Source organism: Bombus pyrosoma, linkage group LG13, assembly GCF_014825855.1.
Source record: "Bombus pyrosoma isolate SC7728 linkage group LG13, ASM1482585v1, whole genome shotgun sequence".
Classification (NCBI taxonomy): domain Eukaryota; kingdom Metazoa; phylum Arthropoda; class Insecta; order Hymenoptera; family Apidae; genus Bombus; species Bombus pyrosoma.
This window is the reverse complement of record NC_057782.1, coordinates 8988360-9052837: the sequence shown is the minus strand read 5'-3', so window position 1 is coordinate 9052837 and position 64478 is coordinate 8988360. Positions and strand designations below refer to the sequence as shown.

The 64478-nt window shown below is 38.8% G+C and overlaps 8 protein-coding genes across 27 annotated transcripts; 2 read left to right on the top strand and 6 right to left on the bottom strand.

Annotated features, from left to right (window-relative positions):
- Positions 1 to 3891: 3891 nt before the first annotated feature.
- Positions 3892 to 19640, bottom strand: LOC122574478. Its single transcript, XM_043742134.1, has 3 exons — positions 17540 to 19640; positions 7932 to 8095; positions 3892 to 5589 (listed from the first exon to the last, which is right to left on the bottom strand). The coding sequence occupies exons 1-3, from the start codon at positions 19080 to 19082 to the stop codon at positions 5347 to 5349; spliced, it is 1950 nt and encodes a 649-aa protein (XP_043598069.1). The 5' UTR covers positions 19083 to 19640; the 3' UTR covers positions 3892 to 5346.
- A 6464-nt stretch (positions 19641 to 26104) lies between these two features.
- On the bottom strand, positions 26105 to 35902 carry LOC122574500 (serine proteinase stubble-like). Of its 18 annotated transcripts, none has more exons than XM_043742175.1 (16): positions 35748 to 35889; positions 35066 to 35584; positions 34953 to 34986; positions 34472 to 34813; positions 33032 to 34396; positions 32757 to 32837; positions 32200 to 32340; positions 30646 to 30858; positions 29621 to 29806; positions 28909 to 29247; positions 27994 to 28070; positions 27824 to 27924; positions 27635 to 27734; positions 27333 to 27545; positions 27002 to 27115; positions 26105 to 26874 (listed from the first exon to the last, which is right to left on the bottom strand). In XM_043742175.1, the coding sequence occupies exons 5-16, from the start codon at positions 33126 to 33128 to the stop codon at positions 26719 to 26721; spliced, it is 1818 nt and encodes a 605-aa protein (XP_043598110.1). In that variant the 5' UTR covers positions 33129 to 34396; positions 34472 to 34813; positions 34953 to 34986; positions 35066 to 35584; positions 35748 to 35889; the 3' UTR covers positions 26105 to 26718. The 18 variants fall into 18 exon arrangements, with proteins under 18 accessions (XP_043598110.1, XP_043598113.1, XP_043598114.1 ...); XM_043742178.1 differs by having other exon boundaries at positions 33032 to 34142; XM_043742179.1 differs by having other exon boundaries at positions 33032 to 33148.
- A 184-nt stretch (positions 35903 to 36086) lies between these two features.
- LOC122574503 (caspase Dronc-like) lies at positions 36087 to 38163 on the top strand. Its single transcript, XM_043742194.1, has 6 exons — positions 36087 to 36369; positions 36455 to 36696; positions 36793 to 37075; positions 37148 to 37407; positions 37486 to 37753; positions 37824 to 38163. The coding sequence occupies exons 1-6, from the start codon at positions 36232 to 36234 to the stop codon at positions 37947 to 37949; spliced, it is 1317 nt and encodes a 438-aa protein (XP_043598129.1). The 5' UTR covers positions 36087 to 36231; the 3' UTR covers positions 37950 to 38163.
- Positions 38164 to 38668: 505 nt separating this feature from the next.
- On the bottom strand, positions 38669 to 41004 carry LOC122574505 (proteasome activator complex subunit 3). Its single transcript, XM_043742196.1, has 5 exons — positions 40884 to 41004; positions 40246 to 40278; positions 39836 to 40156; positions 39610 to 39746; positions 38669 to 39530 (listed from the first exon to the last, which is right to left on the bottom strand). The coding sequence occupies exons 1-5, from the start codon at positions 40917 to 40919 to the stop codon at positions 39308 to 39310; spliced, it is 750 nt and encodes a 249-aa protein (XP_043598131.1). The 5' UTR covers positions 40920 to 41004; the 3' UTR covers positions 38669 to 39307.
- A 620-nt stretch (positions 41005 to 41624) lies between these two features.
- LOC122574504 (26S proteasome non-ATPase regulatory subunit 11) lies at positions 41625 to 43527 on the bottom strand. Its single transcript, XM_043742195.1, has 5 exons — positions 43387 to 43527; positions 42955 to 43291; positions 42492 to 42886; positions 42075 to 42399; positions 41625 to 41997 (listed from the first exon to the last, which is right to left on the bottom strand). Exons 2-5 carry the CDS (start codon positions 43273 to 43275, stop codon positions 41767 to 41769), a joined length of 1272 nt encoding a protein of 423 aa, XP_043598130.1. The 5' UTR covers positions 43276 to 43291; positions 43387 to 43527; the 3' UTR covers positions 41625 to 41766.
- Positions 43528 to 43720: 193 nt separating this feature from the next.
- On the top strand, positions 43721 to 45965 carry LOC122574507 (transmembrane protein 17-like). Of its 2 annotated transcripts, XM_043742200.1 has the most exons (5): positions 43721 to 44095; positions 44175 to 44278; positions 44375 to 44488; positions 44557 to 44710; positions 45604 to 45965. In XM_043742200.1, the coding sequence occupies exons 1-5, from the start codon at positions 44035 to 44037 to the stop codon at positions 45630 to 45632; spliced, it is 462 nt and encodes a 153-aa protein (XP_043598135.1). In that variant the 5' UTR covers positions 43721 to 44034; the 3' UTR covers positions 45633 to 45965. The 2 variants fall into 2 exon arrangements, with proteins under 2 accessions (XP_043598135.1, XP_043598134.1); XM_043742199.1 differs by lacking the exon at positions 45604 to 45965 and having other exon boundaries at positions 44557 to 44803.
- LOC122574506 (glycolipid transfer protein) lies at positions 44741 to 46966 on the bottom strand. 2 transcript variants are annotated; one of them, XM_043742197.1, is made up of 6 exons: positions 46829 to 46966; positions 46049 to 46225; positions 45915 to 45970; positions 45724 to 45845; positions 45440 to 45590; positions 44741 to 45168 (listed from the first exon to the last, which is right to left on the bottom strand). In XM_043742197.1, the coding sequence occupies exons 2-6, from the start codon at positions 46188 to 46190 to the stop codon at positions 45004 to 45006; spliced, it is 636 nt and encodes a 211-aa protein (XP_043598132.1). In that variant the 5' UTR covers positions 46191 to 46225; positions 46829 to 46966; the 3' UTR covers positions 44741 to 45003. The 2 variants fall into 2 exon arrangements, with proteins under 2 accessions (XP_043598132.1, XP_043598133.1); XM_043742198.1 differs by lacking the exon at positions 46829 to 46966 and having other exon boundaries at positions 45436 to 45590; positions 46049 to 46429.
- Positions 46562 to 50871, bottom strand: LOC122574502. The gene is given in 4 exon segments (XM_043742193.1): positions 46562 to 47825; positions 48004 to 49532; positions 50506 to 50538; positions 50540 to 50871. Coding segments are annotated over 4 exon segments (2073 nt in total). The 5' UTR covers positions 50837 to 50871; the 3' UTR covers positions 46562 to 47611.
- Positions 50872 to 64478: the final 13607 nt, after the last annotated feature.

Here is a 64478-nt window from a genome sequence, read left to right as displayed (position 1 = left end):
TAACGTAAAATCTGTTTCTTAAAATACTCGAGCAAACGATGCTTCGTTGATTTGTAACATTTTTAGCATTTCCTGTACAAGATCAACGATAATCTAATAAACAGCGGTGCTATTTCAGAAGGCGGTTCTCGTTCCTCCTTCTATGTTTCCGACGCCATTTTACATTGATTACGATGCGGTTAGCTCCTTCCAATTTCCCACTGTACTATACGTAAAGCGAGTACTTGTTCGGTTACTTTAGTGCTATCCCTTCTTGGTGTTTGTTCGCTTTATACACAATACGCACAGCCTTCGTACTCACTACCTGCCTCCTCTTTTTATCTTCCTCTCGTTTCTCATCATTTCATTCTCGTTTTTGCTGTACGAATTGAAAATCAGAAACGCGCGAGTCAAGATTTCGCCAATTAAAATTCAATCGCACTTATTTGAACTTTTATTTTATTCCAACTTTATCGACACTTCAGTTCCACGATTCTCAACGCCTCGATTGATCGATAAATAGCCGGTTCACGGTAAAGTGAAATGTGAATATCACGTGACAAATATCACCTCGCAGCTCATCCAATAGGTCGCATCTCGTGATGCTCTCACTCTCTTTCTCTCTCTCTCTCTTTCTCTCGTCTCCTGGCATCGTCGTTCTTGAGTTGATTGTCGTAGATCTTATTATCCCCTCTTGTCTCAAAGAGGGACCAAGCTACAACTCGGGGGTGTGTATGCTCTCATATACTCTCTCTATTCGTGTTCATCTCTACACGTGTTTGCACGCGTGTGTATGTATACCTAGAGGTTAGTCCGACGAAGGGTGAAGTCCCCTTTGTAGCCTTGGGCCAACCTTGTTAGCGCTAATGATGGAATCCGTCGCGAGATCCGCGAACGAGACGAGTCGGATCTTCGATTTCCCGTCATCGCTCGCGCGATTATTCCTTCATACAATCGTCAGTCATACAATCATTTTACGCCACGATCTTTATTCATCAACGAGAATACATAGATCTGTTGCATTGAAATTTCCAATACATAATTTTTAGTAATCCTGTTATGTTTCCATCTCTCTCTCTCTCTCTCTCTCTCTCTCTCTCTCTCAGATTTTTAATACTTTACGATTTTTACTTCTTTTCTCATATGGTTAATTTGATAAGGTTAAGTTATATACGAAGGCTACAGGTGGAAGCGTAAGTCACGTTTCGTTTGGTTTTTCGATTAAATATGCGTTTTCTCATCTGTCGGAGTATTCGAAGGACGTTGGTAACGTTACCCGCGCGGTTTAATTAACGTAGCGACTAAATTGCGCGATGTTATTCGTTTCTTTTACGAAACATTATGGTCTTAGGGATAGAAAGTAAGGCGCAGGGGCGAATGTAAGAAAGAGGAGGAAATAAAAGATAAATAGAAATAGGAACGAGAGTTGCCGAGCGACCTTATCCACCGTTAGTCACGGAAAGCCATTAGACCGGAAAACGAGGTAGAATCGCAAAACGCAATGGCGTCTAGAAACAAACGACGGCCGATAGGAGCGAACAAGCAGTGAATCACCTAAGCACTTGTTTACCAAGAGAATCAAGAATTCAGGGATGCCGTTCCAAGTCTCGGAATCCTGCCCCATTGGTTTTCCAACCCCACCACGACTTCCTACTACACCGGAGCTAGCGCAATGTCGTCGTCGTCGTCGTCGTCGCCGTAGTCGTCGTCGTCGTCATTCGTCCTCTTTGTCGTGCGAACGAAAAGGACAGAAATAGAGAGTCGAAGGTTGGGAGTTGAGAGTGAAAAGCGCATGAGGGGTGACGACGACCACTGGCAGACTCGGGGTAGGAGAGAGAAAGAGAAAGAGAAAGAGAAAGAGAGAGAGAGAGAGAGAGAGAGAGCCGGGGAAGCGGCACTAGAATCGCTAAATGTAATTCGGTTAAAAGGGTTTTAGCAATACAATGCATATAAACATGAGTGCCCCGCCTCCGTTCTCGTCTGCGCGCTCCACACTCTTGCGCCACCCTCTAGTTAGTCCCGCGAAACACCCCGCGACCGTCGTAATCCTTAACTTGGTCGAAGCAAGATTTTCATCGTCTGCGCTCTAACGTGCGATCGACTCTGATAATAATAAAACGTACACTACACACGCTCCCCCGGTCAGATGTTACTCCGTAAATTATTCGGATTAACGAAATCGAAGTTACGAGGTTCGACGCGAGTCCACTTTTCGATACCACATCGCTGCTTCGATGAAACTAGACGATACAATCGGAAATTTGCGAAATTTCGAATTAGGTCACCAAAATACCAGAAACACTCAAGAAATTCCTGGCCGATAGAGATAGAGATAGATAGATAGATAGATAGATAGATAGATAGAGGGAGAGAGAGAGAGAGAGAGCAAAAGGTTTTACGTTATCATCGAAACATTAGACGTTGTACTATCGCTCTCTGTTGATAATTTAGAAATTGATTCTACTTTCCAAGTACGAAAGCGATGTAACTGTTGAATTTGCGTGAAAGAGAGAGAGAGAGAGAGAGAGAGAGAAGAGGAAAGGAAATGGCACGAAAAAGTAGTTCTCTCGCTGATTTTTAAACGAGCTTTAAAACATCGCTATCTCTGTATTGGAAAAGCTAGTTAGCAAATTTACAAACATCATGGCACAAAGCCATCCCTTTTTTCACATCTCTCGGGATGTTTAGATGCGCGGCTTCACGATTAGCGAATCCTTTCATTTAATGCCGCATGGAAGAATAAGAAAATAGGAGCAGCGTTGCTCGACGTTTTTGTTGAAATGCTTCCAAAAATCTTTCTTTACTTTCTAGATATGTTCCTGCATTTTTATCGTTGTTTTTTTTTATCGTAGTACCTTTAGTTACCCGAAGTTAACCTTCGGAAGAAAGAAAAATGATAGTACATGTGCTACGGTTGAAAAATACCACCCGAATGTCTTGATAGATTCGTCGCGACGCTGTGTGAATCTTATTAAAACGCACAAATTAATGGCAAATTGACGACTAGAGGTAGCGCTCTCTTACGAATTTGACAAATTGTAAATTTAAATCATTTATTAAAAACTTGACGACGGCACGTATCTTTCTTTTCACGAATAAATACACCAGTCGTAAAAGAAACCTTCCGATATTTCTCCTCAATTTTCCTCGATGTTCAATTAATCGTAAGAGTCAGCGTTTGTTCGAACGTTTCGTTGTTCGATTGAAATTTATAATAAGTGGCGCTATGAACTTCCCGAGCAATCTAACATTATCGAACCTTATCGATTTCAATTAACGATGTCAAACATAGAAAATATGGTTTCTAAATGTTCTTAAAAGTGTCATGGAGACTGATCCCTATTTTTAGAAGAACGGTATACGACGGTATCTGGTATACCGTATAGTTTTTCTTCTCCAGTTCCTTCCCATTCCTTCGTTGACGACTGGTTTTCCAAACGGGTGGTTTCCACTGGCTGTAGCCGGTAAGAGCAGTCGTCCGCGAAACATCGCGGAATTTGTAACGGGAAATTAGCATATCATAAATACTGATGATTCTTCGCTTGCGTGTGGAGATAACTGCGTGGTGGGAAACATATGATCGTGTCTCCTTTGAATATCATCCAGCTTTTTTTTTTACAAGAAAAACTACCCACAATCAGTTTGGAAGCAACATAAACTTAAGACGGATCAGCGATCTTTATGTTCGGCAGCGTTCGAACCGTTGAAATGTAAAAATTATATTCGTTTACGTTGCGAATATCTCGTTGATTTTCTGTAATTTTAGTTAAACGCGTTACGAATTCTTCGCGTCGATTCCTGTCGTTTGTCCATCCTTATCGCGCGAACTTTCCTTTTTCCAAGCTCCATGCAAACCTGCAACGCTTTGAATAAAATTTGTAAAACGAAGAGGAGTAAATATAGGAGTCGTACTGTTGTCTTCGATATTTGTGATTTATTTTAGGAACTTGTTGCGACATAATATGACGTTTTCCTTCGCATCGCACTTTCTACCCTAGACGTATACGAATATTATTTACAATTATGTAATTTATCATAAATAGATACGTGTTTTCAATTCATGTAGATCTAGAGCAACAGTTGGAGAAGAGTTACAGTCAAGAATGTTCAATCTTTTCACAAGGCGCTTAGCCATTGCGTTCTAATCGATGGTTTTATACAACTATTGCTGCGAATCGTCGCGTATATATATATATATATAATTCCTCCCACTTTATACTCATTAATATAAGCCATATTTTCTTTTCTTCCCTTTGATACGAGCCTTCGTTATGTAAACATTTCAAAACGACTCGGGGGAACACCGTAAAGAGGATTCGATTAATTTTCTAGGCATATCGCTGCTGATAACAGCAATCGTGCGCATGCACCGGTCTGACATGGGCTCGAACTTGTGTACACTGCGTCTCATAACTATAAAACCACCCAGAAACTTTCAATTTTTATCTACAGTGTTATGTATTAGTCACTGAGAAGTCACATCAATGAACTTGATAAATCAGAGAATTTAAGCGACGATGTTACGAACACCGTTTTTTAAATCCACTTTACGAAACCACCCAGAGATTTTCAATTTTTATCTCTATCGCGTTACGCGTTAGTCACTCAGAAGTCACACGAATGGACTTGATAAATCAGAGAAGTTAAGCGACGATGTTGTCAAACGATATTTTTTAAGTTTACCTTACAATCTATCGTTATTCGTGTAATTTTCTCGCGATACGCTTTTACGCGATAACGTACGGCAGTTACAAATAAATCTGTGGAACTTACGAACTTAATTGATTCTTTAGAATTGAAATGAGAAATGAAATTAGAAAATTAATTAAAAAAGGCGGAATCGATCGGTGTGATTTCTGAGAGGTTCGTGTAAAAATCATTTTGTGCCTCGTACCTCTTATAAGAATTGAAGATTTGAAGATATTTTTTTATAGCTACGAGCCGCTCTTTATTTATGCGTGTGTGCGTATATGCGTGTATTATCCATCGTATTGTTCCCTATATTTACATACGAGTTTTGCCATGTTACACCAGCATGCGTACAGTATAAGTCGATACTTACATCATACATGCACGCGACTCTATTTGCGATTTGTTTGTAAAATCTAATCGATCGCTTTGCCATTGAATCCTTTTTGCACGTACATCTCTCCGTTTTCCGATCGACTAACGATGTTGTTGTTGTTATTGTTGTTGTTGTTGTTATTGCGTAGTATTAAAAACTCACTCGAGAAACGACCGAACATATCACACCAAGTATCAAAGGTATCAACAAGAGATTTAATCGACAAAATGACGCCAAGCAGCAACTTACATCGGTTGGTTCACATTTGGCACACCACTGGGTCGATCATTTTGGTCAGAGTTTTATACCACGTAAGGTCGATAAAGCGGCTCCTGAAGTTCGGTCGCGTTCCTCTGCGTTTCTTGTAGAGTACCTTTGCTATCCTCCTGCGGACTCGGCGAATTTGGATTCGGATCACCGCCGGTTTCCCTCTCGCTGCTTCTCACGTTTCCTCCGTCCTCGACCTTATTATTCGCCCGCGCCTCCTGTTGTGCCTTTTTACTCCTTTTCCATTTCATTCGTCGATTTTGAAACCAGATTTTCACCTGAATTTTAACACACATTGCTCATACACAAATTTTAATGGCAATTATCCATGGGGTGCATAGTGACGTTCGAGTAAATGGACATGGAGAAGAAAAAGGAAGGTCGTCTATAAATACGTTAAAGTAACGAAGAAGTTTGCCTTTTACTATGGTACAGCGGAGTACAGAAACACGACATTGAATCGCACTCGAATGCGAAAAAATTGTAGTCGCGTATAGGATACAATACGACCCCTTAAATCGCTGCAAATATACCTAAGTACATGGACTCGATATTTCCTTGCCGAATCCCACAAGAGAACGATGTTAAATCCTTTGGACAACATATCACGTGCTTGAACCTCCCCGATGTCTCGTTCCCAGCCCTAGTACGTCTTCACCCTTCGAGAAAAGAAACGTGCTTTCTTCTCGCGATAATAGCTACAGTCACTCACGAAAGTATTCGAAAATTTTTATGAATATATAGAACCTATATGGTAGGAAAGTTTCTGAAATTTTACTATCTGTACTGTAACTGTACTGTAACCAGACACGACTCTCGTGATCATGTAAATTGGGTTATAGAGTTGGTAATATTTGAAAGCGATCCAATATTAGATGTTTATCGCTTATAATTGATAAAAATTTTATTGTCAAACAAATTTATTAATTAGAATCGATGAGATTTTTATCAGAGATCGAAATAAACAGTTATCTTTCGCTTCTAAAAAAAAAAACTCTGTTCGAGCTGTGAAATTTTGATGGAGAGACATGTCACCCTTAGGAACTTCTTTAAAATTCTCATGAAACTGATACTCTAGAACGTCTATTAAAAAATGTTCCATAAAGTGAATAAAAGTAGCGAATTGTCAAATATTACCTTTATTTAACGATACAATATCGAATTATTCATATGTTTGTCGAGTAAAGGGTACGAAAGTCGTAACATAAGGGGAAGACAAGTATTCTTGTCAAGAATAATACCTAAGCAACATTTTTTAATGATTTAAATAGACTGAAATGCATATCAATTTCATGTATGAGAAACACAGCAAGCTACGAAACGTGAATTATCTGCATAAATATTACAAACAAATAACATATTCAGAATATCGATAACCGTAATAATTGTTCGATTTTGTTGTGATACTATTGAGAACATTTTTAATATCGACGCTGTCGAAACTAACACTTTTATTTTCAACAACTATCATTCATCTGTCCTCGTAGGAACTTGTAATGCGAGAACGTTTTCTAAAAAAGGTTCCACGGTACACGTTTTAAATGGGGTCTATGAAAAAGTTCCATAATTCTTTCGATCTCTGATTTTTATTATCTTGATTCCAAGCGAAATACCTAATAATCCCCGATGTTTTAATAAATTCCTAAAGATTTTTCCAGCTTATCTTGTTTCTCGTAATTGTCCTGATACTTGTGATCGATAATAGCGTGTATCGAATATATCATGATTAATTGGATTTAGTATTAACGAGTATTAATATACTTGGACATGCATTTCCTTCCTTTCGTCGATACCATAAGGGGAAGATGAAGGAACGATGTGACGAGGAAACGCAACGACCGGACAATTCGGAAGTTAAATGCTTCAACTTGAATCAGTTGAATATCGAAACAAATCAGGGACTCAGTCTCCCATAATTCAGACTTTCGTTGCTATTTGCCGAGCGATCCGTCAGAACACGTAAGCTTCAAAGTTATGTTTAAGTTGTTGAACTATGCAAGAGATTCGCTCGTTCACGTTCGCCCCGGCAAAGGAGAAGGGTCCTGGATTATTTCACCGATTTCTCTGGAGGCTTTTTCCCTTTCTTCATTCTCTCTTCCATTTCCCTTTTTTCACCTACGTTTTTTTTACTATACTGACGACTCGTATCGTCGTGTCTTTCTTTAAGTGAAACAAACAAAAAAAAAAAAAGAAGAAGAATGCAAGAAAAAGAAGAAATTAAAAGAGAGAATGAATTTGAAGCGATTAAGGAAGCTATTAACCCTCGAACAGCAAAGGCTGAGTCAATTCTGGCTCATACACGTACCATATATAAATACCTCACCCTTGTTACTTTCAAAATCGTCATATTTTTTTCGCGTGCATTTAAGTTACATTTACGTATTATTATTCTGTCAAATTATACGAACGATTTTATTTTCTAAGCAAATTTGGTTAGCGAGGGGCCTTTGTCTCGTCCCTTTCGCACTGTACGACTATCGAATAAAATATTCGACTCTCATGATAACAATGAATCAGCTTCCGCTGGACGAGGGTTGGTCTATTATGCATGTATTCGATTTAATTCGGTTTGGCGATTCGGTGTAGCGATTCATAAAGGTACAGATGAAGCAGCGTTTACCTGTGTTTCCGTGAGCATTAACGAAGTGGCCACTTCGAATCTCTTCGGTCTGCTAAGGTACTTGTTCTGTCTAAATTGTTTTTCCAATTCGAGTAGCTGTTGCGACGTGAAAGCGGTTCTCGGCCTTCTCGTTTTTCCAAGGAGGGCATGCTGGGCCGCGCAACCTGTCGATGATAAGTATATTTGGATATATTTAACATACTTGGCTCTTTTACGTGAAAGAATTTTTTTTTTTTTTTTTTTTTTTTTGAAAGAAACATTGTCCGGACGGTATACGCTTTATTTTATGATACGAGAAGCATCCTATTATCGAAGATTTTAATTTGCAAAAATATACGCTTTGTCATTCTCAGGCTCTGTTTTTTAATCGTGTTTATAGAAACACGAATTTTGCATGAATATTCCGCAGTCTGATATTCCGAGTTTTCTTGTTCGACGCTCACAATTGAATGGAATAGAAGAAAATCACTATTGCCTGTTATTGATAATGTTGGCTCGAATTAATACTAATCGCAAGGAGAGACCAATAAAAATCATCGAATGCTAATGCAATTACCGCCAGTGTAAATCCCCCTGGGCTGCAATACTATGATTTGGGGTTGAAAATAGGAAGGGGGAGAGGTAGAAAGGGAAGGATAGAAGACGAGGGTGACCGCCCTAACGATTAGCCCTATGAACGGGTCTTGGCCAGACCCGATTTTCTCTCCTTTATGACTTTATACGCGCAATAAATCAAAACGAAATTCGACTTTCTTCGCGAAGGGAACAACAACGATAGATCGACGATTGTCAAATCGTACAATTCAAGACGCGTTGCATTTTGCTTATATAAACGTAGACTATACACCCTCTATTGTTCACACTTTCTCGTCTCTTAGAATTTCGATAAACCAAATTTGTACGACATTTGACTGGAATGTTACCGATAGCGATAAGATTCTGTGTGTTAGAACAAAGATTTTGATTTAAACCGTACGCAACGTTGGCTCTAGTAACTTACATCTAATGAAGGAGGAAAGACCAGAAATTTCGCCTATCCGCGAAAACATGTTTGTTGCCTGAGCGCATCGTCGTCGTAGCGATCTGTCAACATCCTAAGGCGGAAAAATGAAACAGGCCCATGGTGTTGAATGTTTGACTAAGCGGCTGATTAAGAGCGACATAAGGGTATCGCACGTTCCAGATTAATCTGGGTGTACGCGCGACTAAACATTGCCATGTGTACAAACATTGACAGCCGGTCACACACTTGCTATGTAGGTAAATTGGTGGGTCGCATCGTAAGCTGAAAGCGTTTGGAGAAAAAAGTATGGTGAACCGCGTTGTAAGATCTCGATGCGGTTACACCGTGCTTTTCACCGCACCTGTATCTCTTATAAGTACTTAACACGTAGCATAATGGTGACTTACGAAAGCGTTTGAACATTTGTCATGAACGAGATCACCATAGATCGTTCAAAATTTGTTCGTGATCGCATATGGAGAATTACAAGTAAATTGCTATAATTTGACGTAAATATACCTTACCCTGCGTCTAGAAAAATTACTACGATCGAACGTAACGAATATCGTACATAATAACATATTGCTATCGATATTACTTCCAAATACAAACCGTCTATGGTTTGGTTTCGTTATTTATGTCGGTCGTAGATATATTAATCGTCCCTCGGAAAGATGGTTTGCCACCCGCTGAGCACATATGGTTCCATGATTTTCCTTCTTTTTCTCCGTTCCCGTCGCAATTGCTATCTCGGCGGTCGCTTCTGTTCACCTCTACCGATTCTCTGCTATTCGTATTATTACATATTTCCGTTAAATTTGATCGAAAGCAATAATCGTGCGATTACACGGACTTCGGTGCAGAAGATTTTGCAAAGTCGTGCGAGATGAATGCATAAACTTTCGTACTCTAATTATAAAACTTTCATTTATTTCGTAAATACGAAAAGAACGATGTTTTTTAAAGACTATTACAGTCTGTTCAATTTAATTCAGACGTAGCCAATGTTACAAAATGATCGAATTATTATCAGTTTCGTTTTATGGGCTTCTTTCTCAGAAACTGAATCGTCTTCGAGAAACAATTTCGTTCCTCTCTCTCTCGTTACCTTCGATGTTTCCTCGGTGAATTTTGATTAAATCAAGCGAAGTCGAATGAAAAATCGAAAGCATCGATACATAGTGTTGGGAAGCCACTGGAATTGCACGAGTGCGAAGGTGCCAGGGAGAAATGGTGCAAGTTATGACAGATGTCGGTAAACAAGAAGGGCGGCGCACCATCGAGTGGACAATCACCATTTTCGTGCTCCTCGTGCAGGGTGAAGCAATGGGGTGCTGTTAAGGTTAACGTCGTTCTCACCCCGCTACACTTTTATCATGATAATTTAATTTATTTGGGGTCCTATTAGCCGCTTCACGCCAGGCTGCTCTTAAATCATGCTGATCACCATACCGGTAAACACCAGCCATTATCTGTACTTAACGCTATTCTACCCCACTATTGCTCATATTTCCCGCCCCCCACCCGGTTCAACCTCTTACCGTACCAAATACACACTTCTCTAATTTGCGATTCCATTTGGTATCGTTACTATCGTCTTTTGGTTTTCTCTTCGTCGCATCTGGTTTAATTCGAAGGGCGAGAAAGTATTTGGTAGTTCTTCTTAGTTAAGACGTCCTATTTATCACTTCGAAACTAAACACAACGTCGTGTTAATGAAATAACACGTTCTATAGACCTGCATTTATTTTGGAAGGAAATTGCTGATACGTAATACGATTGTTAGTGAAACGACGCGAGCCGTAATAATATTCTGTCACGTAGGATTACGAACGTACAATTTCGATAGAACGTACGATCAGTTTCAAGAGACTAATTGACAATGGACGCGCTGAGAGCAAAAGTAGACTAAGCCATAATTTTTCTAAATGGAAGTTTACGTTTTAAATAGGTGGAGTTAATGCGCAGAAGTTCGTCCAATTGGGCACTTTTACATGTCAATCGTCGCAGTGAATCTTCCCTATGTAGTCTGTACATATACGGTTCATTTCCCTGTTACTTTTGCTTCCATTCTACTGCAATTTCCTGATCCTTCTCGTTCATCTTATCGATCTTTTCTAGTTTCCTATCCTTATTCGTATCTCTATACCTGCCTCTTCCCTCCCTGTTTTCGTATTTATAAAATGAAACATACTAAAAACGATCAAACATATAAACTCTTAAAAAGAGTAGTTACATCATTCTTGAAATATCAGTGATCGTAGCACACACCCACTGGAACCATAGTCTTACTTTATTTTCCTTTTTCTTCTCGTTTCTCTATTCTACTTATAAAACGAAACTCATCGTCGTCCACCGTTCGATTTCTACGTTGCAATCATCGCGGTAAATCCTACTACACAGTCGGTACATGCACGGCTCCCTTCCCTGTTACTTTTCTTCCCATTCTACTGCAATTTTCTGATCCTCTTGATTCCTCTGGTTGTCGATGCGTCCCGTAGTTTCGTATTCTTACTCGTAACTCCATTCCCGTTCTCCTCGTTTTCCTGCTCCCTGGCCCCTCCTCGGTTTCCCTTGATGGGTGTGAACGGGCGTGTGTGCACGCGTGCGTGAGTGCGTGCGTGCGTTCCGGGCGCGTGTTCGCGCGCGCGCGCTCGCACCAGATCTTGCTCCCTCTCCTTGTCTCGTATAGCGGCGGAAGCTCCGCCTGCAGCCCCTGAGTGCTCGATACGACCCGCCCCCAAATTCTCAACCCCTCGTATCAGAGGTGAACGAAGACGAGGCGAGGGTAACGTCGGTGGGTATCCACCATCCCTCTACAGCCTTGATCGCGAGACGTCATCGACTCCCGCTTCCACTTGCGCCATACGATTGGAGATCCGCGGAAGCCAGTGGCGAGGGCAGATGAATACCGAGCGAGGAAAAAGTTGGCCAACTTTTGTCAGAGATTATTTTCTCTACCCAAAATGGTTGGATTTAATTTGAAACTGCGCTCCGTGAAACTCGCCGCGAATCACGTCATAAACATCCAGAACGTTACCATTTACTTTTATCATCGGGCTACTACTAACTGGACGAGCTCCGCGTCTGCTTCCCCTACCAACTACGCCAGGCGTTGCGGTAATCATCCGCAGAATCGACGATTTTATCCGTTACCATTCTCGCTGTATATGTACTTGGTTGTCTATCGTACGATTATCTATCGTAGAATACCTATTTAGGAATAAAATTCCAATTATTTTCCGGCTTCTCGCTTTAATTTTTCTCAGGCATCTTAATTATCTTGATTAAGGAGGGTGGAGCGTGTACAGGCATTTTGATTTCCTGATGTTTCACTTGGAACGTGTTCCCACGAAAATAAAACAATCGCGATATAAAACATCCGCAGCGATTAAGATGTAACAAGTTAAAAATTACAAGATACTTGGTACAAGCGTATATTTCATATAGCAGGATTATTCGTTTTATTAATAAATCTCGATATTCGGTAGAATCTTATTTAACGCGTATTGTACGCTCAAGACGAGTGTTCGTGCTGTATACCGAGTCTTTATCGAACGAACATTTTGTAATCTTTACGTACGCTTCCGGTCTAATTTCCGATTCGGCCAGTACAATCAAGACAAACGTGTGTCTCGTTGTAGCGCTAATGAAACTTCCAATTGTTTCGTACAGCGCATACGATACGAACGTAAAAGTTTCTATGCTTTCAATTACTTTCGTCAGCCGATGGTGCACATCGAACACGGTCATATTTATACACGACGTGTACACGGAAAGCTGTGCTCTCGTGTCATCGTTTGCACGAGACCATGTGGCTACGGCGCGATCAGACCAGATCATAGAGATATAGGATGGTTTGGGCGAACGTGGAACGTTACACATCGGGTAACCAAGATCTGTTTGCTTGCGGGCGGCCAAACTAGCTGGCAGCTAATTCAGAAACACCATTACCGCCTACATGCCTATAGACAGGTAGACTGACGCGACCGCTACTGCAACGCCACTAGACGTTTTCAACGTGTTTCCATGTATCCATCTACTAACGTTCCTACACACTCTGCATACGCGTTTCCGATTTCTATGTACGCGTATATAGCGTGTCTGCGCGCGCGCTTACGTTTATGTACATCACCATCTTTCCCATATGTGTACGTCGGTGTGCAATTAATTGCTGGTTTCTCATTCCTCGACCATCATCGACGATATCGTATACAATATCGCGAAAAGCTTCGTCGAGATTAATTCAAACAGCTCGAGACTGCTTTATCGAGGGACGACGTGTTATTCGCTTGACGCGAACGTCCGTATACTTTGATAGAATAATAGTAGTAGAAAGTAACGAGCGTACGACGTACTAAGTCGGAATCGACACGATTTTCGTCGAGGCTCGACCGCTCGGTAGCACGACTAACGACGATGATCTTTTACGCGTCCAGGAAGACGACCAAATCGTACGTTTAACCCGAAAATGTAGGGAGAAGATAGTTCCGATAGTACGTAAACCGTGAATATTTATGCGAATTCAGATTTTTGTTCCAACCGTTAAAAGCTATAACGAGTATCGCATCGTAGAGATTTTATACACTTTGGCGCGTTATCCGTATCTACTGTCCATCTTTAAATTCCCCAATACGAGGATCTTAAAACTCCTCTTTGAAAAAACAGAAAATATATTTGTAAATTATGAGAACCTTCGCTCGTGGCCTTCGATTTCTATCGAAATTCAAGCCGTGAACGATTCAAAAACAATTTGTACTACGATATAATCGTTATTAGGCGTTTCCTTTTATCTTTCCGATCTCCTCGTAACGAAAAAAAGGAAAAACATCGATACCGGTTAAAGTTGCGAGACATTTGATAGAGATAGATAAAAAGCGATTTGCGTTCTTGAATTGTTTCAAAGATGAGCGAAATTAGCTGTTGGAACGGTCTATGTAAGTCCGTGGAGTTTCCATGGCAACCTTAGAACGTCTGCGTCGGCGTTATGCTATCGTGGAGAGAAGGGCGAAGGGGATGAATAGACGGATGAATGACGCACAATTAACTAATTAAATCATCCGCCAACCCTTCGCGTGCTTCATCTCTCGGGTATCATCCCCTTTTGTTGGCAGACCTCCTACCATCTCTTCGACATCTTCCGCCATTATTTTTTCACCGTAACTTGTAAAGCGAATCTCGTTCCACGTTCTTGGTGAATTCGGAGAACGGAAAATCGACCAGACCAAAGAACTGTTGAGAAATTCAATCCGGTACGACGACTTGTAATATTATATAAATTATTATCATCTTTCTCTTTTTCAATGCTTTGCTATTAATTGAAGTATCTCATAGTCTTATCCTATTCTTCTATTTACATCGTAAATTTTATCTCTCGTTTCTTCTTCGTGTTACTCGTCGTTTAATTTACCCTATCCTTTTTCGTTACACGTATTGCTTTATACGTACACGTTGCGCGACAATCAATAGGATCGTTGGAAGAGGGACCAATAAGACGAAATCGAGAGAATCGGCTAGATTACGTGGTACGTTTCACGCGTATATTTTTAATATTAGCTACGCGCGAAACGATAATCAAAGACAAGATCCATGTATTTTGCGTAGATCCGTGGGCGTTTTTCTATTTTTCAGAAAGCTGTACGATCGTTATTAACGGCGTGGTGAAAGGAAGATGCCAGGCTTAAAAACCTTCGCACGTTAAACACTGGCGTGGATATCGCGCAAGTTGAAAAGTCGTTTCGGTCGATTTCGATTAATCCGAATGCAAACTGGTATCGGCCGGATGGACACGCGGGGACACGGGAAACCGTTTTTAGTGTACACGAGGCAGAGATATCGGGATTTGGGATACGCCGAGAATGGAAGATCGCGAGTTAGCCGGCAGCCACCGGTATCGCACTAGTTAAATTTCGATACTGCAAAGCTCGACTCAAAATAGATGAAACACGGTGTTGTTGGAATATCGTCGTTGGTATAACGCGCGACAAATATTCCACAAATAAAAGCTCGCGTCTACCTGTTTTCCACCCTGCCTCTCCCTTCCCGTGTCAGCTCACCGTGCCGAGCCGCTGAGTCGCGTACTCATCGTTATTTACATAACGTCGAGAGCATACGAGAATGCGAGACTACAGGTGAAAGAGAGAAACGGTAGACAGAGACGGTGGACATAGGACGAGGAGGAGGAGGAGGAGGAGGAGGAGGAGGAGGAGGACGGAGGGGAGGAGAAAGGGCTGAACGGGACGATACTCCCATCCAGCAATTTTTTAACAAGTCGTGTTCGTGTTCCCTGCCGACGCGATAACGGCCGCTTCAGGTGGGGCTGAATGCAACCGTTTTATTTTATTCCGCGAGACCGCTTTTTTTGTACCCGTTGCTCGTTTTACGCTATCGGGTTTTCGCCTTTTTCGTCGACGTTGGATTGCTCGGCAACTACCAATCAGGATCATCTGACAGAAAGTACCCCGCACTTCGCTCCGAACACCTCTCACTCTCTTTCTCCCTCTCTCTCTCTCTCTCTCCTCCCCCCTCCCTCTCTTCCACCCTCTTGCTCTAAAACACACACACCCACACACACACACACATACACACGCATATACACGTACAATCGCGTTCCGTTTACTCCCGCTCTTCCCCCATTTTTCTCTCTTTCCCTCTCTTTCTATTCTCGTTTATTCGGATTCGGTCCATCTCGGCATCCTGGTTCGCTACGTTCACTGACCAATTTGTTCGATAAAAGCTTTCGACTGATTGGCTGGACAACGCGACCACTCTCTTTTTTCTAAGCGTGAAATTTACCGTAGTAGTAACCGGAATCATCTTCCTTTCTCTCGTGATCCTCTCTATTCGCCGGATACTCTTCTTCATCTTTCCTTCGAACCTCCGTTGTTATTTATTCCGGTGTTCTCGTGACGTTTCTGCGCTATCAGGACCCTCTCGCGCGATAATTTGCTAATTGCGTACCAAATAATTAATATCAGCGAACAGACGAGTGGCAAGTTACGGGTTACAGATAATTCTACGATCATCAAAGTCTCTCCGATAATTCTACGATTCTAGAATTTTCTACGAAACCACCCTTCCGCGTTTATTTCGATCGTGTACAGATAATTTATAATTGGCGATTCGTAAAATTTCGCCAATGACGTTAACTCGGTCGTGTAAAAGGGTTTCCTTCGGTGTTTGTGTCTTACGGTCCTGCAAACATTTATACAGAGTTCGGTGATGTTTGTTATTTGCTCTTTGAACACCGCTGCAGGTAGAAGCGAGCGTAAGATATCAGAGCTGTAACAATTTCTCGATATCTTGAAATAAGGGATGTTATATTTCGAAATGAACTGTACAGATACGTATTTTCAACAGTATGCTGCGAAACTGTCCCCCTGTGTTATCATTTGACAACCAACCTAAAAACTGGAGTAGCCAGTCAATATAGTATGGTAAAGAGTTACATTAAGCATGTAAACATTCGTTATCTACCTATCGTACGAGCAGTCTGTCGATCTATTTTATGACGTTGTTCGTACGTCAGGATAACGTTGAACATTAGTGTTCCAAACAAATTTTGTCCCATCGATATATATCAATTTTAGACGAGAGATATTACCACGATCGTTTGGTCGATCGTTTTAAAAACACCAAATGATATTGCTTCGTCTTCTAATAGCGTAACGAAACGGCGAGAGAACTCGTAACGAATAATTTGAACGATAACAGGTTTTATGTCTTTGTAGTCTTGCTATCGCACGTCATTTATAATTTAGGAACGATTTGTGAAACGATTAAAGTAATAATTAGCCTTCTCTAGGTTGTATTATTTTCAGATAACGAGGAAGACAGAATGTTTATAAGACTGTTACGGATAGTAGTTAATCTACCTACTCACGTTTAAATATATGAAAATCCTAGTTTAATTTACGGTTAAGACGATCGATATCGTAATGGACACGAGAAAAAGGCGATAGAAGCACGTTAAACCGAGAAAGAGAGAGTTTTCAATTTCGAGGCGAAGAGATTATATCGGTTATCACCGATTATCGTGTTTTACAAATGTTCCATATCTTCTCTCAAGACGTATTTTTATTATTAATTGCGATATTTTATTATTAATTTTTATGCAAATTCGTATTCCTACGCGTACAGCCACGGAATTGAAACCCGAACGAGAATTCGTATCATCGTCCTGGAAACGTTGAAACGAGAATTTTAGCGGAAAGTAGGTGAGAGAAATTTGGAAATTTGTCGTATCTTTGAATATTATCGTGATCGCGGACGTCGGTTTTATTACTCCGTATCGTCTATCGTAAAAATCGATTTAATCGAGTCGGGCAATTACCTACAAAGCATAAAATAACTGCGACTCGATTTGCTCGTAATTTTCAAATTAAACGTCGTATCTCGTGAAAAGCAGACAAGCGTTCGGATAGCTATCAACGATAGCGCGTGTACAAGAAAATTTGCTGCGTGAGACGTAGAAGGTCGTAATCTGAAGTGTAAAATGCGAAATTCGTGTTCGATGAACGAAAAATCGATACGAAACGACTGGATGCTCGGCGAGTGTGGAAGAATTAGAGACAAAGTAGGGCATTTGGCAAGATTACTAACTCACCGGCTAAATCGGCGGGTAACCTCGGATACAACATTCCAGTCCTAGCCAACCACTCGAGTTGGAGTGGATGGATGTGATGCTGCTGAGGATGAGCACCGGCACTCTGCGAATGTCCGACGGGTTGACCTTCCTTGTGTATCGAATGAAACGCGCTACCACCGGCAGGATGATAATATAATCCTCCGGGATGTATGAGGGGACCACTTGGATGTAAGAGAAGCGCTTGATTTTGTCGTGCTACTCCCGCGTTGCTACCGAGCGCGCTATAATGGCCACTCGGTAAATTCGGATTACCAGGGATAGCGTTGCCACTGGGTTCCTCCGATCCAGGAGAAATCGGAGGGCTGGAGATGGGACTATGGCTCGCGTTGCTTCCCGAGCTGGCGCTTCCTGTTCTCGTAGGATCAACCTCGATCGAACCGTCGTCCTCGATATTTTCCAACCGATCCACTCGAAATCCTCCGTTACCGATGCCAGCGTTCTCCCCTTTGAAAGGCGTTTTCGTCGTTTCCTCCACCGATTCCACGCGAATACCGGACAAATGAGCGTCGCGTACGGATCGGTCACGAATATCTTGTCTGTCACTTGGATCGCGAATAACTTGTAAGTTCGACGGCGAAGCGAGTCCGTGTTGGACGACGGTTCTGTCGAACGGATGCAAAAGGCCTCCGAGGGAAGAAGATGTTCTTTGCTCGTCCGTTCTAGCAGCGCCGATAAGCGCAGTCCCATTACCAACGCCGACCGCAACTCCGATTCCAACTGCGCTCGCAGTTTCGGTTTCGCCTGCACCGGTGCAAGCGCGAGTACCGAGGTTAGTACCGGTAACGATGCCGGTTCCAGCGGCTCCGCTTACACCTCCTAGGGTGCAAGAGGATTCTCGATCGTGGCCACGGACCAACGAGTTCGTCAAACAGGGGCTCGCGTCGATGACAGTATTTCGCGTTGCGAACAGCGATCTTTGGTTCGATCTATCGGATCGTTCGTGATCCAGGCTCTCTTTCCCAGTTGCCCGACCGAGCAACGCGTCGATGCAGAACGACGTTTTCCCAAAGGAACTATGACGTCTGTCGGTCGAGTGAACCGCGTATTCCTGCGGCGAGATTCTACCCGGCGAGTTATTCGAATCTCTGTAGTGACTCGCCACTGCCGATACCATTTCCTCGGTGAAACACTTTACACCGGTGTCTTCCGGATCTCGAAAGAAACTCGCCGTCGACTCGTTTTCCTGCTTCGAGAAGGAAGGTCTCTTCGCCTCGTTCTCTTCGCGATACCTCGACATTCGCGATTCCTCGCCGAGCTCCGAAGGAGAGCCGTTTTCCACGAAGCGTACGTTTTCCGGAGATCCGATAGCAGTCTCTCCTCTCACCTCGGAGCCGGGCGACCGCACTTCATCCGATCTCGGTGAACACGAACGATCGCGGCCCTTCTGCCGTACGGAGTAGCCGGTATGTTGACCCGTCTGTTGTTGTCGTTGCTGTTGATGTTCCTGTTGCCTCTGTCGCAGGTACGAGTCCTCCGTGATCCCTTGGGCGTTGTAATGCATACCTGGTTCGTGGTTTAGCGACCGTGCAAAATTCCTCAAATCGATCGGTTAGTACATACTTGGTATCGATAACGGGCCCCTTCACGAACACTACTTTTCGATCGATCGTCTACCACTTGCAATTTCGACCGCGTTTTCTCGCTAACCTTGCGAGACTCGATCATACGCGAATAAATGTTCTCGAGCGTCGATAGAAATACGTCAAGTCCAACCGATTCAACTGGAACGGTAATCAATCGATGGTCGATCGCTGTGGCCGATCGACTTCTGATCGGCGTACGGGACTCGATCGATCGATCGAACGACCGCACAACCGACCGACCGACCGGCCAATTCAACCAACCTCAGCCTTTAATACGAAATCGCGGATGTTGCACGCGATGTGCGATTACGTTACGCGACTCTGTCCGTTTTCCGGGTTATCGTCTTCGAAACGAAACGCAAACGTACGACCACCGATCACCGATCGTTCACCGATGCGAAACGCGTGCGTTTTTCAGTGACAAACGAATCAACGACCGGTTTTGATTTCGACCGGCGATACGAGCGATTAGCTCGACGCCGCACCACAAAGTGACGTCGCGAGGAACCGCGTGTCCGTAACGGGAAAATCGCTCCCCTCTGCTACTGCGTATCCGCGGTCAGTCGATTCTGCCACGCCTATCGCGGCAAAGCTCGCGGTTCTGCCACGCCTACACCATCCCCTTTGTTCCCCTCTGCTTCGCCATCTGTTTCTCTATCTCTGTCATCGGTTCTCTAACCTCGGATGTCGAGTATCGGAGTTCCCCGAGTTCCTGCCGACTCGTGATTTCTAATTCTTCGCTGCGAGTTCCTCGATTCGCGATCGCTGGCACCCACGACGATTCTCGATTCGCGAGCGTTCGACGCAGACATCGCCAAGCCACTGCGAATACCGGCGAGCTTCGAGGCTCGGGCATTCGCAGCCTGAATCCCCGGGCGTCGCATTTCCAACGCGAAACCAGCATCCAGTTCTGCCCTCTTTAGGTAAAACGTTCCATCCGGTAGCCGAGTTGTCGAAATTTTTCTCCTTCGAGATCCGGCTAAACAATAATTTGAACCACTCACGAGGCTATCTCGATGATAGCGCGAATTCATTTCCGGCTCGTGCTCAGACTTTACGCTCGTTTTTTAATCGTCCGATAGGATTCCGCTCGGTCGCAGCGGTAGCGTAGTCGGTTACGTGGCAAAAGAGACGTAACGTTTCATTCTACGAACAACGTTCGTCGTAATGAATTTCAGCTGCTGAAAATGTTCCTTCTCGCCAATTTTCCCCTGTCCAGACGAAACAGGTGTTTCGTTCGATCGATCGATCGAGAGAGAGAGAGAGAGAGAAAAGGGAAAAGACTTTGGATCCTGATAGTTTCGAGAGCCGAAGGAAACGTCAAGTTTCGCGAATGTAGAAATCAGATTTCAAGCCATCTCTGCGCTTTAATTAAAGAGGGCAGATTTGCACGCTGCTCGCGTACGAAGGAGCAAGATCTGTATATCGGTCGATCCATCTCTGGTGAAAGTGCGCGGGCAAGAAAGAACGGGCAGGGAAATAATAAGAGGCAAAGTTACGAAGAGCGGAGAGAAATAGAATTGCGAGTGGAAGTGACGAGAGACGGAGTAAGAGAAAAAGGCGGTACTGGAAGCGGCGGCAAGAGGACTGCAGGAGAGGAAGATGGGAAACGAGAGCAAGAAGAGACGGAGAGCGAATTCTCTTTTATGAAACGAGATTTTCGTTCGATCCAACAACGACGAGCACGGAATACGCTAAGGATGACCGATATGTGCAGTTGCTGCTACGTGATCGGTCGAGAGAAAACGGGGGTGGCTGAACGATCTCTCGATTTTCGTTACATTTGCATATACGCGTATATAGAATAAGATAATCTAAAGATAATTGGATAACGTTTGGTAAGAACGCGAAAGTACCAACGACGCGAAGGCTGCGAGCGAGAAACACGACTGGTACCAACGATTTTAATCGTTTGGGATTTAATAAAAGTTGATCGGTCGACAGAGCCAACGATAAACGAAAGTTCCGCTGGCGTTCAAACCCATCTACGTTTCGTTCGATCGTATAAAATTCGTGACACTTTCCAAGGAAATATCGGTGATATCTGTCGCCTTATCGAGCAGCTAATAGCCGCCTAATAGGTATCACACCCAGTTTTCAAGTAATCGGTCTGTTATCGGTTGTCCCGCGATATTTTACGTGGGTCCTACAACGCATTTGCTTATCCTGCTGATAAAAAATCTATTCGATTTTAACCGCGTTTAGTTCAACGTATCTAAGCCCTCTCAAATATCGTTCCCTTATCGAGACATTGATTTTGATTCCTGGTATACGTATAAAAACTAGAAGGAGGGGAGGGAAGTCCGAGGGGAAACAAGGGTGGACATACCGAAAAAAAAAATGATTTGTTCGATGAAATTTTCTTCCCATTTCTCTAAAAAGGAATCCGTAGAACCAGCGAAGGAACGTCGATTTTCGGAACGTTAATATCTTGCCAATTGTCGTCTTATTTACTCGCCTCGATGATACGCGCGTTTTATCGCCCGTGTTTCGTTACCCGATCAAGAATAAAACCACTTTTTTTACTCTTTTTCCTAGTAAGTCGATTTGTTTTCATTTCGACAATTTATACGGATAAACTAGTTGCGCGTAACAGAATGACAGATCGCCGTATCTTTCACGCTTGTTATGATTCCTTGTATACTCTTGACAAATCGCAGCATAACCGAATACGAGTCGAAGGCAAACGGTACTAGTTCACCGGTGACCGCTTTTTAACCAAATAACACAGAGGGAAGAATATTTACTTAAGGATCGGAGCACGTTCAACGTACGTATACGAAATAAAAATTTTAAACGTTCCTCCTAATACACCAACCCGTGTCTACCAAACGTAGATCGATGGGCTACGTTCATACTTTGTTTGCTCTTCGGCCAACGTTGCTATCCATTTCTATTAAAATGTCTCCATCCATCGAATCTTGGTAGCCGATAAGTATATCGGGTATGCACCGTTCTGTTGCAATTGCCGTTGAAAATAGTTGCCAAGTGTTTCTCGCGAATCTTTGACCCTGTATCCTGCTGTACTTTTAGCTCGGCTGTTCTCGGACAAATTATCGGCTGGAAATTCGACAAATTATCCGAGTCGTTGAGAAATGGGCGCAAGTGGCAACGATCTGTTTGCGATGCAACGTGCGTTTAATATGCGCCTGCGCGTGCACGTATATGCAGGTAGCACCTTTCAACCTCGGTCGTCGAGCAAACAGAAAAATTTTCAACCCATGATTATGCTCCGTCACGATAAACCAAGCTTATTTTTCCTCTCTTACCGTGTTTCCAGAAAATCCAAGGTTTCCAAAAGCTGCCCGTTCCGACAATTATTATACGCGTCGACTCGTGTCGTTATATCGTGTCGCTCGATTATTATCTAGAAAAGATCAGATCAAGTAATTTGAAATAATTATTTTTAACTTAACAACGTGAGCACATGTTACACACTTTTGCCTATTAGCGTCTCGTCGATTTATATTACATCTCACCGGCGTTCTTGTACCGTGGCTAAAAATCGGCCGATGTGCGCGGAACTTGCAAGCGCTGATCCGTACACGCGCGTAACTACCATTCACGTGAAACGTATTTGCGTATTTTTGCCGAATACAAAGTTCAATTCGACAACGTTAAACGGTTGATAATCGTAATTAGCCGGATCATCGTAAATTTCGAAATAATATTTAACGATAACGATTTAGGATAAATATCGTTGTAAAGTCTCGTGGTGCCGAACTGAAAAGTAATTAACGATTTGATGGTTAATTCATCTGTTCTTATCACAGGGATAAGATTGTCCGATTAACGCTTTGATTAGGTATCGCCGGCGATAGATAAATCTTAATTGGTGTCATGTATCGATTTGCCACGGCTTTTGTGTATATGTAAATCCTCTTAATCGTACTTTATCCCCTTCGTTAGATTCTGTTTAATTCGAACGGTTCAAAGTATTGAAGGGAACGCGTGAAACATGTAACACAAAGCACGAAATCTGAAATACGAAAAGCAAAAGGTGTGATAATCATTCGATAATGTGTAACGTATCGGTGTGATACAATATATAAGCATTTACAGAGATTTATCTAAAAGGAATTCTAAACCGATAGAGCTATATGTACATGCGCGTGTAATATTCGTACGTGTTTCATTTTTACCTTTAGTCACGTATGTATTCTTTATATTCAATTTCTCAACTGCATACGTATATGGTGAGTCACGAAAATATCTTTTAGAAACTTGTACATATACGAAAGGTCTCGTGCCGTATGATACAAGTATTATCATGACTATATTGGTAAACTATCAAGAAATAACGATAGATTTTAAACGATGGTCGGTATCAAGTTTTTATAGTCGTTCATAAAAGCAGAACATTTCCGTTTGGTAGACGAGCCGATATTTTTCCACGTTACCGTTGATCGCGTCTTTATTTCGTCGATAATCTTCAATTACGAACAAATCAATCGATCGACTATCGTTAGACAATAAATCGTTGCAAACATTGTATTTAATATCTATTTACTATTTACTTATCTACTTAGACAATTCAGCGTTTCTTTTCGATAATATCTGTTTTCCCTGTGCTTTCCTTTCTTTTCCCTCTCCTCCTCTTCGTTCCCTTTTATTTTCCTAACGCTATCTATTCGATTTTCCGACTCTTTCGCTCTTCGACTCTCGCAACGCTACGGTTCGAGGTCTATCTCCTAATTAGAATCTTCCGGCCCCCATGTGGCCGCATCGTCAAGTTCGGCCCTCACCGCCCATTACTTTTAATGGCGTTGTTAATGAAACTAGGTGTCGCCAAATTAACCTCTCGTTTCAGCAACGCTCAACCGAAATAATAGAAAACTGCATTATCTCGATGCGGAACGAAGGCAATTCCGTTTCGAGTTCATAATTTATAATACATGCATGTACACGCGTATAACTCGTTAAACGAAAGCCGCGAAGACCGGGGGAGCCGCGGGGCCCACGAAAGACTTGGAACCAGCCTGCTGTTACGTTCGGCTCGACCTCTTAAAAATCAATTTCATCTAATCGAATATCGTATCGATCAAACTTATTTACGTTATACGCGCGTTAGACGATGATCGGATCGTTAATAACGAATATACCTATGTACACTGTTTAACACGAAATTGAAGAATAAATGGGATTAACGTAACTAAAGTGTAGAAATCAAATTGGGAGAATGATAAGGATGAAAAGAATGGCGAAAGATATACGAAATTGTAAAGAAAATACGATGTAACGCGAAACAAGTACGCTACGTTTGAAAACCACTGGCACTGGCTGATTACCGCGGTAACCATCCCCCGAGCGCCAATTAATCTTAACTTTTACGGGGCAAACACTTTTCATTAAGCTCGGTCCTGCCTCCAACCGGAGTCGAGTTATCCCCTCCATGTTGCAACCTTAGCCACCCTTGCCTACTTTCCTCTTTTTTCCATCCCTACTCTTCTGGAGCACGGCAAGCTCCTCTTCGCACTCGTCCTCTACCGAGCATGCCGAGGAACTGCGAGGTACGGGCGAGGTACGGCGAGGAACGGCAAGGAAAATGGTTCCCCAGACAAGCGTTTAATCTGGCTCTAATTAGCAACTTACCCTCCGCCCACGTCTCGACGTTTCACTCGCTCTATCTTTCTCCTTCTCCTCCCTTTTACTCGATACTCCTCATACTCTGTTCCTCTCCTTCTTTACCCCTTCTACTGCCATACCCTTATCCACTCTATCCCCTTCTCTATGCGTAGGACACTTCCTTCGTGGTTTATCCAGTTGTTGCCAAGCTTTTAGCCAGGCCAAAAATACGAAACGCTTTCCATGCTTGCTGAATGTAACCACCGCTCCACCGACAGATATAGCGACTATTTAATCGCTTATTCGAAATAAAAACATTACTACGGATCAAATTTCCCTCCAATATCTCGTACAAGCAACGATTCTTTATTTAACCCTTATGTAAGCAACCGACAAACGTACTGTGATCATCTAACGAGCATTTAAACGTGTTTGAAGTTTACCGTCGAATACTGAGAACTTTTACATTTTTCACGCAAAAATATCGGAAACACGCGAGACACATTTTTACAGGGAAATACGAAAGTTGTTGGAAGAAGTATAGGAATGGGTATTTAGGTATCCAATTACCCGCGTTGAGGTTAAGTAATTTGTGAAATAAGAAAAGGAGATATAGTTCATTATCGACATCGTTGTATCCGACCATTGACCAGATACGTATGTATGAACATGTACATATGTAGAGGAAAGACTTGACCACGGTCGTATGCACGGGTCTGGAAACTCCAATGGAAGAGATAAGGCTGTTAAAGTCGGGAACTGTGCTTCGCAAATTGACCATCGTAGGAAGCTGCGATCGAGAAATTAGGATTTCGTATTTAACGCCATCCTTCGGTGAAAGCATCAAACGTGAAGAATGTAAACTAAACCATTGAGCTTACTCGATGATTAAACTACTTTTCATAATATTTTTAGCTCTAATTTTAAATAGGTATACGTATAATATTTCATCTATTACGGAAAAATGTTATTTAAATGAATATTAATTACGACACATATTGGAAAGTAAATTTGTTGTTAACTTTTTTTAATTCATTAAAAATTTGTGTAATTATCGACGTTATCCATAATATGTCGAATACGTGAAAGGGACGAGGCAACAAAGTTCGAGTTATTTTCATACGATGGCGCTACACGATAAATCTTAACTTTTCGATTGAAACGCCTTATCGACTAATCACTAAAAAGTACGAGCATGGGACTTACCATACGAGACTTCGTGCCATGTTCTGAAATATCGACCTCGGAAAGAATCAGAATGTTTCTTACGCCCTCTGCGATTTGCTAAGGCGAATATAGGAATTACATGTGTATCATTTATAAGCAATAAGAACCTAACATGTAATATAAATTTATGCCCCACGGTCCGGGGGCTACGTCGCTCTCGTTACCACTTTCATGTTCATTTAGCATGTTCTGCAATACCGGCCATTCGAAAATTTTATTACACCATCTACAATTTATAACAAGGCGCGGGTGTAATCAGTCCGAACGCGTTCATTCAAACAGAACTTTAGTTATTGCTCGATTAAATGAACTTCTCGTGATTGAATTCATTTATCTGAACGTGAACTACTATTATACGAACAAGGAAAAGTTGTCTGATGCATGCTTACCTTCAGTTTTCGAAGGATTTGCTAGATCTAATAATCTGAATAAAACGTAACGATTTCTTTCAACGACACAGAGATTGTATTCCAATTGTTCGTACAATAGTTAAGTAGTTTATAGCAATATAAATCATTGCTATTAATATCGATTCATAAATGTAAAAATTAAGCTGTTTGGCATTGAATATTACAATGAATTATATTACATTGAATATTATAATACTGTAACTATACAGCTTATAAAATTATATTGTAAACGATCGATCGTTATAAACTGGTATCTTCCCGTATAGCTTTTGCATGTTATCTCATCACATTTGTCGAGCTATATCTTTCAATTTCATTTATGTATCTCCTATGTCCTTATAAATTACAAAACCTAACTCATAACCTTGTCGATCCAAGGTACGAATTTCTGGATATTCGTATATACACCTGGCAGATGTTCCCGACCGCATCCTATACCCCATGATACGAGACCGATTAATACGTGTCTTCCTTCGACGGACATGGTTAAAGGACCACCCGAGTCCCCCTGTAATCGTATTTGTATTTATATCATTCAATAAATTAGATAGAACGAAATGTAATAGACGCTACTGGTCAAATATTTCATATGCACCAACTTAATGCAAATTCTGTATAAGCCAAGTTTAATTTACCTGACAGGAATCTCGACCACCTTCCTTATATCCGGCGCATAAAAAGACGTCGTGAATGGTTTCGCGTCTTCCAGCCGCTCGAAACCAACGCTGACATCTTTCATTGGGGATTACCTGAAAGGCGTTACTTCGTTTGTGATTTAGCTCCTCTATTCGAATTTTAAGAGGAACTTTAACGTATGCGTATTTAAAATAGGGAATTAAAGAAGCGTGTTATAAGAAACTTGTTAGAAATGAAAATGCACAATTGGCTTCGGATCATGATTTACAAAACGCAATAGGATCGAAATAAAATTGCGTCCACGTATGATACGTGTGCTGGTGCACGTACCTCGACATCAACCTCTTGAAGAACCGACGGCGCCGAACTTTGCCCGTGTCTAGTTCTACCCCAACCGGCAACTGTCGCTGTGCGTCCAGAAATTTTGAGATTCTTAGCTGGTAAACAAACAGGTACGATATGTTGTTTGAACGCCACTGTTCTCGAAAGCTTCACCAATGCCACGTCGTTTCGGAAATCGGTTGGCGAGTATTGCGGATGAACCTGCAGACAATTTCCGATAATAAAATCTCTACGACTGTTTCACGGCGCAATTCGCATACAAAAATTAAATAACGTAGCTCATCGCCTACCTCTTTCCTTTCGACGTTGAATTCTTCGTGTAGCAATCGTTCGGATGCGTCTCTAACGTCCCATTCACCAAGACGAACTTTCAGGTTGCTATTCGGTGTTCTGTACGAAAAAGAAACGTTAATAATTACCATTCAAGTTGGTAATGACAAATTATAAAATGTTGTTGCTACGTATTTCTGCATACTAACGTTGCGACACAGTGAGCCGCGGTGACGACCCATCTGTTGTTCAATAAGGCACCGCCGCATGACAACTTTTTTGTTAAGAATCCAGATTTGATAATGGCAGCCTAAATTTTGAGGGAAAGACGTAAAACGATCGACTCTCTCGACTCTTGCAAATTTTACGATAAATTTACCTGCCATGGATGACTACCGAAACTGGAACTGTGCCCACCAACGATTCTATTACTTCTCGTGTAAAGTTCACCGCAACCTGCAAAGTAATGCAAAACAAAATCTGTATCATATACAATGAAGAAGCTTTGCTTTGGTTTAAAGCAATCGAATAATGCGGTATCCGATATCGATATCGAATACATATTTGATGTCACGATCGTGTTAACACATTTTTTCAAATCGAACTTTTCCAAGATCTCATGCTTCTTGTCCGTAAATTTCTTTCTGTGAATAGCACGCGGTCACGTTTTTCTACATTTCTCCCATTTCTCTTTCGTTTTTCATCTGCTTACTATCCTTCACCTAGTTTTTCGTTGATATCTATTTATCGTTGTCGTGTATGATAGCGATAAAGCCACATGTATAAAAACGTGCAAAGCGATAAGTGACAGAGAAAGACATTAAGCGAGGAAAAGTGCTTTCTTCTGTTCTGGTATTCGTTTATTCGCGGCGATGATTATCGTCAGAAAAATACAATAAATATTCTTTGATCCACTAATATTCCATTATAATTATTCTTTGACCCACTAATATTCCATTATAAATATTCTACAATCAATTAAGTCGTCGACTTACAAATTTCGAAGAATAACGCGAACTTTCTGAAAGATAATTTGTGAGGCAACAAAACACGATTTGCTAATTTCTATCAAGGAAAGCAAAATTACTCGATAAATTGCTATAATATAAATAGTTCGCACATGATGACACCTATATTCTCCATAACATCGCTAATAACTTTGTAAATAATTCCAATTTAAAAAAAAAAATAAGTAATATAAAATATTTGACCAACTTCTTTAGGTGACGATCAGAAGTAGGAGAGTACGATATTGGTGCAAAACTTTTGATTGGTGCGACTTCATGCGGATTACCACGATATTTGGAATAATCCACGGAGTTTGAGACGTCCTCGTTTGGTGTGTGAATTCCCGAAACATCGGGATAAGCGACGTCATATTCATCCTGAGGATAATCAAGCTGCAGCGGATGATAAACCGATGGATGATTTGTATGCACAGGCCGATCGTAATTCCATGTCTGTGAAGACTCATAAATGGTTGTTGGTTTGTTTGCGATGTCTGCGTACAGGTAGCTCGTCCCGTGCTCGTTCTGACCGCTATACGTCGGTTTGCTCGGCCTTGCCGCGTTGTCGTAGATTTGCACATCATCGTCCACATAGGGATGTTGATTTCCCAAGTTTAACGAAAGTGCTATGTTTAAACAACCTTCATTTTACCTTTTCTACCTTATTAATCACAATTTCCATTTAATTGTACTTATCACCGGGTCCATTCAACATATCGCTGAGCAAACCGTGTTTTCATACGTATCAGAAACAGAATCAGAGTTAATGGTCCCCACCATTATCAGTATCGTTATGTTGCATTGTTTCCTTTTTCCTCGACATTAAACGACATAAAGAATTAACTTTATCGCAAAGATCTATTACAATTTGCATCGTACGTAATACAATCGAGGCTTAACGGGTAAGTAACTTTTAACAACGAAATATTTCGAATATTTCGAAATATTTCAAGGAGAAAGGGACTCGATAAAAATTATAGAGATTTTATGACAACTCACTAGCATTTTGCAGTAGCCCGATTGTCGGTCGTGATACTTTGTCGGGGATGTCATCGTCGTCGACGCAACAGCTCCATATCAATCCTCCGGAACAGAGATCGACCGGACGACCACCTCCGAGAACGCAACTAATACTAAGGCCACAATCGAATGTCGTTCCTTTGTACGTACACGTTTGCGGTATCACTAAAACAGAACAGTTATCGACAATCATTCACCATTTCTTCACACTTGAAGGTAATAAAACTGCACCGCGTAAAGTAAACCGCTTATAAGGGAAAAATATTTCGAATTTCATCCCCTTAACGTTACAATGACTCGCAAAATTATCTGAACACCTTTTACGGATATATCACGCGTATATTATACGAAATATTTAGAAATTTCACGAGGATTGTGATCAGACACGATTATCATGATTATATTGGGCAAATTTGAAACTGATCCGAAAAAAATGTTCAAGCAATAGAACAGTTTACTAGGTAATCATTTAATGGTTTTATGCTAATCACTCGCATTCGATCTTTCAGAGATTATTATATTTCTTTATGGGTAGTGTCTTGTCATGTCTTGTATCTAGCATTGTTGTTCGAGTGGCATACGGCATCGCGTTGCTTTTCTCTCGGTCTGTTTCTTGAGATAAACACATGGCTGCTTTCGTTTCGAATAACGATTTCATAAGTGAAATCGTGAATTCAACTCATAGTGACGAGATCGAGCAGGAAAGTCGGACGACTAGCGGCCCGATTATTATATTTCGAATTATTGTACCAGTATTGTATCAAATGAACGTCTTTGAAGCGTTTATTCAATCATTACCGATCGTAAATTGTCCATAGTCCGTCGTTATACATATTTTGTCTGTTGTACACCGCATTTCTTGTCTCTTTTCTGTTTCGATTTACTCTACAAAGAAGGATATTCGATCTTTATAATATATCTTTTCTCAAACTGGAGATTTTATATTTTAACAAGTCAATCACGATTATATTCCTCTATCTCGATTTTTATTGTACGAAACGTACTTCTACCCAACATGTCCATTAAGCCATTCTGCAGATCGTTATTATGACCTCGATGATCTCCCGTGTAATTTCGTTTTTTCCTCAGAGCCTCGACAAGGAGGGTGCCTTGCTGTTGACTGGTTAATTTACGTCTTCTTCCCTGCCTGTAACTTGTCGACGTTAACTGTTCCAATTCCTCGCCGTTCATCTTTTTCTTCAATCGATCAAGAAAACCTGTAAAATCATTTTCTTCACTGGTATCGTTCGAATATCCGTTATCGATGATACGTTCATTCGTTAGCTGTCGTTGTTGAACGTTAACGTTATCCAATGTCGAAATATAACTTTCACTATCGCTGTCACTATCATCAACTGTACGTATATCGTGTCTCCCTGCTATTTGTCTCCTCCAATCGCCATTTACGAACGTGTCAGCCTCCGACGAGTCTTTTCTATTGGAATAATCCAACCTACCTTCCGATAGACCTTTATTTCTAACGAACACTCTGCGAACAATAGCGTTTCGAGGCTTGTCAAAATGATCGTAATCTCCATCGTTCCACGAGTTTTCTCTTCTCGGATCGAAGCATGTTTTCACGCCAATTTCGCGTACAGGTTTATCAAATTTCTGACCCCCAACTACCGTCAAACTATTGTCCAGTTTATTCGTTTCCCTCGGGCTTCTTTTATCCGACAGTTGTTTCTTAATCCATAAATTGAGAGGATCTTGTTCTGCGAACTGTTCGTTGGATAGCAACGTAAATTTCTCTGTTCTTTCATTTTTCTTGGATTTCTGCAATTTCGAAAACCAATTGTGTAAATGTGACAAAGACGGTGTAGTGGAAGAGGCCAAAGGACGATCGTAAGTCACTGCATCGTAGTTACCGTACTTGAGTGCAGTAGCGGTTACTATAAGGAACACGTGTACAGTCGCAGTGACACTCATGGTCTGATATCTTTCTAATTTATTTCGTAAATAAATTAGAACTCGTATTAACGAGTCGTCACAATTCGTACCATAGTTAAGCGTAATTTACTTGTTACCGATAAAACTCTCGATTTCATCGAGAATCGAATTCCTTTGTTACCGTTGAAGAGCGCGCAGGTTGCCAATGATCCATGGAAGATATCCGACACCGTCGTGCCTTCGACATTTTATCTTCGTTCCATCGATTTAATCGAACTTTATATATGTCACCTGATAAATTTCAGTAATTTTCTGTGCACGGTAACCACCTCTCGAATCTGTCCTTTTTTTTTTTTTTTTTGAATGACTCGATAAAAGACAAGCGTCGATTAACCAACAACGTTCACCTATTGTACGTGTAATTTTGATCGCCGTTTACGCTCATGCCATAAATATCGTTTCCGTTGCGACACTTAAAAAAATTAATTCTTGCTTAGCCTATTACGAATTGATGCGTTCCACCGACTAACGAGACTCTACCGGCATCTAAAGAAGCGTCCCCGGCTTTCACCAACGTCAGCTTTCTCATTGCTACGATAGCGTGTCTTCCCTGACATTGGTTCCCCACTTGTCCTCTTCTTCACTCTCTTTTGCTTTCTTCCCCCTACCTTGTTGTCCTCGCGTCCTTTCTTTCCGTTGTTCTTTGCCTTTCTTCCTTTCTTTTCCCACGTATAATGTACATATTTGCATGTTATATATGCACAGTAGCAATAGTAGCGACAGTAGCTCACCAAACAATTCGATCACTTCTAAAAACGTTTTACGTTTAATAAACCTTAAGACTAATTACTAAGACTATTTAATAAAGCTTAACCCTTATAAGCTGTCATAGGTGAAAGTTCACTGCGAAACATCAGTAAAATTAAAGAAGCTAATTCACAAATGATTTATTATTACGCAATGTAGACGAGGAGCAGAAGAATTATTGTTTCCAATAAATAATTAACTATATAGCATTGCGACGATATTATCACAGGCCGATAATATCGAAAGAAAATTCGCATCGAGTGAAATTTCATTTGTGATATCTTCTAAGAGTTAATGTTGGTTATTAGACTGCCTAACTGTAGTTCTCAGATGAAACATTCAAGTCTCTCTATTACATCTATTAACGATTCGAATCGTTTAATTTTTGGGTCGCGGTGTAGATTCACATAAAACTTACGTCCGAGTTCGTCGAAAAATCGTGTCTGTCCTTCTGTATCGATTACATTTTCCATCGCAGTTTCCTTCTTTGTATCTAGATCTAGAATCGAAATGCGTAATTTGTATTATATATTATATATTATATTATATTAGCACAAAGAAGAAACATGACCGACGTTCTGCCAAAATGTTTTCATCCATGTGAATTTATATCTTCGTGAAAATTAAGGGCAACGATACGAATAGACTGTATGTAAATATGCTATTCGCTTGCTTTTATTAACTCAGACTCACCGAAATTCTCTAAATACCGGTCATTTTTCCTGATATCGGCTTGACAATAGAATCCAACAAGGAGCCGAGTGAAAAGTAAACTTGCAAGCCAATTCATTTCTCTTTTCTACCGGCGATCTAAAACAAGATCGATCGACAAAGATTTGACTCGTTGCCGACTCGTTGTAGCTCCTCTAGTCGTTCACTAATCCGAAGGAACACCCTAAATCTTTACGCTTTACGAATCGAAAACTCGCAGTTTCCATGCAGTGTCTTTTCCTTCGAAACAGTTTTATTCCCCGATCTTTTTCAAACGTTAACTCGCCGTTATTACCGATCGATACTTGCATAGCTCCTGTGATTTATTCGAACAGAATCGCAATAGAAAAGTTCAATCGATGATCTAGCATTCTTGCTAGAACCTCTCTCTCTCTATCTATCTATCTATCTATCTATCTATTTATGTTTAAATATAATCCGCTCAGAAAGATACTAAATTCTGAAGAATACCGTTGATCGATCACATTTCTATTTTTATCGTTTATCGACGGTAATTGCAACTCGAACAAACTTACGACTCGTCTAAATATATAGTCGTAATCTTACGATGAAATATAATCCTACCCTTAAATGGGGGTCTCTATCTTTCTTCACAAAGTACACATTAATGAGAAAATTTGTCTCGATGAGAACGCCTGAAAAATTCTGCAAATGTTTAATTTCATTTCTGAACTTTGTGTGTCTTTTTCCTGGATACCGTTCGTGTACCGTAAGAATACGCGAAGCGTGGCGAAGGCATTCACACGTAGTGTGGTCCGGTAGAAAAGTGGGTCGTGAAACCAGGTCACCGAAACAAGTGGCACGTCGTCTCTTCGTGTGGTTGTTGCTTCGTAACACGTTCTCAGTACCCTACGACGTCCCGTGAACGTGCGGTACACGCGTGAAACCGTAGCATTACACCGTTTGGTTATTAGTGAAAGTTAGACTCAGTAACTTTCGACTTTGACAATGCCGATTTGAATCGCACGTATGAATCGGCTCGTCGAAATACTCTTGGTAGGACAATTCCCATCTTTGCACGTCTGCCACGCGTTCTCTTCCCTTCCTCTTGCCACGTGACGTTCAAAAGGGGCTGCTTAACGATAAACATGAGCATTCGTCAGACCGTTTCTTTTCACACCACGTGCTGAAACCGGCGAACATTGTCTGGATCACGAGTTCCTCCAAAAATTCCACGCGGACCATTGCGTTTATGATATCCAACAATACATTTGCCCCCGATTATTAATTATTTAATCGTAGATTATTACTCGATCGATTGGTGCTTTATGCTAGCGCACACATACCCACGCACGCACCCTGGCATACGCACACGCCAACCTACGACTGACGATGACCGAAATGAATGAAAAGTACCGATCCTTAGAACGATAAGAGGAACAGGTGTTTGATTTCAATTACATTTCCATCGCGATCGGAATCACTTCGACGTCTTTCCTTCGCCGATTACCCGATGACACTGCGAAGAAAGGAGGAGATCCTCGGCATAAGGTTGACTACTGATGAGGAACGGAAATACAGCATCCAGAGACCACTCTCTCTCTCTCCTGATAGTTCCTTTCATACGGCTCTTCACACTACCCCTCCACCTTTCTTTCTTCCCTTTCCAAATCGTTATCTTCCTCATTCGGATGCACCGGATGATTCCTTCGCTTACTTTCAACTCGTATCCTGTATTTATACAGACCCTGGCTATCGAATTAGGTCCACATGCAGAAATTCCACTCCTCGAACTGTGACATCCTATATACATAAAAGTATATGAAAATATACTTATTTATTCCTGACTGTAAATAGCAATTGTTTAATTTATTTAACTTCTTGTTATTGTACATCATATTGAAAGTGTCTGAAGCTTAGTCAAAGACATCTGTGTACTCACCACCGTCGATCACTATGGTAAACCTGTACTAAACCTGTAAAAATCCAAATTTCCCAAAGTCATATTCAATTAGTTTTTATGTACAACATTTTTAGTACCAAAGATGAAATTACCTTCTAATGTCAAACCATTTTTTTATTGGTTGCTAGAAACTAGCTTTGCCAGAAATCATATAAAAAATTATAGTGAAAGTAGAAGAGTGAGAGTACCGTCAAGAACGATTTCGAATGTAGGAGAAAGTGCCAAAAATAATGGTTTTTAAAAACTGCTCCGATCTCGGCCCCTCTCTTTCTCGTAAACAACTAAATTAATGGCATTCTCACTTTTTTAAATCCTCTCCTATTGCTCGTTCTTCCTTGTCGTCCTACCTTTGACTATCAACCGCACATAGTTTTCTAATTGTAAATTGGTCTCTTGGAAGAAGGCCATAAGACTTCTAAGCACCCTTTCCTTGAGAATTCCAGTTAACTTTCTGACATTATTACTTACTCTCTCTACATTTTCTTGAGTCCTCTTTTCTAGGCTGATCCTTTCTTTATACATAGAATAGTAGCATTTCCATAATGCGTGATTATAATCAGATTCTTTTAATAATACTCTTTTATTTGTGATATTATGTCTTCCAATGGAATCTACAATCGATTGTATTTTTAACTAAATAATCTTATTCTGTACTGTATCGGTAAAATCGCATGTGACACGAAAATTAACGCGATCAATATCAACGATCATCAATCCTCAAATTCCTTCGACAATCAAAAGTGGGATACGAAAAAAATATTACATGTTACTTACTTGTCTGTTGTATTTGATTTCTTCTAGCGGTTGCCATATCGATATTGAAATTACTCATATTCGATTAATCGATTAATTTAAGTAAATTGCTCGATCTATCGATCTCTAAATTCGAGATATGTTGATCGAATATTATTCTTCGTTTATCGATATCTGCCGGCACTCATTTCGATTTTTCTCTCTAAATTCCTTTTTTGAATAAAAATTGTTTATAGAACAACAAATCGTGAAAAATTAATCTGTCAAAATAAAATTATAAGTTAAATAATTAAACATAAGTGGCAATATCATTCGTGACAAGATTTTACCAATACAAACGATACCTATCGAAATTTTCGAGTCAGGCTGAGTCACTTTGTGAACTTCATCGTATTAAGATATCATATTAAGATGGTGAAATAAAGAAGAACATCGTTTCGATGCTTGTAACAATTAATTGAGCAATTTTACTAAAGGATATGGATGTTCTCTATTATTACTTAATATGGATCGAAAGCATCGAGAAATATTAGACTCGTGTTACGAGGATATTGTACCTAGAATAAATATAATCAAATTATGGCCAAAACTGTTTGAAAATAAAGTTTTTAATAGAGATGACGTGAATATTTCGCGTTGGATAGTAAGAAACTTTTTAAAATTTCTTGAACATTTTACGACTGTAAATTATATAAAGTGACTTGTGAATTTTATAATATTTTATGTAGAAAGACATCACAAATAAAACAACAGTACATGAAATATATTTGACGATAAAAACACGAGGACCATTTGCGTTTGTTCGTTTTCTTGCAAGCCTAAGACAAAGTAACCATGAAGATTTAGCAGATATTTTGGAAGGAACAAGAACTCCATTACCTATTACTGATACGCAAAGTTATGGTAATCATAATGAATGCACGAAAGAAAGCAATATAGAAGAAACTACTTTTATTCCAACTGCAGAAGGGTAAAGTTTAAAATCCCACTAATTAGCTTTAATTTATTTTGCATGTATATCTTATTCTGCATTTACTGTATCAATTGTATTTCCATTTTTAAAAAGGCCACAAGGTGACTTCTTTCGTAATATTCAAGTATTAGAGGAACCACTACAAATTTTAGTACAGAAAGCTACAAAATTCTTAGATGGGCCTGAATATGAAAATGTTCAAACATATCCAATGCGTAGCAAACCTCGTGGACTGGTTTTAATAATAACAAATATTGATTACAAACATCCAGATAAAGAAGATAGAAATTCGGCTATATATGATGAATCAAACTTGAAACAACTATTTAGACAAATGGGTTTTGAAGTTTCTTCCTATTGCAATCTAACATCACAGGTAAATATGGATACATTTACATATTAAAAAACAAATGAAAACTTTATATCACATAGGCTATTTCTTTTCAAGAAAATATTAGACAGAATTAAAGAGTTTTCTCAACGTAAAGAGTTACGCAAAGTTGATTCTTGCTTTGTTATAATAAGTAGTCATGGTAATATTAATACACAGTATGAAGTCACAGAAATAGAAGGTGTAGAAGAGCATACGCAAGATAAAGTGCAAAATCAAAAAACTGTTTTATGTACTGATATTTTGAGTTATTTCACTGCAGAAGCTTGTCCCGACCTTGCCGGGAAACCAAAGATTTTCATTTTTCAATTATGTAGGTAAGTGCTGAACCCACTATAAAAATATCATAGATACATATACTGATAATATTTCTTTATTATACAATGATCTTTTAGAGGAAAGAAAAAACAAAAATCAGTAAAAGAACCTAGACATACAACAGATACATCTAACTTTCAACATTCCTCTGATGAAACTACTAATGTTAAAAGAAATGGTAGGGAGACACTGAGATGTTATGAAGATATGTTAGTTGCATATGCTACCCTTCCAGGATATGTTGCCTTCCGAGACAAAATAACTGGTAGTTGGTTCATACAAATTTTGTGTGAAGTATTTATGAAATATGCTCAAAAAGCTCATCTTCAGGATTTATTAAACATGGTGAATAAATCTTATGAAAGTATATTAATGCCATTTCATACATTAGTTACAATTAGTTAATGCTTCGCAGGTTGATGAGAGATTAAAAATACAAAGAACTAATGGAGGAGACTGTCAGACATTAACGATAACACTGATTGGATTCAATAAACATTGTTATCTTAATCCTGGTCTTTTTGAACAGATATGTTCTTAGAAACTTGCCATTGAATAGAATGCATAATCTATATATATATAGATTAATATTTTTTGAACAAATTTTATATATCGAGTGTATTTACTTATATATAAATTTTATATATTTGAATGTAAATTAATATTTTAAAGTGGGCAAATGTTATATATTGAATGTATTTGAATCATATTACATTTTTATTATATTTTACAAAATATACCAAGAAATGTGTAAACTTTTACGTTCTTCTCTTCCTTTTTTTGCGTATAGTCTATCTACATAGCACAAAATTTTTTAAAAATGATGAAGTACTATAATCGTTGATATAGTAATAATATACGTGACAAAGAAAAGAATAATGATATGAACAAATGAAGCGTTTGTAAAAGGAAGAACAATACATTTCATATTAAAAGGAGCAATGATAACGATGACGAAAACAGACTGACATCCAACTGTGTTTCTGTACAATAATAAGATTTCAACATTTACGTCAACCGCATATACCGAAATTTACTCTAAATACAATATAACATGAATAACGGTCTGTAGTTTTAAAGAAATAATTATATGCTTATGCAATTTGATATTGTGGTAAAAAAAAGAAGAAAATTTCAAGCAATATAATTTATGATTAAAACTCTTAACATTGCAATATTTGTGTCATGTTTTCGTATCGTATAATATCGCGGTTGAGAAAGAAAGAGGTGTTTTGAAGTTAATACGATATACCAAAAACATATGTCATATCTCGATTTATGTTCTAACGATATTACAGCTGTAAATTACAAATTACATGCTTAACTATGTTCTAAATTCAAATAGGTGAAAAGATAAACGTTCCAATACTCTCGGATCTATTTTCGATAAGTACATCACACCGTGCAATTAAATAGCAGAATTTGTAAAAATTAAAAAGATATGATAATAAGAAAAATCCACGTTATGAGAGCAAAGAAAATAGAAAAATTAAACTTCTGACAAATTTTGTAATAATTATGTATTTTATAATAAATGAAATGTTAAATAATTAATAAGTAGATTAATTTTGTAGTAATTTTTATAAAATTCAAAATTACTTTTGTAATCAACTGTAGTTGAACTTATTTCTGTGAATGATGCTGAATATATTTTCTTTTATATGTATTTATTTATTGTTTTGGATATGGCTCAAGTGAATGTCAATGAGTCAACGTCAAGGCGATTTAATTTAAAAAAAAAAAAAAAAAAAAAAAAAAAAAGGAAAATTCGAATTTTCTATCGAAAAGTCGAGAATGACACTCTCTCCATCACGTAGCTTTTTTCCTTTTCCGTTTCGTTTCTTTTTCCCCATACAATCCTGTACACCATCCGATAGAAATAGCATATGAGGCTAATGTTTAATACAAAGATTGCGCGTTGGAAGAACGTGGCTTTTTGATCTTCTCCAAATTCTTGATTACCAAATCGTGCAGAGAACAATAACGATTACGGACTTCGCACATAACTAGCCATAGGCTTACATATTCTTTTTCATCTAATTCTTGAACTGCTCTTCTATAATCGCTAATGTGTGGATACTTTGCAACTTTACTAACGATCTTTCCTCTAGAGATAAAATACCTAAAAGAAATATCATTTTATGAGTATAATGTATCCCTTATGAGAAGAAATCTTTTAATATCATTACTATTCACATTACCTAGATATCTGATCGAAAAATGCAGCAGCCTCACTTTCCACTGATTGTATTTCTGCAAGTGTATCTTCTTGGATGGACACACCAAAGTTATTACCATCTTCGATTTTTGGAATCAAAAATGAAATCCACATTTTCAACTGGAAATTCAAAAATTAAAATAACTGATAAGGATATTAAAGTTTATATAATCTATATATACTACTCATATAATTTATAGAATATATACCAAATTAGAATCTTCTAATAGTTGTCGAATATAAGGCTTAACTATATGAATAAGATCACATAGGGGCTTGTTACAAGGTACAGGTCCATTTGGTAACACCATCACTTTGGTTCCACTGGTATCATCTATGCTATTGTCTATCTTACGTTTCTTTGTAGTAGACTCATTTTCGGAATGATTAAGAATAATAGGATCTGGAATGGGCACATTTAAGTCTTGATGAACATTTGACAATTTCCTGTTGCGGAAACCAGGGGTCTCTAATAATTCATTCAATTTAACAATCTTCTCTGGAAATCCTTTCAGCAATAATTGTTCAGCCTAGATAAAGTTTATGCATATGATATTATGATGTAATTTGCAACAAACTGAGTATACAAATTATAGAATAATAATATTTAATTAATTACCTTTGTTTTTAAAGAATCTTTGTATTCCTGAACCTGCAAAATAAATTTGATAGGCAAATGCATTAAATAGGATGGTTATATTCAATTGAAAATTGATACTTTGCTTTAATTACATTTACAAACACATACATGTCTTAAGTATGAGCAAAATGAGATTATACGTAGTAGCAGTTATAAGTAATACATTTATTTCATAGTAATGAGATGTGGAATAAATGTTTATAAATTATCCGTAAAATTACAATCAAAACAAACATTAAATATTACTGACCAAAACAATGAACTAATGTAAAAAAAATTGTATAAGAAAACCGAAAAAAGAATTGTACTGTCGATATAACAATACAGGTACAGTTTTGTATAAGTATTGAGATAAGATGACTGACCAAGGCCAATTACTAGAATTGTAAATAGATCAAAGAATTGATGTGTATAAGCGATAGGAGAATTATGTTAAGATTCTTGAAAATATTGATGATGAAATAGCAAATATTATTTGGAACATAGCGATGCCGGTGAGTTAAACGCTACCATTAACCTAAACATTCTTACTTGCAATATATTAAACGTGTAATACAGACTACTTAATTTTATATCTTTCTGTTTTACAGCTTCAATTATAATATAAAATATTTTACCTTCTGTGCTGTAGTATCCGCCATTATACACTCCATGAAAAAAAAAAGTTTATAAAATATAACCACACTATCCCTTTGTTGTAACGTACAACTTCAAACAGGAAGTTGCGGTGAATATTCTTACTACGCCATCAAATCAGAATCTGTAACATTAATGCAGTTATATTAGTCTTCTCAGAATTTAAATTTCTGTTTATTTGTACAGAGCTATTTTTTCTTCGTCAAAATCGAAACACCATAGAACTGATTGAGAGAATTATAATCATAGCATGTGCTAAGCTGCACGATGATACACGGAATGTCAATCTTTATTCTTTTACTTTTTACATGTTTTATTTCGTATTCTGTAAAAATTGTTTTTACTATAATCTATACAATTTGAATTCGCTTCTTTGACAGAAATGAAAATTTAAGAAAACATGATATGATAAATTATAATTGTTTTCGTTATAATTGATGTGAGTAGAATACTAATAATACAAAATGATATTTTGTTTTTAATTAACTGTCAGAAATTAAGTCAATACTCATATAATAATCTACGAAAATGTCAAATAAGTAGGTACAAAAAGTAGGAGAGAGATGAAAGGATAATACTTCATTAAATTGAATGTCATGGATATATTTAAAAAAAACTGTAATATTTTAAAAATAAACAGCATACAGTTTTGCGAATATTGAACATATTTTTTAATCGGATTAGAACAATATTTTGAATCAGATAAGTAAAACGGTAAAATGTATCTTTTCATTGTATTACCATTGTATTTCGTATTTTGTACATCAATATCCATCTTTTGAAATCAGCAAATTAAATCTGCTATACATGATTGTATAACACATGTTTGTATAAACACTGTGTAGAAATATATATTAAATACGGCTAAGTGAGTTTCTTTGCTTTTTGGTAAAGTGTATCAACAACTTTCCCCATACTATGTATAGTATCTAATGCAATCTCGTAAGTCTTATCGCGCGGAGTATCTTCAAAAACGATTAAAACACCTTCACCCTGATCAAGGACACCCCTTAGTTTTTTATCCAATATCATTTGTGAAAGCTTCTTCTCCACTTGAGTAAGTGGTAGTGATATAGAGGTTGCGATATGACTGACCTAAATAAAAGAATGAAATTACAAACGATGAATATCTATATTTAAATAATCAACCGATTAAAAGTAAATAATTGTACCTGTACGCGGGAATAAGGTTCAACTAAACGACATAAGTTCTGTTCAAGCATCGCATCGTAGAGAGAGCCGAGATGAGCACGCACAATTACGTCATCCTCAAGTTCTTGGCGATATTTTTTCACAGCTGTCTGAAAATCTGCTAATGAACGTCGGTGGCTCGCTTCGGCAACTGCCCGCATTGCGTCTAAATCCCTTCCTGCATATTTAACAGCTAATTTTCCTGACATAATTGATTGAACATCTTCAGGTGTACGTAACATAATTTTTGAAAGTAACATATATTTTAAAGCTGTTAAGGCCTTTGGGCTTTCTACGCTATCATATCTGAAGAACAGTAGTAAAGCAATTAAAATATACAAACATAAACATAGCAATTATTTTGAAGTACAATATATTTATTTAAGGAAACAACCTACCCCTCAAATGCTTCATAAAAGTATGAATAAGCAGTTTTAAAATCTCTTTCATCCGCAGCATGTAATATTCCTGATTGTAAATCTAAAGCGGCTTGCATTTTAGGTGGACAATAAATTGCATTAGCAGTTGTTCTAGCACTGGTAAGAGCTGCCCTTGCTTTTGCTAAATTACTCAGTGCATGATAGGTTTTGCTTTCCAATAATTGTACCTCCACCAAAAGTTGTTTATCATCCAGTTTCTTAAGTTCTTTAAGTAAAGCCGATCCCAACTGTAATGCTTCGCTGTACATACCAGTATCGAAATATAATGCTATTAAACGTGCTTCTAATGACTGCCTTAAAAATGTCCTACGTTCTTCTTTTGCCCATTCTATACATTCTTTGCATAGTTGAACCTGTTGAAAAAAGAAGCATTGTACTAAACTGTCTATGAAAATACAATCAAAATTATTTGTGAAGATACCTCAATGCCGATACCGGCTTCCAGATCCAAGAAAAAGTCTACTAAGGACCGTACCAGTTTGGCAGCTTTTGCTTTGCTAATCAAACTAAGAAACGGTCTGGTAGCTTTAATCAACTCTGCCAACTCTTTTGCCTTGCCTTCTTTTTTGTAAAGTTCACCAAGGTGTAAAATACCTTGCTCCTTCACTCGAATATTATCTTCGTCATCCTCCGTCACACCGATACTTGGGTCGGAAACGATTTCACTTAAAAGTGAAATACCCTCGCTACGATTAGTCATTGAAACTGCTTGTGCACGTTCGAACAGCATTGCACCGGCCATCTCAAAATTTTCACCGCTTTATAAGGATGAAAACGGGATCAGATAACCTTTATCTTAAATGATGAATATTATTCTTCGGATAATTGATCAAATTCGTGAAATAATTCCTACGTTTTACAAGAAATCAAAGTTAATTTTCTTCAATACGTTGAATACCGCATGCGCTTGTACGCACAACTACACAAATTTTACAAACGTCTTCTGTTTGTCACTTTATTCGCAATCCGTTTCAACCTCAGAACTACAAAACACATGTCACGCTACTACGTAAATCAAATCAATTGCAGTAAGCCTGGGAACGTTCAGACTGATGCAGATTTTTCTAAATAGGTTATTGTTATTCGTTTTTAATAGATGTAATTACATTCTTGTAATTAATTACGTAGTTGATTTTTCGTTGTATTTAAAACTTGTATATTTTTGTACTTTCCTTTCTTAAACAATTTTGCAAGAGGGATGGAAGGTATAAAGAAAGCGGAAAGAAAGAGATAGAGTAAAAAATGTACTATACGGAAGATTCCAGATCGAGATTGTATGTATGTGTATGTTGTGTTAAGTGACATGTAAAATAAGATTGTGTAAGATATAAATATACGAGTGCTGAATGGATGTAAATCTTAGATTGTATAAACCTTTAGAACTGTTTGAAGATAAAAGTGTAACAATTATAAATATTTCCTCAAAATATTGGATGGAAATTGTTATTGTTACAATTGATTTTAATAACGTTATGATCATGTCGCAGAATTTGTTTTGAAAATGTCACAATTTATTACAAATGTTATTAATGAAACATCTTCCAAGTTAATGTATCATGATTGTAAGTTACAACTTGTGTAAATGCATTCCTTTAATTGGAAAAGAATAACATCTCATTTGAAGTAGAATATATTTTTCAGATAATAAAACAAGGTCTAATTTACCATTTCAAATAGCCCTGTATGTGAATCTATGGCTTTTCCCAGTTTGGCTGTTGATTACTGTTGTAAACTTGGATGCAAAAGTAAATATCATCTGCATAATGAAGTTATAAAATCAATATCTAATGTATATTAACTTGTACTTATATATATTAATTTTATTTATTATTTTTTTACAGTACAATAATTTGACAAATGTTTATAAATTGCTAACTATATCAATATTTCTGATACTTTCAATTTTTGAAAGTTTAAAGTTATATTTGGGATACCTTGGAAATCTTACCGGAAAGGTAATCATACTTTATCTGTAATAGATTTTCTTTAGTTGATTTTTGTCATATAAGAAAATTGATATTAGATTCCAGAATTAACTACTTGCTGGTTAATCTCGATATTAATACAACTTCCCCTAGAGGCATTCATCCTTTTTGATCGTGGAATACCGTCTCATTATAGTGAAACATTTATCAATTCTTTCATGGTCTGCCTTCTTCTTATTGAAATTATTACAGGTACGATTGCTTTAATGAATTTAGCAGATCATCGTGCTAAAGTGTTTTATTTAATGCATTTATACAATACATGAACATAGGATGGATGTTAAATTGTTCTAAAATACCTTTATAGCTAGTCTCATTTTTTAATTATATATAGAATTTTGAGCAAATACTGGCTAAGTGTAATTACTGTACAGTATACTAGTACATTATATTAAAATACTATTGCAGATCTTTCCTTTAGCAAATATTCTCAATTAACACAATACCTAATGAACACAATTCTCAGACTAATAAAATGTCTTATCTCAGAGGTTATTAGTTTTATAAAATAACTGTATCGCTAATACGTTTTCCCGTAAACGCATTAAATAAATTTCCATGCTCTTTATAATGATGCTAATTTCGGTAGTTTGTTCATTAGTAAATGTTTGTAAAAGTTGCGAACGTGTAGGAACCATGAGCGAAAGAAGCTGTTAACAAAAAGTTGAAAATTATAGTAAATAATAGTATGTAAATAAATAGAAAAATTGTAGAAAGTATTAATTTATTTGAAAAATATAAACTCATATTTCGTCAAACTCAACACGTGTATTATATCAATGTTTTTATGCTTTGACATCAATTAATTGGAAATGTAATGAAATAGTATAATTAAGAATGTACATATGTATTTCGTATAATACAAGAAAAAAAGAATTTTTCGCATGTATGCGAATACGTTTTTAGTAAATACTGACTTACGTCAAAAAGTTGTTGCGCCATCCAACCGTGATATGGTTGTAGAGCTTCTTTATAAGCCTTTTTTAAAAATGCTACTAAATCCTCTGTTGGTGTTGCCGTTTTAGAGTCCTCGATAATTTGTTCGAAAAATAACAGAATCATATGCAAAGCTCTGTAATTTATAGATTGGAGAACTAATGAACAGAATAAGTGATGGAGAAGCGTTAATACACACGAATCGAATTAAGCAGAAACCAAGCAAGAAAGTGGAAAGAATAGAAATGCATAAGAAACGCTACACGCACCTAGTTAACCACGTTAGAGCATCCGTAGCGATTAATTTAGTTTCAGTATTTTTTTCAATTAGAATCATATCTTGTAGAATCGCGTTTTTTTCTTTATCCTTTGCATGCCGGGACGTGAGTTTCTAGAATTATTTTTAGGTATGTATATGATTATTCCTTGTGAATGATCGCATTTTAAGGTATGTACTTACATCAATGTTGCCCTGGATATCATATTTAACCGGAGCAAACACTTTGCCAAGTTTTTCTGAAACATTCGTGTTCGTCTTTATAGATTTCTTTTTTGTGTAGGTTATGTGATATTTACTGGATACCAAGTGCATACCAATAATTCGCACAAGACCTCGAGCTGCATCCAAAAATTCAACGGTTCTTATTTTGTCTTCTGTGATATTTGGAAATAAAACTTCTATTTGATAAGTAAAGACATCCTCGTCATCATTTGCACTCGACGAAGGTGACAACATAATTGTGTATTAGGATAACGTAATTTCAGTCATAACTACAAGAAACGATATACGTATAACGAAAGTGTTTATTTTTAAAAGTTTTTAAGAAATATTAATAACGTTCTTTCAACCCTTGCAGTCTTTTTCAATATATTATCGATCGGTTTATGATAACTAAAAACTTAAAATTATAGCTGTTAGCTATATATAAGCTGCAATAGCAATTTTATCTTAGAGTGGTCTGTAACAGAAGTTTCAATATATAATCGGTAATTAATCTTTTGTATCTTTTGTATTGTTGTGTATATATTTATATTGAAGTAATTTTATAACAAACTGAAAAAACTGATAAACATTCTGATAAAAACTAATTAAACGATTACGTGGCATGATCGTGTAATATATATTTTATTACATCGTTAACTGGATTGGTTCTACGAACACTTTTGAATTATTTTTTTCAAAATTATTTTCACAAGTTTATTAGTCGTTTCGCAATTTCATATTAGCTATATCTACAAATTATTATCGTCCATAAGGCATCCTAGTTACTATCATGTAAGTAACCCGAAGTTTGTAGAATACGTCGGATATTAATGTTATTTCTTGATTGAAAATATATCAAACTGAATTCATAGTTATTAAACTATACATACCTATACGTGGAAATTTCACAATTTTATCGTATTTTCGGTAATAAGAAATAGAGATTCTGGTTTTATAGCATTCGTTCCTTCTGTAGTGTTATTGTATACATTCGTTCACACATTCGTACATAGAAACGTCAATGCACAATATATGTATTTCTTTATCAAATACAATGTATCAATAGTTGCTACAAAACTCTATAGTATTTTGAATGATATTTACAAAATATGTTAGAATTTAATGAAATGAAGTATGTAGTTAATAACATTATGTGACGTATGAAATTCTCATTTTCTCCTCCCATGTTTAAACACATGCACGCACACACGCTCTCTCTCTCTCTCTCTCTCTCTCTCTCTCTATCTATGTATGTATCTATCTATCTTTCTCTTTGTGTCTCTCTATGATTTTATTTTGTTAGAAATAGCGTACACAGGGCAATAAGGTTTTTCAAGTCCAATACGGAACGCTTTACTGTTACAGTTTCCACAAAAACCGATAAAACTGGGAAAAATTTCTCTTCAAATATAGCGCATTAGAGAAACAAGCTCGTAGGAAATATCAATAATTAATTAGTAAGCAAATACATATTGAGCTTGAAGTTATCTTCGTTCGAATTAGCATTAGCGACGAAGCATTATTGTTAATATTAATCGTGCTTACTCGCTATGCGAACATTACAAAAACATCGGACGTTGATCCATCGGCGTCGATTTTTATCGTTCGACATTGGCTATATTCCCGCTTTCAAGATATAAAATTGTGGCAAAATGACAATAACCTTGGAAACTTTAAAACGCCGTTGGAAGTGGATATTTGAGAACATTGCCAGTCGAATCTTCAGCGACGAGAGTCAGTGCGGTAAGACAATGAGGTGGAGCTGGTGGAACTAACGCCTCCAGAGGTGGTCGAGAGCCTGGAAACTGTTTAGAACCAACTACCATTCCACCAGATGTTTTTCTGAGCTCTATTACTCGTACTCCGAAGCGTGATCTTACGACGTTTCTATGATAAAAAAAAAAGAAACGTATATACATACATATATAAATAATAACCGTTTTTAAACTATAATAGCAACAACGGAAGAGGCTGAGTAAGTGAGTGTATGTGCAAGTTTTGTGTACGTGTATTGGGCGTATACGCGTCAGTGAATCAAAATTGGAAGAGAAACATTTTATTATACCTTTTCCCATCGTACTCGATGTCGTGGAAAGGTCGATTGAAAACGTTGTCCATTTCGTTGTTGAACCATCGATGATAAGCAAGAAACGCTGCGCAGGATGGTGACCAAAATGTACGATCAGTTTGCAAATTGGAAGGGGTTTGTTCCGATGCAGGTTGCATCAGACTCTTGGAAAAGGATCTGTTTAATTCAGGACTAGCGGGTGCGGATAGCCTGCCGAGTAATCGGGAAGGGTTTTGAGAAGACGAAGGGCGGGACGATTCGGAAAGTAAGCGATTTCTTCGAGGACTCCCTAACATAGCGTATGGTTCTTGTATCGTGACTGTCACGCTGAGCGGTCTACTCAGTGCGATCGTTGTGTGTTGAGGATCTCTTCGTAAAACGGGGTTGCGATTGAAATCGATCCCAGCCGCTCCGACAAAGACACGATCGACGTAATCGAATCCGCGGCCCATTATGCCTTCACGAGTATGCCCGAGATCAAAGGTGTGTCCTAATTCGTGAAGAACCGAGCCAAGAGTCGTGGCGAAGCAGCCACCGTGCGTACCGCGGTAATTACTGTCATCCATCAATTGTTCAGTATCGATGACCGTAGCGTCGAGGAATCTAGGCAATATTTGCGCCATGCAGGTAGGCCATGTATGAAGACATGCCGAACCGAATAACGCTAATCCACCTCCACCGAGCGCGGCGTGTCCTTGCGTCCTCGCGAGAATATCTTCGCGAGTGCGTGGATTTGGCGCGCCTCGATATCTGGTACAGGAAAGAAATGCAAGATATTTGCGATCTTCCGATGCCAAGGGACCGGTCATTAATTCTCGCGCAATGAATTTCCAAAGTTCCCGCTGATTCATTGCACGTGCCTGATCGACGTCAAGCATGCTGTGCATTATTAAACATTCCATACCACCCAAGTCTCGTTCCAGTTGAAACGTTTTCCTTCCGTAACCCGCCTCCCTTAACTTCTCGGCGGTGAGAGTTTGCAAAAGTCGGGCACCGAGACCTATCCTTATCGTCGCACTTTCCGGCGACTGGTCTTCTCCTTGTGGTCCTTGGAAATATCCATCGTGTCCAAAGCAAACCACATAGACAGGAGTTACACGTAGTCTCGTCGTTCTCGGCTCGTGAATTAGAACTAGTCCCTTTTTTTGACCCGCCACTTCTAATTCCAACTTGTTCGGACCTCTTGTCAATTCTACTATCACACGAAATTCACCAGATACGATTGGCCACTCGGAACTTTGATTATCTTCATTTCGTACGGTGATGAAGCTATACGCTATCGACGTACGACCTCGTATCAGAGCTAAACTATAACATAAGCTCTCTCCATCCGTAACGTTCGTTACCGATATCTCTTCTGAATTCTCATTTTCCGTGGATTTGCATTGTCGGTTCTCCCGTTCTAATGGAAATTGTCTATTACCTTCGTAATAATATTTATGCTGACACCGTTGCTGTTCTTGTTGCCGTTGCTGCTGATGTTGCTGCTCATGAAGAAGATTTGTCAGATTCGTGTCTGGAAGTACCTGTGAAGTTTTTTATGTACAATTTCAAGATATACTGCTAAACGATAAAAAAAATTAGAAAGACGAGGGTGACGAGAATTAGAAACGGCGACGATTATAATGGCAATGACGAGCAGAAGCACGATAATAGCGGTAATAATGACAATAAAAATAATGATGACGATGACGATGACGATGACGATAACGATGACGACAAACACGAGGACGAAAACGATGACGACGACGACGAGGACGACGAGAACGACGACGACGATGACCACGTCGGCAAAGGCGAAAACGACGATGAAGACGAAGACGACGATGTTACCCCCTTTGATAAAAGTATATCATTTACATAGAATTAGGGAAGCAAAGAGATGTGGTTTTATTTTATTTTTATTTTTTTTTTACAACTTCAATGGATAAAAAGAATAATAGCAGTTTCACGAAAAAGTGACCATATCGATGTAAAATGACAATTCCAAGAGAGGTGCTGCGATCTCGCGGTGATTTAGAAAAGCTTCTCTACGGAGCAGAATCCTCCAAGTTGTTTCCCACTTCAATTTCCGTTCTTCAGACCGCACTGACACGTACCGTCACATAGAATGTCGAAAGGAATAAAGGCAAGTCGATCGAGCGATTTATTGATTTCCCTTGAATAGCAATGAGAAAGTTTCGTTCAAATCGTATAAGATTGGCTTTTATTAAGAAAAAAAGATATATACGTGCAACCACCGATAAGAGTGCGAGGCAACTAACGAAACGATGTGTCGATATAAATTAAAACGACCAAAGAGAGGGAACTTTGTAGTCGGTGTTAGAAGAAACAGAAAAAACTTTCGAGTTGGAGAGTAAACGAGGTGTGTCGATAAGGAATTATTCGAATTCGCGTTCGGTTGTCGAGGATGTACGCGTGCAAGTCTGACAAATTGAATCGGAATTTTTAAGCGGCAGTACGATTTGCAGCTTCTCAAATGTCAGCTATTTCACTCACCATCGTAAAAGAAGTGTGTAGAAATAGAGTAGACGTACACGTTAAAAATGAAAGGGAGGAAGGTACGTGCTGAACGATCAGCTTCAGCCGGCTCCGTACATACGGAGAGAAAGACTGTGGCGCCGGGACGACGGCGGACGGCGGGTTGCGGTACTATGGCGTCCTCGCAGCGACGCATGCAGTCGCACAGGCGCATTCGCGTTTCTCTTCGTTCTGCGTTCCTCTCCTTTCTCTTTTTTCTCTTCTTCCACTTTGCGTTAACACCCCTTTTTTCGTACTCTTTCTTGTTTATTCGTTGAGAGATCTGTCTCGCTCTTTCCCTAAAAAACATATAATTCAATCCCTCTGCCGTATATCACAACGATCATAAAGATACATGGACGTGCAAATTTTCCTTTCTCGCCTCTTGTTTATTTATTTGTAGAATTTGTTACGTTATTTCCGTTACTTTCGAATTAATTGTATTTTTCTAACGTCAAAAAGTATCTCTCATCGACCGTAGAATTTTTATCTAATGGAAAGTTTTGATTAAAGAAAATAGAAATCGGTCGCGATGTTTCTAAAAGAACAACGCTTTTACCTATCGGCAATGGTTGTATCTAACAATAAAATAGTATTATTATTGTAATAATACAGAATTTGATGCTTTGATTAATCTTCTTCGATGGACAAACTTCGCTCGATGCTACACTAGTCGCAGAATTGTATTAATTTGTACGATACCGTGCTTTATCTGTGAGATGATTTCAATTGCGACGGTACAACGTTCGATCGACTAATCGCATATGCGCGTGATCACGAGTAGGGTTGATTCGTAAACGGTGTCAAGGATGAGCAACAACAAACATCGTTTCAAGATGTTCACGATTTGAATTCGTTCTACTCTTAATGTTATGTAGTACTTACGTTCGTAAAACTTGATTCAAATTAGTCAAGTTATCTGAATTCCAGCAATTTACATACATTCGAGTAACTTAAAACGTGTTTATCAGTGTAAAACTGTTATTTACTTGACTCGTTCTTATTAATCATGTCATTTGATTTCCACTCGTTTGAATTCAAGTAACTTGACTAATCCAAACGAGACATAAAGAACAGCCGATAGTCGTGACAAGCTTTTCCTCCTTTCTCTTTCTTTCCCTATATATCCCTGTATGAAAATAATGTTCTACAGCGAAGCAAGTATTATAACGAGTACTCCGCCTCGCATATTTTATACATTTTTCCATATTGTATCTATTCTATCGTTTTTGCATCTATTTCGCTAAAAATGCATTAAAAATCCGCAGTCTATTGATAGAAGGATACGAGTCGAACAATTACATTTTCGAAGAAATTTATGTACATAAGTTATACACTAATATCGTATTAACACTCGCAAACAAAGTGACCATACTGCCATTTGCGAGTTAAGACACCTGTTGATATTTAATACAAATTGATTGCTCTTCTTTGCTCTTCCATTCTATTCTTACCAAGTTACTTTATTAACAAATCTGTTATTTCGTTCGCGTCACGCGCAGCTACCAATGTAAAATGTCAAATAAAGCAAAATTTGTTTCAGTTTTCTAATAAACATAGCGAGTAGATGTCCTCCTAATACTTAAAGCCAGCTATGTACATACGTACGTATAGGCAGTACAAGAGGATGCAAAATATATGGCAAGTGTCGTTGTCGTGGGGTTAGCGACCGTGAAAGTGCTCCCATGTAAAAGTAGAACGACAGTTTTTCAAAATCGTTGCGACGATTGCGTGCGCCCACAACCGACCTACTTGACGATCGGTCGTTGCACTGTACCTCAGTTTCCTTGGTTGTTGTGGACCTTTGCTTGTCCTCGAACGAAAGGTACTCCGGAACGCGTATACACGGTAAAAGAAAGTGCGATTTCATTCAAATAAAAGTTTCCACGAACTACGATCTTGAGCGTGCCCGTTGTATCTCGAACGTACTTGCACATTTCATTTCGTAGCGTAAATCGAAGGGAGGATGCTGCGCAAATATGATCAATAGACGGTGAATGTTTATGCACTTATGGGAAATTTAAAGGTGCAAAAATACACAGAATGTACTTAAAATATGCAAAGTATAGCACTCGTCGTAGGATTTGACGAGGTTCAGCTCTCGCTTCTTTAAATTGCATTTATGAAAATACGAATTTATACAAATTTGCACAGATTAGGTTGCTTGGAGAATCTATAGCGAGAGTTGAGAAAGATTTAATTCGAATTGACTATCTACAGCTTCATGAGTCTTCTTGAAAAATTCGATTTATTTACAGTCTCTAGAGCCTCTTTTATTTCTCGAATAAGTTTTGTAAAGACCGTGATAAATAATAATGAAACTGTGTTACATTGGGACAGATAGAGGCAAATTCGATCAAAGATTCGAAATTTCTCGAATACATGGGATTCGATTCTTTTTTATTATTTGATAGAAATTCACAAAAAAAAAAAAAAAGAAAAGAAAAAAAAGGAAGAGAAAACTACTTTTTATCCAGTTCAATAGGAGAATTAAATGTAGTTACGACAAGGATACAGTATGGAGATTGCGAGGAAGAAGAACTGGAATACGTGTACATTTCAGGTCGGAGTGTCGCGATTTCGCGTGCATCGTGCGTGTTTGCACGCGTTTCCAAACTGAAAGGGTTCGCAGACACTTATCCACTCGACACTTGTCCTATCCGGTTGGTCGATCGTGTAGTATGTTCACATACTGGATGGTTGTATTCACATGCGTCGATTTGTATTGCGTGGCACTTGACACGGGAACGAACGAGAAACGGATGACTTTTTTCACTGAAAACTAGGTCGTACCGAAAAAACGAGGCTTCTTTTCTTATCGTTATCATTATCATTATCGTGGTTGTTGTCATTATCGATCGTTCGTAAGACAACAACCCTTTAATGAAGAAATACTCTTTTGTGCAACTATTATCTGTGTACATATATCTGTATTGTCACGATCGAATGATGTTTGTAAATACTTATTCACTTATTTCCTTTCTCTCAGATAGAAAACGCAGTTCATCAGCTCATCAGCTCTTTGTTTCTCTGTTACACGGCCTCCGGCATAGCATCGCATCCGTGATACGTGTTGCGAACGTTTATCATGCTTAATTGGATATTCGAGTTTTCCGCGATCATAGAAACGGAGTGAGTTGCGTTCAACGATAAGACGAAAACATACGAAAGAAAGCGAGACTATGAAGGTAAGCAGGGGAGAACGAACTATACCGGAGAGAGTAGGCCAATGCCAGTGTCAGCGGCACGGCTAGTAAGTGTCTGACGGTAAACCTGATCGTGAAAACAGAGAAACGAGTTGCACCGATTACGTTTGTTTTTCCATGATTTCTTTCGATACGATCCTGTATATTACTTTACGATATGTATGTATAAATCGTGGGTCTAAATCCGTAGTACGAGTGAAGTCAGGAAGATTCCGTGGCTCGTAGTAAGACGAAGATCAAGAATAACAGAATTGTGTTGGAGGCTTCGCGTTTGAGAAAGCTGAGTTTGAAAAGCTTGCCAAGTATAGGTACGTGAATTTGCTTAATTCTTAACGAGACAGGAGTTGACAATCGACAGCAGGTTATTTCACATGCGGAGATAAGTCGAAAATGTAAAATAATATTCGTTCGAATTTTGATTCACGATGAATATACTTGCCTCGAAAAAGTGGTCTTGAAGTTCGTCGATTCCAAATTTCTTGCTTAATATGCAATTCATTACGAAAGCGTTATCTGTTCTCTTCGTATCTTTCGATTCTCCTTCGTGTTTCTTTATAGACATAACGTCCAAAATATATACGTATAAGATAGCACCGGAATACAGATGAAACGAAATGAAACGCGATGACACGATGAAAGATCACGTGTATCATTGTCATGCGTAGTTTACGATAAATATGCATTGAAATCGTGGATTGGTAGTATTCTGACAGCATCGAATAGAAATTAACTATGTTGCTATTCTGGAATTTTATACACCACGATGTCGTATCGGTTTCAACTGGCAGAAGGACTTTTAAAGTTCTAAGAAAATCATTAGCATACAATTGCCAGGAAATCCAGCTAGCAAAAATAAACATAATTAGTCACGTGATAATCCAACTATTAGTAATAGCTATCTAATCGCCAGTGAAAGCGATGTATTATTAGCGTGACTGTATTATCAATAAAATAAATGTATCAGAGTTGGCCTGGTCATCGTTGTACAAGGGTTGGCAGTTAAACATACAATTTAATCTGTTAGTCAACGTCTAATCTTTTGAACCCAGGGTACATCGATTCTAGTACTATATTTCAGATATTTTATTATACGTGTTGTGTATTATGTACACTCTCGCATCTTCAAATTTTCCATAAGTGTATATACTATATTTTCATTATAATCGTGTACGTATTATTAGTATAGTATAGGCGAAGAAGAGCCTCGGTACACTGGGTGCTTCGGCTCGGCCGAACAATAAACAAAGTATACTAATTGCAAGAGGAAGAAAATCAGCTCACATGCGACAACATCATGTGTAGAATTCAAGATCAAGTAGTTACGCGCATTACGACACCCGAACAAATGATTTTGAAACGATTTTGGCATTGAATCGCACGACACGTAGATGCGATGAAGAAATAGCTTATTCATAAAGAGATTCGATGAGATCACGAACAAAGTTTTTTCAATGCGTACAGAAGGGAATTCGATCAAAAGGTTCATTGAACTTGTTGATTCGCTCGATCTATGGTATGGTTGTTTGGTTGAATAGAAGAATACGTAATTTGCCTGAGAACTATTCGATCTTTATGAATTCGCTGTACAAGACTGATAAAAGGGTAGACGAAAAGGAAGGAAAGGCAGTATCGAACGAACCGTGTTTTTATTTTCCTCTTTCTTTTCATTTTCTTAATTCCCTTTTATCAGATGATCGCGTTGATTTGAATTATGCACGATGGTTCCCCATACGAGTTACATTAAAGGAAGACGGTGTCTTAATCAAAAATACAGTTTATTAATGTAAAAGAGAAATGGCAAAAAAGGAATTTCGACTTTGTTAAATCAAAACAATTGTTCAAACGGTGCCTAGGACGATTTACGTAATACTATCGGCTATCGTGAAAGCTACTACACCACTACGTTTTATTCTACATATTACGAACATTCTTTTTTTAAATTAGAAACGAACTCAATTGATTTCACCGAGTTTTACGAATGCCACGCTTCTATATTATGCAACTGTTTAACCTAACAACATAATGTTAACGGTTATCATTACTTACACGATCTTTTTCACACATTTTCTCAATGATGATTTCTCTTTTCGTACAATAAAGCAAGAAGACGTTGTGGCGTACAAGAGAGAAAGAAAGAAGGGTAAAAGGTAGGAGAAACGAAATTGAAAGTACAAGCTACGGAAACAGGGGAAACGAAGGAACGATCAGAGAGAAAAATGTCCAAATATAATCATTCGTAGACCGAGCAATAATTTATTCGATTAAAAATTTCCAGTCACGTTGCCTCTAAATAGCTTGGGTGTTTCACTTTCGACGCCTGAAGAGTAAAATTCATTCGAGTACTCGAGACGACGACGATGACGGCGTGTTCGCTCCGTGTCAAGGACAACGCGTCTATCGTCGCGTACTTTCCTGAGAGCCAAGAAAATCTCCACTTCTGACATACACGATACGAACGTTACACGAGACAACGACTACTACGACACGTAAGCCATCAATACGTAAATATCTTTCTTCGTGGTAAATTGATAGTTTCTTCTTTGAGTTAGCTTCCCGTTACTCTTTCAAAAGATTACGCAAATTTGTTAAAGTACAACGATCGAGGTTCGAATAGTTTTGCCTGTTTGTATATGTGCGCGTATGTATACTTGTTCGGTTGTACATAGAAGCCGTGATTATAGACCGTGATAGTCGGGTATGATATCTGCCTGCGTATCATATAGAGTCGGAAACGGAAAAAACGAAAGAGAGAGAGAGAGAGAAAATACGTTGGTGAGATTTTTTATGTCCGCACGTCCTGGCAACGATCTTACGGAATTAGGCCGACAGGGTCTGTCGCCGATGTCCTTGACACGCTGAAAGTAAGACCAAGCCCGCGCGCGCTAACTTTAATGTCTTACGCAATCGGTCGTAGGTGTATCATCGCGAGCGTCAAAACTCGCATCAGCAACAACATAAGCATTCTCCAGTGATTACCGATAAAAGAAAAAATACTGTTATTCGTCGACAGCCATTCTCGATATCTGGATACTGATCCTGGATAGGATTCCTGGATTTCCTGTCTACATTCTTGTAGGTGAAGTATCTACAGTGGCTCACGAAAGTATTCGGACGTTTGTTGAAACCTTTTATGGATATATTATGTGTCAAACGTTTCGAAATTTCGTTAGTACAGTAATGAAACTGGGCAATCGTGTAAAATACTGTGAACGAACAATTTTCATTTAGCGGATACGTATGTGATCCAGTGTAAGTACTTACGTACTTCAGAGAGAAACGAATTTCAATAGCTACTGTACTGCACACAATTACTGGAAAGTTTACAATTAGAAAAGTGATTCTCTACATTGAAAACTCGGATGACCAGGATACGATCGTATCTGGCTGCTTGCCCGTGTTTTTGAGGATACGAATGAGACTCATGGACGCGATACATGTATACTATACACACATACATAACAGTTCAGGCGCTCGATACTTAGGCGCCAGGCGTCTCAGCGCTAGCGCTGCAGATATTGCCATCCTGACGTATTTTTTCGCGCAAAGTATTATATGTAGGTTGGGTCGTGCTTATCGTAGTCAGATAAGTGACGTACACTCTTGACGTCTGTATATATTCGATAATAATGTAAATGTCATATTTCCCAATTATTTCGTTACACAGAATGTCAGTTTCACAGATGACCAAAGTTAGATCACGCTTAACCCTGCTACGTTCTTTTGACCATTTTGCAATGCATATTTTCTCCTTTCAATCGTCTTCTCGAAACGTTATAAATCTCCTTTGATTGTTAAAATCAGAGCAGGATCGTGATATTATAAGGATTAAGCGATTACATTTAGTTTAATCATAAATCTCATCGAACCAAAGTTATTTACGATTAAAATATCGTGCCATTCGTTTTGCGCTGCAATCTGAACGCGATAAAGCAGACTCCTCAAGGTTAAAAATGTGTATGTAAAAGTGATTTTTGTTCGTTTTCCCATACACGTATTACGTGTGTCAAATGAAAGCGTTACGTCTCGGATTAGCAAGAGTTCTCGCAATATATGTATATATGTATATACATACCGCTTGAACAGGTTCGACTTACGTTTCCGAAATACGTGGTTTCTCAGTCCGTAGTTACGAATTACGACCGTTGAATTTGTCGCGTTAATGACGAAAAAACCCGGCGGGCGTGAAAGCGAGCTCTCTAGATGCAAAGCAGCTGTATAGTTAGATTTTTGGTAGAAATTTTGAATTTTCGCAATTGAAAAAAGGGCGAACATCGAGCCGAACGTAGCGAAACAAGAAAGAAAGTAACCGCTGCAACGTTACATTACTGTTCGAAAGTATCCAAAGATCAGCATATTTTTAGCAAGATGTATTTTAATTATAAAATTACGGATAAATCGAACTGCTGTGTTTTTAATCTTTTGTAATCATCATAGATACTTAAAATAATATACTGTGAACCGACTAAATTGGCTCCCAAAAGATAATAATAAAATCGATGTTTGCAATTGTTAAACATTTGTAGAACGATTTCGTTATATGACTCTTTATCTCTGGATCTCTTAATATTTGAATTACAAGTTAAACTTTTGGAAGAGTCTTCTAAACTGATAAAAAGACTGCGGATGTTAATAAATGCTAATAAAATAAATAAATTGAAATAGTAAATTATGTATAGTACATCCTCATATAAAATCTTTCGTATAATATGTATACTATATTCAGAAGAAGTTTCCATAACCGTTCAAATACTTTCATAAGCCAGTGTAGATGAAAAATGTAGACGACAGAGCACGGCGTTAGCGTGTTAAACGAATCGATGAATCAATGCTGATCTGACAGCTGCAATCGTCTCTGCTCATGCTCGGTCTACCTGCGTACTTTCTTGCCGAATTACTTCCATTGTTTGTTGTCTCACACTGTGAAATGGAAAAGATGATAAATTACTACTGTGGAAGCTTCCGTACTTATATAGTAAGCAACGATTCGAAAATACGGTCGGGGAAAGGGAAAGTGGTTTGTCGAGGTTGATCGTCGAGAGTAACGTCTTGCCTTTCTTCTCCCATTGTCCATCAGGCACTATCTATCCTTCTCGGAAATCTGCCTCGAATAGATGGACAGGTTCGTTTCGAAACGATCAGAATGTGGTGTTCGTGTAAAAAAGAACTGTTCTTCCAATCGATTGATCGGTTAGCCATAGAAAAATATATCGGCGTTAAATTTCGTCAAATTGCATTTCACTCGTTTAACTCGTAAGGGAAATCTCACCTCGTGCGAATTTTGTTTTAGTATTATTGTCCCGTAATAACACCACTGCGATGTTATTTGCATAAGCATCGTGTAAGACGGCTTTTCTATCTTTAATTTAATGCCGCGTAATAGCATGAACTATTTAATCGCATTGTGATAAAAAGAAACCGAAAAGAGTACCGTGAGATTTTATCCATAATAATATAAACGTGATATCTTTTGATGGCAACTTTTAAAGGTTAACGGATATGCTACCGATTTGATATCGCGACGAATAAACGCAAACGCGTAACAAACTTGTTATTTTATCGGTCGGTGCGTCTGACTGCGTAGCGTCGCATACTTTTGCGTCTATCAGTTTGCCACGAAAGAGGAAAGGACGTTTCGTATGTCGATTAAACTTGAGCTTTTTATGTGATTTTCAAGATAACGTTCGCAGCTTGTCTTGCCATTTATGCGAAGATAGTGTTACGGTTTACGCACTAAAATGCTCCTTGTTCTTCTTTCCTTCCTCTATTTCTTTTTCTTCTCTTTCATTTAGCACGAGTCCAAGTTTTGTGCGCATCAGCCTGCGCGTTCATGTTACAGATAGAAAATGTAAAGGTAATAAGCGCTGCTTCTAATTACCAATTTGCCACTAATTCGTACATTTCTTGTAAAATTCGCATACAGTCGTTATACGCCAACCAAAATCTCTGGAAACTTAGAAATGAAAGCGCACGAGTATTCGTGGGTCGAACAGATTTTAACCATCTGGGGGCCACGTGATGATGTTTGGTTTAATGTTGGGACAGCAAGTCAAAATCGGTGAAACGTATAAGTCGATAAGATCTTGCGTGAGCTGGACAGGGATAATGATATTTTCGTATGCAACAAGGTTTCCATTGGGTTCGTCGAGGAATAGGAGGCGCTAGAATAATCTGTCGTGGAGATCTCGGTGGACAGTCAGACTGTTTGATGTTGCACCCGGCGCAGCAGCCACTTGGTTTGCACTGATTCGACATTAGCCTTTTCGATCGTTAATGAAAGACCATCGAATAGCGAGTTAGTTACGGTGCATCTAACGGTGGCCGTTCACGCGTTTCATGTCAACTAACTAGAAAACACACTGTTAATGAAACGGTAAATTAACTGTCGCCTTGCTAGAGCTTTATGACACACTACCTTTACATCGAGATGAGCGATGATCATAGTGAGGTTAGACGACGATTAAACGAGCATGTCTGTCAAATGATGTAGCCGTAATATGCTCGTAAATGGTAATAATAGCCTGATAAATTGTCACTAAAAAATCGAAACCGCGAGTGCTTCTATTTTACGAACGCACTTGAGGCATGATTTAATCAAACTGTATAATTTCTATCACGGAATCGTATGGCTCTTTTTATTTTAATGGGTGCACGTCAATTTTCTTTCATCTTCGCTTGTTTCTCACTTTTCTACTTTATTTCTCTCTTTCTGATTGCTTAACGAAACATCAGCTGTAAAAAGTACTTTCAGAAGTCTCATCGACACGTGTGCATTAAAATTCCAAGCTTCGCGCTTCTTCGCATTTTGCTAAGGTACTTTTACCTTTTTAACGAAAGAGAGATTGAATCGACATTAGATCGAAGAAATATTACGTAAGGGCGAAGCAATGGATTTCGAAAGTACGAATAAGATTGTGTACGCGTAAGTTCCAATCCGTTAATCGTCGCAGAAGCAACGATCAGGAAAGTACAGGCGCAAGATTGGTGAGTTTTCGATCGCGGACGACGATCAAAGGAGACGATAGAACAAGCTGGAACATCGAACCCCGAACCTCGGACGAATGCTATTCGTGATTCGTGGTTCGTGGTTCAACGGTCGACACCGTATGCCATACTCTCGAAACGAGGTTATAACCAAGGTTACCAAACGGAGACTACCCAAATACCCAGATACATACGATTATAGCGGTCCCCTTCTTTTTAATCGAATATTTTTATTTGACACTGTACTTGGTAAACCCTTGAAACGATCCCTCGAGAGTTCTCTTCCTTTCCACGCGACACGGAATGCGAATGGTAGGAATGGCAAAGGAGCGCGTAAACCACGACGCAACAGGTAAAACAACTGCGCTACTCATGTGAAGTTTACACGAGGAAATTTTTTTCGAACTTCGCGCAACGATTTGTTTCGAATTTATCAATGCTTGGCATTCACACGGATTTTATCGAAGTCGAGACCGTGGGAAGAAGACGCGAGGAACTAGAGGATTACGTAGCGGTTGGCCATAAGCACAATAATGGTCCCCTGTCCATTATATGGACGATGGAAAAATTGCAAGAAGATCGACACGACATACACCCTGTATAACGCGTTACGTAAATTTGACATTTAAAAATATTTCTACTTTTATCCTATTTAAAGGGTTCTGACGATGACTCGGAGCAAATTGGATATTTTCTACTGCTTTCTACGTAACCCCGTGACAGCGAGAAGAGTTTATTTTTAGAATTCATAGTCTTCTCAAATTGTTACGTATATTTAAAAGAAATATTTACCCATGACGATGCGAGAAGATAAATTTCCAAGAATATCAAGAAAGTTGTATTATCGCGAGTCAAAGAAAAAGTTTGGACAGATATCGAGTAGTTCGTGCGAGGAAAGAACAGAGTAGGGAATGAAGGAGAAAAATTAAGGGTAGGAGAGGATACAGAGAAACGTGAGAAAGAAATGACGAGGGACTATGACCTGCGTTTATATGTATTTACTGAAAGTGACAGTGATTCTATATCTGTCGCTACGATGACGTAATTACGATTGGCCGCCCAGGGTCGTCAGACGTGGTATTTCTCTCGCAAGGAATTCGATTCCGATTTATCGGACGATCGTCTTGCTCTAAAGGAATGTCAAATCTTTCGAGATTTTCAGAAAGAAAGGAAAATACAAAGTTCGATCTCTAGTCGATTGGATAGTTAAACGTGTGTCACGCGCATATGTACATACAGTCTTTTATCGTGGAATCAGGATCACGCAATGTTTCTGATATTTCTCAATTTTTTAGTGGAACTAAGAAGAAAAGATGGCGAACGATTCGACTCCGATTTAGATGAAACTTCGAACGTTCGCGGGACAGCTAAGAATAACGGATACGTACTTTTTTCTAAATATATTATAAGCGAAGAAACAATTTTTCATACAGACGGTACGATCTTGAACAAAGTTTCCATCCCTTTGTCCATCTCTCTGTCTGTTAGCCTTAAATCATATTTTTTAACTCTTGAAAAGTAAATGGCCGATTTCGTAATCTCACGATTAACCTCTTCGATTAACAATACGTGATAAATCATTCGTACAGGATTTTGCAGGTACGGTGAATTTCCTAACGAATTTATTTCGCCTTTACCGGTTACCGGTCGAAAAAAACGTTCTTTTACGCAAGACACGCAGGATACCCACGCAGCATTGGTTTTCAGCTTGCTAATTCGAAGCGTTTAAGGATCTAACGAAACGACATAACCGGGACTCTCGTATTTAGCTGACGAGGAGCGCAGTGAGACGGCGACGACGCATCGATTGCGTGTTTTGGTGCGGGTGTTAGACAGCGCAGACAGACACCATATTTCTTCGTTTCCTATCTGTTTCGGATTTCGGTTCGCTTGCACTTTTCTATTCCCTATTTCGTTTCGGTCTTTGTCACAATCTATAAAAAGATATACGCGTGCCCGTTGCAAATATGTCCAAGAGGAAACTCTACTTTCTCTCTCTTTGTCTCTTTCTCTTTTGTTAGAGAGTTTCTTTCCCCCTGCGAGTCGTAACTCGGCTCGCTGGTGTACACACGATGCACGCGACATACTCTTATGCCCAGCTGCATAAGCATTTGATACACTTGCTACACTCTTGGTACAACACCGGTCAACGTCCTTTCGAAGGTTTGGATCATGCGATCCGAAAGGTAAGAGCGAGTGTGCAGCACGTCGCATACCGATTGATCGTAGTAAACGACTGGTCACAGGAACGGATCGATAGAACTTCGACATCGATTAACTATAGCAAGTACTACCGTATTTAGGATGAAAGGATTATGCACGTATACGTGCGCGGTCGTGTCTATGTCCCGTAAAAAAAAAAAAAAAAAGAAAGGAAAAAGAGAAAAAAGAAAGAAATCATACATCATAGCTGGTAATCGTAATTGCACGTTCGTTGTAAATACTCATTGTGTATAGATTCATCGCGTAATTAGAGAGTCGTTGGTAAGTACGATAGAAAGTACGATCGTTCGTACGTGCGTGAATAGAGGATTCGTCTTTCGTCGTCTTTCGCTGCGACGTACACGTGGATAAATCGGAATTCGCTTTAACGACCATTCTAATCATTGGAAAAATGATCTTTTTGTAATACCGACGCGTGATACGCCCCTGACTCGGAGAACACGAACGTTTCCTCGAGAGATACCAACCAGAGGTTTCCTGTTTAAAGCCCGCTCTACACGTTGAAACATGTTGCGATGCATGTATCGACACTTAGGTTCCATGAAATTTGCATCGGTTTCAGTTTACCTGCATATTACCGATTCTACTCAGTTTATGGTGTGATAACGACGTTGAAACACGTGTTTCAAAATGTCCGATTATCTTCCAACTCTGGTATTATTATCATTAATAGGAGGTATGTTGATTATATAGAACGAAAGATTAAAGAATAGCAACGAAACGAGCGAAAATACGGCTAATTGAGAGGAACGGATTTTCTAATTTCGCGGTATTAAATGAACTAAGAACGAATGAACACCGTGATTATAGGAAATATTTGCGTATGGCCTCGCTGGAAATAAATTAGGAACCTTCTCAAAGATTTCGTTTCGAAATGAAATTGATTTCCTACAAGATTTATATTCGGTATCCTTATTACCGGATCGATACAAGTTGATTTTGATACCGATTCGCCGATACAGATGTACATACATTGTAACATGTATCATGCAACCTAGGTGTCGATGCATGCATCGCAACATGTTTCAACGTGTAGAGGCCCCTTAAGAGGCATGCGTTGATATTTCGATCTCGTTTCGCGCCAATCCCTACCAATCAGCCAGCGATCACATTTACAATTCTTCGTAGTCTTGCTGTGTATCGAGCGTGTGTACAACGAGCTAAGACTTTTCACAGTTTCGTACACCGACTTCGAGCACCGGTTCCTGAATCTACGGGATTTTGGTCGGAGTTGAGAGAAGGAAGCGATCGAAATAGCTGAATGAATTACATTTACTTAATAAAGGGAAAAACGAATATCGAATTGAGAAATATGCAGATCGTTCGAAGGCTAATTGAGCTTGGAGTAGATCATTTTGATAGGCGGCGGGAGGGGGGGGGCAAGAATCGAGAAATCAAGTTCCGCGGCCGACTTGGACGAGAAGTCGAGCCGTTTGTCACTTTTACTGTTGTTGAGGTCAGTCGAGCATTGACCGCTTGTCGATTTAATTGCTGTGTACTTGTACAAGATACCAACAAAACTATTTCCTTTTTCTTTGCTTG

Coding starts and splice junctions, on each gene's coding strand:
- LOC122574500 (XM_043742173.1), bottom strand. CDS start 31,570: ATGAGTGTCACTGCGACTGTACACGTGTTCCTTATAGTAACCGCTACT. Junction 28,071..28,908: donor GGATTATTCCAAATATCGTG/GTAATCCGCATG, acceptor ATTACTTTGCAG/GTTGCGGTGAACTTTACACG. Junction 26,875..27,001: donor GTGGTCGAGATTCCTGTCAG/GTAAATTAAACT, acceptor ATACGATTACAG/GGGGACTCGGGTGGTCCTTT.
- LOC122574503 (XM_043742194.1), top strand. CDS start 36,232: ATGGATCGAAAGCATCGAGAAATATTAGACTCGTGTTACGAGGATATT. Junction 37,076..37,147: donor ATTGCAATCTAACATCACAG/GTAAATATGGAT, acceptor TTTCTTTTCAAG/AAAATATTAGACAGAATTAA. Junction 37,754..37,823: donor TTCAGGATTTATTAAACATG/GTGAATAAATCT, acceptor AATGCTTCGCAG/GTTGATGAGAGATTAAAAAT.
- LOC122574506 (XM_043742197.1), bottom strand. CDS start 46,190: ATGTTGTCACCTTCGTCGAGTGCAAATGATGACGAGGATGTCTTTACT. Junction 45,846..45,914: donor ATATCCAGGGCAACATTGAT/GTAAGTACATAC, acceptor AAATAATTCTAG/AAACTCACGTCCCGGCATGC. Junction 45,169..45,439: donor TGGCGCAACAACTTTTTGAC/GTAAGTCAGTAT, acceptor TTTTGTTAACAG/CTTCTTTCGCTCATGGTTCC.
- LOC122574504 (XM_043742195.1), bottom strand. CDS start 43,275: ATGGCCGGTGCAATGCTGTTCGAACGTGCACAAGCAGTTTCAATGACT. Junction 42,887..42,954: donor AAGCCGGTATCGGCATTGAG/GTATCTTCACAA, acceptor TTTTTTCAACAG/GTTCAACTATGCAAAGAATG. Junction 41,998..42,074: donor AACCTTATTCCCGCGTACAG/GTACAATTATTT, acceptor TCTTTTATTTAG/GTCAGTCATATCGCAACCTC.
- LOC122574478 (XM_043742134.1), bottom strand. CDS start 19,082: ATGCATTACAACGCCCAAGGGATCACGGAGGACTCGTACCTGCGACAG. Junction 8,096..17,539: donor GTTACCCGCCGATTTAGCCG/GTGAGTTAGTAA, acceptor TATCATCGACAG/GTTGCGCGGCCCAGCATGCC. Junction 5,590..7,931: donor TAATGCTCACGGAAACACAG/GTAAACGCTGCT, acceptor GTTAAAATTCAG/GTGAAAATCTGGTTTCAAAA.
- LOC122574507 (XM_043742199.1), top strand. CDS start 44,035: ATGTCACAATTTATTACAAATGTTATTAATGAAACATCTTCCAAGTTA. Junction 44,096..44,174: donor CAAGTTAATGTATCATGATT/GTAAGTTACAAC, acceptor TATATTTTTCAG/ATAATAAAACAAGGTCTAAT. Junction 44,489..44,556: donor TTGGAAATCTTACCGGAAAG/GTAATCATACTT, acceptor AATTGATATTAG/ATTCCAGAATTAACTACTTG.
- LOC122574505 (XM_043742196.1), bottom strand. CDS start 40,919: ATGGAGTGTATAATGGCGGATACTACAGCACAGAAG. Junction 40,279..40,883: donor CGGATACTACAGCACAGAAG/GTAAAATATTTT, acceptor TTTATTTTGCAG/GTTCAGGAATACAAAGATTC. Junction 40,157..40,245: donor AAGATTCTTTAAAAACAAAG/GTAATTAATTAA, acceptor AACTTTATCTAG/GCTGAACAATTATTGCTGAA.